Source organism: Camellia sinensis, chromosome 11 (assembly GCF_055761805.1).
Source record: "Camellia sinensis isolate YWXY chromosome 11, ASM5576180v1, whole genome shotgun sequence".
NCBI classification, from domain to species: Eukaryota; Viridiplantae; Streptophyta; class Magnoliopsida; order Ericales; family Theaceae; genus Camellia; species Camellia sinensis.
Genome location: NC_138971.1, coordinates 113,223,414 through 113,295,502, shown reverse-complemented (window position 1 = coordinate 113,295,502; position 72,089 = coordinate 113,223,414). Strand labels below are relative to the sequence as shown.

The window sequence follows — 72,089 nt, the reverse complement described above, 5'->3', positions numbered from 1 at the left end:
GCTTCGCACCACGCCTCATAGGCGCACGCGCGTCACGTGGCGTGGGCTATGTGGCGTTTGATGGCGTGCTTTGCACAGACGCATCGGCGCAAGGCGCCATGAGGGAACTTTTCTATTTGCATTGGACAGGTTAAAGCGATGACGTGGAACACAGTTAGCTCCACGTGGCGTTAGTTGGTGATGAGTCAACCAACTGATCGAACGGTTGCGTGTCCGATCTGGAGCGGTTTGATCATAGCCATTGATTAGAGATGCGAGTAATCATACGGATGAGATGGCACCCGATCGTGATCAGTCAAAGCAGCTATTCAGTGTGAGAATGATCTGCACCATAGATCGTTGATCCAACGATCAGATCTGATTGGATGCAATCAAAGGACATTCGATCAAATCCATCAAGGCCAATAAATAGGCCTGCAAAATTAGCCATTTCATTCCATCCAAAAAATTCAGAAGCATTCCTGCAATTCTCTCTCTCTCTTAATTTTGAGTTTTCGATCAAGAGTTTCTTAAGCAAATTTTTGTTTTTCTTATTGGTAATCAAGTTCTACAGATTTCATTATCAATGTCTTGATTTTCTTGATTATATCAAGAGTATTTTGATCAACTATTGTCAATGCAAACGCCGGTAGATTTGATCTTTAGATTAGGTTTCACTGTATCCTTGAGGCAAATTTGTTGTAACCCCCTACACACCTTTTGGTGGGTGCAAATATTGTCTTTAGGAAAGCGACTTAGTAACACGACTTGAAGCACCAAATTTCTATTCTACATAGACAAGATCATCACCAAATTTTGAAGACCTGAAGACCACCAACTAAAGATTTCAAGACGAATTGTTCTAACATTCTAAAGACAATAATTAGATATGGCGAAATCTATTCAAAAAATGACTCAAGATTTTATGAAGCTTGACCGTTTTGATGGAGGAAATTTCTGACACTAGCAAAAGAAGATGCACTTTTTGCTTACCACTCTCAAAGTGGTCTATGTGTTGACTAACCCTTATCCGGTGGAGCAAGAAGACGAGACTATGAAGCAAGCCCGTACCAGAACCAAATGGGAGAATAACGACTATATTTGCCGAAGACACATTCTGAATGCACTGTCAAACTCTCTATTCGATGTGTATCAATATCTAGAAATAGCAAAGCAACTCTGGGACATATTACAGTCAAAGTACTACACCGAGGATGCCATCTATAAGAAATTTCTTATTAGTAATTTTATACGTTTTACTATAATTGATACAAAACCCATTATGGAACAATTCCATGAGATCCAACATATTCCGAGTCAGTTTCGACAAAAGAATATGAACATGGATGAATCTATTGTAGTTTCGTTTATAATAGAGAAACTGTCATCTTCTTGAAAGGATTTTAAGAAAACTTTGAAACATAAAAAAGAAGATCTAACTTTAAAGGAATTAGCTCAACACCTCCAAGTTGAGGAAGAGTCAAGACTTCTTGAAAGTAAAGAAAACCAATTGGCTCAGACTTCCAAGATTCCTATGGTGGATGATGGCAAGAGGTTCAACAAAAAGAAGCGTAAGCATGACCCCCAACCTAAGAAAGATGTTAAGAAGCCGAAAAGCTCTTGCTGGCATTGTGGCAAGCCAAGGCATTTTAGAAATGAATGTTGATCATACAAAAAGAAGCCAAGAACAAGTTCATGGCTGTTATGTCCGAGGTGAACATGCTGGAAGATGCTGGTGACTGGTGGATTGACTCAGGAGCAACAAGGCACGTCTGCAATGACAAGAGTTATTTCACTACTTATGAACAAATGAGTAATGGAACAGTTCTCTACATAGGCAACTCTTCAACTGCTATTATCAAAGGCCAAGGGACGGTGGATCTAGAGTTTACATCTGGAAAAGTCTTAAGTTTTAATGATGTTTATCATGTACTGATGTTAGGAAAAACCTTATATCTACAAGCCTGCTTAATAAGCATGGTTTCAAATTAGTATTTGAGTCGGACAAATTTGTCCTGTCTAAGGGTGGGATCTTTGTTGGGAAGGGCTATATGTATCAAGGAATGTTAAAACTTAATGTTATCAATAATACATATGTTTCTGCTTATATTGTTGATTCTCTTTCTTTATAGCATGCTCGTTTAGATCATGTTAATACTAGAAAAATGCATGATATGGTTAATTTAGATTTAATTCCTAAGTACAACATTCATATGTTTGAAAAATGCAAATTTTGTGTGCAATCTAAAATTACTCACATTCCATTTCCTAAAGTAGATAAAATCACATCTCTGCTTGAACTTATGCATAGTGATGTATGTGACATGCTTAATACCCCTACTAGAGGTGGTAAGAAATATTTTGTAACATTCATTGATGATTTTTTTAAGGACTGTCATATCTATCTTTTACATTCAAAAGATAAGGTGCTTGATAAATACAAGATTTTTAAGATAGAAGTAGAAAATCATTATAAATTCAAGATTCATATTCATATTCATATTTATATTCTTGTTCAGATCATATACAGAAACCAGAGTTCATGCTTAATCATACGTGGTACATCCATTAGCGCTAACAGAACAGATACAGAACATATGGTGGTTATGAATAACCAATTCCATAAAGGAACCTCCGGATCCGGGTAACAGAGAATATACATGTTGAGCCCCATGATGGAGCCTCCGGTACGGGTAACAGATTGCAGACATATTAAGTTCTATGATAGAACCTCCGATGCTGGGTAACAGCTAACAGATATCACATGATGCTAAGGATGCCACGAATACATTGCCAGAAATTGGACAATCATTCATTGTATAGAACATATCATTTCAGAAAACAGATCTTAATTCATCATACAGAAAGTAAATAAAATTGAACATAGTTTTACTAAGTTATTACTCACAGTTGGCTTCAGGTGCAGACAGACAGAGTAGGCTAATCAAACGGTCTACGGCACGTGACCTACATTAACACATAACAAATACACATCTGAAACACACGTTGGAATACATCTAACCCATGACGTTCTTGTTCTTAGTGTGTTCCTTCATTAATCCTCCTTATTATGCCTTAATCTTGGCCTAGGAATGTTTAGGATGGAATGAGGGTGCAAAAATGTATTTGAAACACTTTTTCCAAAACTTGTTGAAAACAAGGTCCATGCTCAAGCGGACATGCAAAAAGTGAGGGTTCGCTCGAACATGACTTCCTTAGCTCGAGCGGACTGTAAACTCTGAAAAAGTACTGGTTGCTTATTTTTCACGCTTGACGGACGCTCGATCTCTGCACGAGCGTGAGACTTAGGCCCTCGCTCGAGCGTGACTTCTGTCGCTCGAGTGTACTGCAAAACACATGAACTTCTGGATACATGCATTTCACAGTCGAGCGGGTATCATATCGCTCGAACGGAAGTGCACGCATTCAGAGTGATTCGCTCGAGCGTGAACTCCTACGCTCAAGCGTAGATTCAAATTCTGGAATTTCCAAATTTGATCTCTAAGCTTCAAACTCAAACTAAATACTTCAAAACTCATCCTCTTGGGCCAAAATTCTGGAAAACACTTAGAAACTCACAAAACATCATGCTTTGAAGATCATTTCGTGAAATCAAGGCCCAAAAGCATGCCAATTGTTCAAAAATTCAACTTAAACTTTATGAATGTTTCATGAACATAACATGCATGAATTTTCTTGATCTTGAGCTTCTCAAAACATGATCAAATGCCATAAAACAACATAAAAATTGATAATTTCCCAAAATCAAGGTGAATTCAAGACATGCATGAGGGAATTCTTGGAAATCATGCTCAATTTGTAAAGGAATAGACATGCATTCATGGTATGGTCCTTCTACCATCTTATTTAACTCAAGTCTTGCTTAACTCAACATAATCTTCATGAATTCATGTTCTAAACATCATAATTATATAATCTAAGTGTTGAATTCATACCTTAACCTCTCAAGCAAGATCTAGGTGATGAGCACACTAAGATTCCAAGCTAATTCTTCCCAATTCCAACAATTCTTGTTGATCTCAACTCTCTCTCACTCTTGGTCCCTTATTCTCTCACACGTTTTTGAGCTCAAGGAGTAGGGAATAAGGGTGTAAAGTAAAATAAACAGGTCTAAATAGCCTTAGATAGGCTTAATTAAAGTGGCTTAATTAAGATTGACTTAGGTGAATCACATTGACATTAATCATTCTAATTTAATCGTTCCAAATCGAATTTCAATTAAACCTATCATAAAATTCTATAAATTCCACATAATACATAAATCAAATCAATTTCAGAATCAGATGCCGATAAGGCCTTTTATTCGCAAAATATAACAGAATCTCAAACAGATATTCCTACAATAAGCAGATAGAAACACAAATAATGCAACACATATGGAATAAATCCAAAATTTGATCTTAGTGACTTATTAGGCACATGAAATCATGAATTAACGTTAATCATAAGTCGGGGTTGTTACAGACGTGGCATCAATTGGCGATGAGTCAACTAACCGATCAAACGGTTGCATGTCCGATCTGGAGCGGTTTGATCATAGCCATTGATTGGAGATACGCGAGATTGTCCAGATGAGATGGCACCCGATCGTGATTAGGTGTGATCAATCAAGGCAGCTATTCGGTGTGAGAATGATCTACACCATAGATCGTCAATCCAACGATCAGATCTGATCGGATGCGATCAAGGGATATAACCATTCGATCAAATCTATCAAGGCCTATAAATAGGCTGTGAAATCAGCCATTTCATTCTAGCCAAAAAATTCAGAAGCATTCCTGTAATTCTCTCTCTCTCTCTCTCTCTCTCTCTCTCTCTCTCTCTCTCTCGATTTTGAGTTTTTGATCAAGAGTTTCTTAAGCAAATTTCTATTTTTCTTACTAGTAATCAAGTTCTGCAGATTTGATTATCAATGTCTTGGTTTTCTTGATTATATCAAGAGTATTCTGATCTACTATCGTCAGTGCAGACGCCGGCAGACTTGATCTTTAGATCAGGCTTCACTGTATCCTGGAGGCAAATTTGTTGTAACCCTCTGTACACCTTTTGGTGGATGTAAATATTGTCTTTAGAAAAGCAACTTAGTTACGCAACTTGAAGCACCAAATTTATGTTCTACAAAGACAAGATCATAGCCAAGTTTTGAAGACCCGAAGACCACTAACTGAAGATTTCAAGACGAATTGTTCCAACACTACTGTCATATTTTTGATGTGCATTCTCATAATTGACAGCATGAGTGTTTTTGTGTTTGTTTTTTTGTTAGATTTGGAAGGGCAAAAATATAAAAACAAAACGAAACCAGAATCTTGATAGAAATGGAGGTTGGAGAGATTCTAAGATCTTTCATTTTCTTTTCCTTCTATCATTTGAACAATTGGTGGTGAATATTTACTAGTTGTCTTTGGCAATATAATAATCCACAAGTAAATTTATTTGTTGTATTGGTTTTGTCTTAGTTAATCATAGCTCATGTTTGGTATTCTCATAATGTTATAGCATAAGCATACCGTAACTTTTGGTTTGTATTCCTTGTTAAGAGGGCATGGTGTGAACTGGAGTTATCATGTTATGTGGGGTTTGTCATAGGCTCCCATTTTAACGATTTAAATTTTGCTCATTTTGTCACGCCTTATATTGTAAATCATTCATTAAAATATCATATTGATCCAATAATTATAACTATGCTATTTTATCATATTTGTCTTAAAAAAATAAATAGTATGTTTTAAAATTATACTATTGTCACATTTTTTAAAATATATATATATATATATATATATATATATATATATATATAATAAAATAACATGACTCTGATTATTAGATCATTCTTCTTCTTCTTTTTCTTCTTTCCAACTGGTGATCTATAGATAAAACTTGACAAAATAAATAGTTTAAATCATCAAAACGAGACTTGAGTTGAGTCACTTACACTATGTTTGGTTGGGGGATTTGAGAAAGAATTTGGAAAGGGAAAGGGAAAAGGGATTTGATCTAATTTCACACACCTTTTCCTTTTCCCTTTCCCTTTCCCTTTCCCTTTCCCTTTCCAAATCCCTTCCTAAATCTCCAAACCAAATACAACGTTACAGTTCAACAACACTCACATAGTTGTATGAATATTTTATAGATTGGAGAGTATTGTTAGGTCCATTTCGAAGATTGTTTGAAAAGAATAGAAATTGTGGAATACCTGTTTGGTAAAGTGGGAAAGATTTTAAGCTTTTGTAATTTTGACGAAAACTTTATACAAAGATGACCTTCATCACATTTAAATTTAAAAAGAAAACAAACAAAGTGAGAGATGTCAAAAAATAAAATATTCACATTCTCAAAAAACAAAAGGAAAAAAATATATAATAATAATAATAATAATAATAATAATAATAATAATAATAATAAAACATAGAAATGTTGGTTTAAAATATGACTGCAAGTAGTACTCGAGTTCATGATCCTTTTTGGAAACTCACCTCATGTCTCTGCGCAAAAGATGTTAAAGACAATTTGATATATAGTTTTAAGTTTGTCTCTCCAATCAAGCCAATTACCTAGGGCTCATTGGTCTCCTATTGTGTTATGTTTATTATAGGATAATAATAATAATAATAATAATAGAAATCAATACAAAAATTTTGTTTATCAAACTATTACTGAATGAATGATGATGTCTGGTTCACACTTCAGTTTCAACTTGAATGAATGATGCCCTACTCCGTCCAATGGTTGATTCCAGGATCAAAACTACAACTTTCCAACTAGGTGCTCTAAAGGCACCTAGTCTAGATGGCTTTCTGGGTCTTTTTTTACCAAAAACATTGGGCCAAGATTGGGTTGGAGATGTGTATGGCATTTTGTAGCTTTTTCAATACGGGGTTTTTGCTTAAAGATGTCAATTACAACAACCTCATCCTTATTCCTAAAGTGTTTGCTCCTGAAAAATTGAGTCAATATTGACCTATAAGTCTTTGTAATTTCTTAATTAAGATTATTACAAAGGTGTTGGCTAATTGGCTAAAAGGTTGCATCAAGCAACTCTTCTCCCTCCAATAAGCAGCCTTTATGTCAAGGCAACTCATTCAGGACAGCATACTGGTAGCTCATGAGGCTTTTCATTTCTTCAAGCACAAGAAAACGGGTCAAGAGGGGTGTGTTACTTTGCAATTGGATTTTAATAAAGCCTATGACCATATTTAGTGGGATTTCCTGCAAGCAGTTCTTCTGAAAATGGAGTTTCACTCGAGATGGATGCAACAAGTCATGGAATGTGTTACCACTGTCACCTTTTCAGTATTTGCTAATGGTGAGAAGCGCACTTCTTTCACTCCCTCATGTGGTCTTTGCCAAGGTGACCCACTGCCCCCATACCTATTTTTGCTGGTGGCAAATGTGCTTTCTAATTTCATCACTAAAAGCTTAATCACAAACTCTGTCACGACCCAAACCCGCCCCTAAAAGTTTAGGTCATGACCGGCCTACAGTCAGACCTCAAAGACAAAATTTCAAAACTATTTATTCAAATACGGGGCCTTAAGCAAAAGCAAATACCAAAAATAATAAATGTCTATTAAGCTATGCATATATGATGACCTGAAATAATTAAACTATTTAACTTCACTCTCCATATTTACATACACAATAACAGAGCTTATATAGATCTCCCACACTATATGAAAGTCTTCAAACAAAACTAGGCTTGGCGAAATAACACTACACCTCTACACGGAGGCACTTCCTGGGAGGCTTGACAGAGAGGCGGACTTCGGTACAAACTCTAGCATTGATCCTTCGATGGCTCACCTACATATATACATAAAGGAAAAAGGTGAGCTAATGCCTAGTGAGTAATAATAAAGTAAAGAGGTTAATGAAAGATGTCCTTAACATGAGGAAAACATATTTCACAAGTCTGAAACGTATCTTAAATCATATTAAAATAACCAGTTATCGTATCAAAATCCATGGTTGTTCAAATGGAATACATATCTGAAACCATACAAAACATCTTACGTAGTACGTGGTACGCCTACTTATACAAAGGGTCAAAATCACATTTCAAAATAAGACATCCATTCATTCATATAAAATAACATTTCGTAACATGAGTCATATAGCGATGTAAAAACATTTGTATTCATATCACATTTTCTTAACGACCTCGGGTCCACATATAACAAAATAGCCTCGGGCCCAATTCATGTATGTGTGAACCCAAGAGGTGACTCATATGGACTCTAGAGGTGACTCTCACTATAGCACTTAGTTCCATACATCACTTTGTTCCATACCAGAAATCAATAGGTCTTAAAGACCGAACCATTCATATCATATCATAGCATAAACGGAACAGCCTTAGGCCCACCATATCATATTACAAACAATTTACATTTTTTGTTCGTAACTCATTTCACATTTCTTGAAAACTTGTGCATTTTGACAAAATACGATATTTAGAGAATCATGTCATACATAAATCAAAATAAATAATGAAAAGCATATCTTTACTCTATTACTCACAGTGATGGGTTTCTGGTAGCAGTTGGGCGATGTCCTCGTCTTGACCTACAAACGCAATTACATAGCACAACATAATGAAACATAGATTACTCTCTTGATCAAATTTACTTCTCTTAATCAAATAAACCGATCCGTTACTTTCTTCTTAAACAATTATTTATGTTGGTTCTAAACTCATTAGTCCTCAATGGGTCATAATCCGTGTCTAGGAGAATAGGAAGAACGAAAGGAAACTGGGTTAGGAGAAGAAATAGCATGAAATGGTTAGAAAGAAAGTGAACAACCTTCACTAATTTGAACATATCTATTTGTGTACTCATAATTTGGATGTGAGGTCACCACCATTGGAAACTAGAATTCCAGGGCTTGAATTTAGGCTCAAGAATCACTTAAAACGGAGTCTGAATGAGAGATATATGCCTATTTGAAGTTAGGCTGAAACATGGGAGTTCTGCACGTGCGGGACCAAAACCGCATGTACAAGAAAATCAAGGTACGTATGGGAGCAAGTGCAACTATTTTAGAATAAAAAAATGTTGCTGGAAATAGACTTCTACACGTGCAGGATGACCCACCGCACGTGCAGCTCTGGGCAAAATTCTGCTGCCGAAAATATCTGTTGGTTCTATCACTTGTTTTTCTATTTTCCAATCTAGATTTCAACTCTAATCACTCAAAAACATGTCTAACTAATGGGAAACATGAGATTATGATTGTTTTCTAAATCAAAACATCAAAAATACAATGAATCTTTAAACAAGAAAGATCAAAATCCTTGTTTAGTTCTTTTTCAAAACTTCTTCTTCCAAATTCACATAGATCTTCATTTCATATATAATTTTATGAGTTCAAACCATACAAAACCTCAATATTAAAGCTCAACTTCTCACAATCTAACCCAAGTCAAGTAACTTCAAAGAAATCAACTCTTAAATCAAAGAAATCAAAGAAATCCAACTCCAATTTCATATATATATATATATATATATATATATATATTTATATCAAGTAAGCTTAGAACTCAAAATGGCAAACCAAGTGATCTTCTCCTTTAGGATTCTTACTTCAATTTACACCACTTTACACCCTTCAACTTCTTAATTCAACTTAGATTATATGATCTCATGAGGAATACAACTTGTATTCATAAAATCAGAAGCAGATGCTTACCTAAGTTGGCTAATTTGTTGTAGATTAGCTTATCTTCAATGCTCTCTTCAAGTTTCCCTATTCTTTCTTCTCCTTGAGCTCTCCCTCTCTCTTTTCTCATTTTAGAACTCTCTCTCCCTTTTTCCTCAGATTTTTATGTTTTAAAACAAGATAAAGATAAGCTCAAATGGCTTATATCACTTATATATATACACACTTAAAGGTAGCCCAAACACACCTTAACAAATCAGACGGAACAAATTTTTAATTAAACTTCCCAAATGGATCTAAAAATTCCCATTAGCATATCCATGCACTCAATTTCTGTTTCTAGACCCATTAAAGTCGTCAATTTCAATTTCAAAGTATTAACTCTAAGAGTTTTTGTAACACCCAATTTCCGGACTATTAATAAACCAAATCAACCTCAAATTTAAAATTCTAACTAATTAATAACCTTAAAAATACAAACTGGCTCCAAAATAATTACAGAAATGTCTATAATTTATAATTTATACAAATCTCCAAAAACAATATATAGTGGTGGGCCCAAAACTGTATAACTCAATAATCCTTTAAATGCTTTAACTCCAATCGCCACTAGATTTACTCCACACCTAAAAAATAAATTAATTTGGGAAGTATACAATACAACAAGAATAACAAGGCACTGACAGAGAATATGTGAGACCCCTAACTTTTGTAAACCTTATTAGGTCCCAAAGTTTTGAGTTACTATAACAAAGCCTTTAATTCGTTGATTGCTCGCAAATTAAACCCTAGAGTCGAAAACGCATCACGGACGAAACTATACAAACCCTAATCGACTCTGGAAGCTTAGAAATCATTTATAACACTCTAATATTAATTATTTAACTCTCAAATTTTAGATTAATTGCCCTAAACCCTAACTTCCGATTTTTACAGTCTTCATTCAGTTATTTACCTTTAAATTCAAAGCAAGATAATACAAACCGAATTATTTTTCCTAAACACTAATTTATTAACTCTTCACTTGAAATAGATATTTTAATTGAGCCCAAGCCCTCACATTTTTATTAAATCACAAATTGACCTCAAACAAGTACCATCATATATTTATATATACACTTGTACCCTAAAATCTTTTTTTTAACATTATGTTTTACAATTTCCAAGATTTGTACACAAAATAAATAGGGAAATCTCTCCAAATCTCAAGGACATGACTAGCCGTCATCATTATACTTTAGTACAAACAAATCCCTTGAATCTTGGAGCAATAATGACTTTAGTACCAATAAAGATTTGCTATGAGTATTTAAATTAGCCCTAAACCTAACTAGATCATAATTAAATACATAAGTAAGGTTCCAATACATGAGTTTAATTCCAAGCCCTCATTTCTTTTATTAATTTCAAGAATTACCCCAAAAATAGTACATGTACCCTAATACTATTAGTACCATCAATCTATTGAAATCTATATATATATATATATATGCATACATTGAGAACTGTGCCCCTAATACCTAAAATGATTAAAATAATAACCCCATCACCCTTCCCAAGGGCCAGCCACCATAGGGAAACGTGAAGAGACAACTTTCAAGATATATCATCATGAAATTCTAGAAAGAAACACCACCTAGTACCCTAGACCTAGGATGCTAATTCCTAAACTAGTTCTATTTTAACTAAATCTTGCCAAATCCTTGAGTAAGCCTCCCAAACCATCCATTTTCCTTTAACACTTCAAACAAATCCTAAACTTTCCATCCATTTTCAACTAGTGGGCTTTTAGGACATTTTACATCATGAATTGTCTATAAATATCAACCTCCCCTAGCTTGGCAAAGCACAAACACCACACCCACATACACACATTAGGGAGGAGAGCAAGAAAGAGAAGTCTAGAGGAGAAGGAGGAAGAAGAGAGCTTCTTGTGCAAAGCTTTGTAGGTAAGCCACAACACAACCTTCTCTTCCATTTTCCTTTTTTTAATACATATTCCTAAGTGTTCTAAATAATGTTTTCAGATCTGTTGTTACTGAGTTCTTATGTTAAAAAATTCTAAAAGTTGAGTATTGATTCCATCTCTCTTGTATTTTTCCCCCATTTTGGCACAAAACCATCTTCCTTTTGTACCAATCTCTCAACTTTTCAAGAGCACTCTTTCAAAAAAAATTTCTGAGTTAAACATGTGATAGTTAGCATATTTTCTTCACAAAATAAACGAAAACTTTCCCTCGGTGGAACCCTTTTTTCTTGTTTTGGACATTCCACCTTAGAATCTGTTTTTGCAGCCCACTTCCAGAAATTCTAGAAAAATGTACAAAATTATTCTGGACCTCTGTTTTATATCAAAACCTTCCTCAAGATGTTAGCTTTTAACTAAAATTAGTTTCATCGAAAAACATCAAGTGGTTTGCAATAAAATCAAATTTTCGTAACGGTCGACGGATCTGGACAGATTCTGGACAGCGCTGGAGTATTTTCTAAATAACTTAAAATCTGGAAAAGCAATCCCATTTCCGAAAAATGTTCTAGAAACTAAATCAAATTCTCTACGAACTATAGGAATACCGAGTCCAGTGGAAGATCTAAAATAGACCTTTCATTTTAATCTTTATGTGATATTAAATCTGGAAATTTGGTTATGCATGGATGTTTTATGCCCTTGTATTCATGAAAATGTTTAATAGGTTATGATCATATCTTGGCATGATATTGTATGTGTTATATTATGCTATTTATCTTTCTTATCTTAAGGATGCATGCTTATGTGGATATTATTATCTTGTAAGTTGGACTAACCTTGTCTTAAAACATTTAACTCAACGGGAAACCTAATTGGGAGGGTATTGGGTTTTCGAGCACTTGAGTAATGAAAAGATGAGAATATGTGATATATGGATTTTTGGGATGCGTTCCCTATTTGAAAGTTAAAGTCTTGCGCAAGCAGTTGTCGCGTAAACCCTGGAATGGAACGGACGTATTCGGACTCCTTGCGATGGTTTGAATGGTGAGATAAGGATGGGTCCGGATGGGACATTCAGGATGATAAAACTTTTTCTGGAAGGATGAGGTTGGATTCAGGAGATAAAACTTTTTCTTTTCGCTATCCCTTTTGAGGCCCTGCGGTTGGCGCTACGCGGTATATAACCGTTGGTAGGCATCCGAGGTTAATTCTGCAACAAAGCAGCAAAAGGGGGAGTTCCGAATAGTCTGATGTCCAATTCTTGTGGTTGGGAGGACGAAATCTCTTTGGGGGATTTCAAGTTTACTAACATCTAACTTGTAACCCTTTGTTTATTTGGTTGAGTATCATGCTTTACTATTTGATGTTATATTTGTGATTGTGTATTGGACTGGGAAAAAGGGATGGGGTGTGTGTGTGTTTACTGGGCATTCAAAGCTCACGGCGTGTCATGCCAGGTGCCGAAGAGGAGCTTATAGCTGGAGACGACAAACCTGAAACCTTCGAAGACTTTTGGCCATCTTAGGAAAGTTAGGAATCCCTTTTGGTATTTTGTAAGGCTCCTGTGAAGATTTAAATTTTCCTTTTGGGATGTAATGTAATGGAACAAGCCTTTGGAATTAAGAATATTCGAGGTTGTTATGTACTTATGTTCTATGTATTTATATGTATGAACCTTATCGTTGCTTATGAGACCTTGTGTCAATACCTTTTAAGATCTGTCAAAAGGGTAGTGCGCTGCCTAAGAAAACTGGACTTAGAAGGGAGGCTAATTCGACTCCTCCGGCGATCTGGGATCTTACTTGGTTATTGACCATAGGACTCATTAGTGACTCTCCCTTGACTGCAACCAATAGTGTAGATTCGGGGCGTCACAGAATAAATCAACAGGGATCCAACAATTTATGAGATGGCACAAACGATTCGATATTACCAAGGAATTTGCCAAATTGGATAAGCAGATGAACTCAACATATGATAATTTATCTAGGACCAAATATCCGGTCCTACTCGATACATGACCAGTGACCAGCCTCACTCATCTCAACCAAGCACAATCGCTTATCCGGGCTATTGGTCCAAGCTATTGGCAAAGTCTACTCGATTCATGTACGGAACATTTCCACGTCATTTAGCCAGACAAATCAACACTGACTACACAGAACAACTTCAGAAAACTTATCAAATGAGTAGAATAATCAAACGGATCAACAAGAATGATTCCATAGAATTTAACATATGACCATGATAATCAAGAAGAGTACAAATGTGTAGTAATTAAGATAAAAACTCTTTGCAAAGAGATTTAAAGGAAGCATATTGTATACTATCCGAATTACCTCAAATCAATCTCCTCCGTCGCCAATACTCAAATCTCGATATTTCTCCATGGATTTCCAAATTCTAAGGCATAACGTATGTAAGGGTTCACAAAATCTACAACTCACCTCCTTTATGAAAATGCTTACTCTCACTTTAAACATTCTTAATCTAAACTCTATATCTATATAACAAATGGAGAGAGATATGGGAAGAACCATAGAAAGAAGTTGAGATATGAACTCAATTTATAGACAAGGATACTTGGGGCAAAAGAAAAGAAAGACTTGGGGCCAAAGTAAGGAACTTTACTTGGTGGGCAAGAAAGGAATTTACTTGGAGAACAATAAAAGAAACTTCCTTGGAGACAAAGTAACTTGGAGAGAAAGGAAGATTAGAGAAATTAAAGATAAAAGATTACTTGATAAGTAAGGAAATGATGAAAAAATAATAAAATAAAATTTACTTGGTACCCAAGAATAATGAAAAAAAATATTAGAAAACAAAGGAGATGAATAATAATGAGGTGGAGAAAAAAACAGATAAAATAAATAGAGAAAAATAAGTTAGATTCTCATCTAAGAATCTCACCACCAAACTACCACCAATACCTCTCACTAAAATATTAATACCTCAAAAATACGGAGTTTCACAGTTTTACCCAAATAAAATTAATTAATTCATTACGAATTAAATTTTTACAAAACTTCATATTATATCCTAAAAATCATGCTAACCACAATTATAAAATCAATTTTAATTTATCGTGCCTCTAAGGCTTACAATTTTCCGTCCAAATGTTTTAATTTCGATAGATTTTTCTACAATCAACATATATAATTTCAAATCCTTATAATTCAAATCCTTACACATACAATTCCACATTAACAACATGATTAGCTTAGTCATGACTAATCACAAGTTCCACATAATTTAATTAACTTAATTTAACTTTCATTAGAGCCCAACAAATTATATTCAAATTTATCAGTGTGAATTAGATTTTAATCAAACTCCTAAAAGACTCTAAATATCAAATTAAGCTTATTTCCATCATCAATCGTAATAATTTAACTCACTACTTATCCTTTCTTGAGCCAATCAGGCTTTCAATTTCTAATTCTAAATAAATCTTCAATAGCATCATATACGAATCAGTCTCCATAATTTTCATAATTCTCATATTAAATTAGAATAATAGACAATTCAAATTTAAATCTCTGTCATTAATTAAATATTAAGTATTCCGCGATGAGATTGTTATAAACTCCATCTCTGAGATCAAGATGAGATGTACTTGTCCTCATTTGTCCCATACTTTTCTTCTTTTTATTTTTTTTTTTTGTATGTGTGCGCGCGCGCGCAGACGATGCTATCTTATTCTTTAAAGCTACCAATTATGATTGTCAAGGCATTCTGGGCATGTTTGTTTAGACGGATTAAATAAGGGAGATTGTAATCCATCGGACTGTTAGTCTTGGGATATATTGTCCATGGACTATTTGGTTGGACTAGATTTGTATCATATGTTTGTTTAGTCATGGGATTAGATGTCTGGATTGAACTATTTTTAGTGAATCCAATGTTTGGTTAGACAGACTAGATAAGGATAAATGTTCAAAAGACTATTTTACCCTTATATATTATAATTTTTATTTAATATATAATTTTAAATTTGTAATATATAATTTATAATTTATAATTTAACAACACTAAAAAATTTTAATTTATAAGACCGTAATTTTTAACTTATTACTTTCAATTACATTAAATTTATAACTTATATTTTTTATTTAAAAAAACTAAAAAAATAATTATATTTAATATATAAATTTAATTTTTTAACAACACTAAAAAAATTTAATTTATAAGGCCATAATTTATAATTTATTATTTTTCATTAAATTAAATTTATAATTTATATTTTTATTTAATACATAATTTTAAATTAACAACACTAAAAAAATAATTTTATTTAATATATAAATTTAATTTTTTAACAATACTAAAAAAATTATAAGGCCATAATTTTTTATTTTTTATTTTTAATTAAATTAAATTTATAATTTATATTTTTTATTTAATATATAATTTTAAATTAACAACACAAAATTAATTTATAAATATTCAAAAGACTATTTTACCATTTTTCAATTGTTTATTAATTAATAATATGAGAATAAAATAGACATTTCACACATTGGTCCCATAGGATACCAATCCGATAGAAATAATCTCACCCCTCCCCCTAGGTACAATAATCCCTTACTAATAGTTCGGAGGAACTATTAATTCAAAGCAAAAAAATTAAACCAAACAATAGACTGTTAATCCCAATGAACTATTAGTCCAATCCCATAAAATAATTTCCAAAACAAACACACTCTCTAGGAATTCTGAAGGCGTATGGTGAGGCCTTGGGTCAGATTTTGAATTTGGATAAATCAAGTGCTTTGTTCTCTGCTAACACCCCTCTCCATACTCACAAGACTTTGGCAAAAATGCAAGGTTGGAGGTCAAATTTGTTGTCTCAAGCGGGTGTTTATTCACTGGGTCGTGAAGGCCCAGGCATGTTATTCACTCCCTGTTTCATGGGTTGGTGTACCTCCTGTTCATCTAAGGGAATTATTATCATCTAATGTAACTTCTTCGACAGTTTAATTGAATGAAGTGCTACTGTTCAAAAAAAAAAAAAAAACTATTACTGAATGATTTTTTTATTTATTTAACCAATATTCTTTTTTTATAATTGTTGGCTTTTTGGCTTTTCGAAGGGTATTTTTGTGAATGTGAGCGTGCCAGCAAGGATCAATCAGTCCTTACAGAAACTGTGATTGCCAACCAATTATCAGACGATTGTGTTTTAGTTCTTTTCAACCTCAATGAAGAGGATTTTTACTGGTGGCTTGACTTAGGAGAAGTTAATAGAAATAACAATAATATGAAGAACAATTGAAATATTTCATAAAAATGAACACTTACAATGGTCCGAACTCAGCCTCAGAGAGCTTTACAACAGCAATCTACTTGAATCTACTTGAAGCTACTCCTATGAATCGAAGTGCAGTGCGGGTATTTAAAGTGCAGGTATTTAAAGAACATGTATTTAAAGACTGGAAATGTAAAAGACTGGAAAAGAAAATATATGAAGTAAATGACTGATTTGTATGATCTGAGTCCGTCCTTTTTTTCTGGGGGCTGCCCTGCTATTTATACTCGTCAGTGATGACCTTCGAACTGCACTTCGAACCGTCGAACTGCTCCTCCATGATCGCTGATCATGCTTCCTTACAAGTAGCTCCATTACGCCATTACTGGCAGTTGAGCTTCCCTCTTGTACTTGAATTTGAATATGAGTAACCGTTGAAGATATGTCATCTTGCATCCCATTATTGATCTAATGTTACCCAGATCATGTGAGGACCAATATTTATTGCCACGTGTACGATCAGGATTAAAGGCTTGAATAACCTTCCTTTATTACCCTTACTCTGCCACGTGTCGAACTGTAACTGGCTTTTACAAAATATGTAGCCAACATTACCCCCCGCACTAATATACCCAATACTTGGTGATATTAGTGGATTACAGTTTTCCCGCGCCTCTAGAACGTGTATGGAGTCCAAATTCTGGAAACACAACCGTCATCCATTTGGTGATCATTTGCATTAACTCGTCGAACATCCCAATACCTTAGTATTCGAACAGGCTATGGCTGCATCAACTTCCCTTACTACTGATCAAGCATATGAAGAGCCTTTGAGTGATGTTATTCCCCCTCGAAAGAACCTCCACGCATTCATTAGCCACCTTTACCCGCCCTTCTCTATTCAGGTAATGGAGGCTTTTGCAGATTATAAACCTTTGGACTACGAACACATTGCCTTTAATCCCTTGGTTTACAAACTTACAGATACAAAGAGTTCTTCCCCTAAGCTCCCTTTGTATTTTGACCGAACTACTCTCAAGCCTTTGCTTCGACAAGTTGCAAATATGGACTTAGGAAACTCTTCTTCACAGACCTCTGCATGGGATGAAACTGTAACCTCTTCACCCTCTGGGGCTTCTGGCTGGACAAGCTGGTCAACTCCTGAGACTTATTATTTAAGGGAGCGAATCAATCACCATTTTGTTGAGTTCACTGACCCCTTGGAGTTTCCCTCCTACGCTCGAAGCTCAGTAGTCTACCCTTACGTGCCCATTGACCTTCGACGTAGCTTGGAAGAGACTCTGCTTGTGGTTTGGTATACTTCTTCCATGCCTACAAAGATAATGCATCCTGCTCGGCGTCCAGAAGAAGCACAAGGGTACACCCCTTCATTCTTAGCCAAGAAGGCGAAGATTTGTTCTTCTGATTGGCTTGATTACATTAATGCCTTTGTTCCTTCTGCTCCCGTGCCATCTCCCATGATAGAGGCATCCACACCCTCTTCTGCATCTTCTGAGATAGAAACATCTACTCCCTCCCCTTTGTCTTCTGAAGCAGAGCCATCTACTCTCTTCCCATCTTCCGAAGCAGGATCATCTTCTCCTTCTCCTTCTCCCATTCTTTCCTGGACAGAGAAACTAAGACTTGCCCTTCCAATGGACAAAGTTTTTCCACCTTACCAACCTCCGTCACCCCCTTCTCCAGCCGAGCGAAAGCAAGCTCAACTTTTGCTCGCGGCTTTCTCCCACCTGCCCTTCAATGTTCTTGAGGATGACATTCCTCTTAAGAACTTTCAATGGGCTTGTGATGTCCTGACTAGGGGCCATGTCCTCAACCCTCTTGCCCAAGCAGAGCTTCATTTGTTTTTGGACCAACTCCCAGTGCTCCTCTACTGGTATCGGAATTCTAAGATCACCATCCAAAATCTGGATCAACTTTTATCTCTCCGAATTCATGCCCAGTATGAAGCAGAGAATTTTATCGAAGAGTTCGATGACTTCAGGAATAAAGATTCTGCGTACTGGGATGATTTGGTTATAGATGAATTGGAACAAAAATCGAGGGAAGAGGCTTTCGAAACAAAGGCTGAAGCACTCTATTATGAAGTGAGGGCTCATCAGCTTATACAACCAACTTTAGAAGAGATAGAAGAAATAATAAAGAAAGAACAGAAATTTATTGACCATTGCTGGACAAAATTTCATGACCTTGTTATTTATTCTATTCCTTATTTTTATGAGCTTGAATTTGTACCCAGATAGGGTTACTTAATGTAATCATCTTGGCTTTAATATAAACAAAGTCTTTCTGTACTTAACACTGTTTGACTCTGTTTCCTTTCATCTCTAAAAGCTAACTCATAACTTCGAATTGAACAATCTCATCCTTCGAGTCAATTGTTTAATGAAATACTAAAAGAACCAACATGTCTTATTCCAATTTGTGGAGTAAAATTGACAATTCTGGCCGATATCGTCTGGAATTAATGCTTTAAATTTTAACAATATTACCCCTCAAAGCCAATTACGACCAACATATGGTCATGGTTAATATAATCAATTAATTTCAAATTGACCATTTTTTTTTTTCGAAGAGTAATATGTATAAAAAACCAACAATTGGTTTTGATGCTTTAAACAGTGTTTCTCATACTCAAAGAATACTATGGTTTGCTCCGAAGGTCGTTACTTTGATTCATAATCCCTAAACAGGTCTTTAAACCCTTTGAAATAGACCAATAATCAAGCAATTTAGCACTTTTACACATATAATGGGCTTCAAAGCCGGCTTATGTATTTCGAAGCCGTTGTTATTTGATTTTTTGGCGCCAGCATCTTGTCTTCGAAGCCAAATATTTCATTTCAAAGCTGGCCCCAATCCTGGAATAAGCTCTTCCCTCCAAAACTATCAATATTGGAAGAGATTCCTCGCATTCGTACTTTTAATACTTAACGACTCACGGGGTATAATTTCGGACACACAGATTTTAAAACCCTCTCGCTTCGTGTTCCGAAATCTCTTGCCTTTTACAAACCCTTCTCTCTACTGGTTCCTCTTTGCTTCGGTCTTCATCTTCTGAAAAGTGTATCATCAATGGCTTCTTCTTCACAAAAAGTGCCAGCCCCAGAGCGCGTAGGCTCATCTTTAGCTTTGAAGAGGCTTATTGACGCAGAATGTGAGAAGTACAAGGCTGGAGAGAAAAGTGCTATCGATGGGCGTATCTTCGTCCCTCGTCATCATGAGCAGCAGAACTACGTGCTCGGACCAATTTTCAAGGAAGTCCTTACTGAGCTTCCAACCTTTTATCCTCGTCTGGTGGACCAACGTCTCCTTTATGAAGGTGGCCTTGACTGGAAGAACTGGAAAAGCAATCGTCCTCATCGATGCTGGCCCACGATAAGACCGGAATGGCAAGAATGGTATGATCGGATCATTCCTGCTAAGACACTGGATCTCCAAGAGCTCTGCCTCCTCGATGCCCTTCGACTATCTAGGGTAACTATCTCAGAGGACCCTTTCCTAGTTCCTACTGCTTTGTGCTTTTGGAACCCCGTCTTCAATTTCTTTCAATTCAGATGTGGGATGATGGCCCCCACTGTTCTTGATATTTGCCATCTATTAGAAGTATCCCCCATTGGTACCCCCATCACACCGGATTTTCCTGACTTAGCAGTCCCTTTCTCCCTCCCCTCTCTTAATTCATCTTACAGTGATTTTGTTAGAGCCGAGAACAAAAGAGTGGGTCCAGTAACTGATAGGGAATTCTTTTCCTTTTTATTATATTGGCTTTGCAAATTTCTTTTCTGCACCTCCTCCCAAAGAATCATGCCTGAATTTGCCCCTCTTGCCAAAGCCTTGGTTTTGCAGAAAGAGTAGCCTTAGCCCCATACATTCTGGGTCATGTATATAGAGTTTGTTCCCTCTTTTGTGAGAAACCCTTAGATGCTAGTCAAGGGGGACCATTTTGGATCCTTCAGCTTTGGCTCTTTGCCTATTTTACTGAACTACAATCCAAATGCCTTAAATTTTCTGGGCTACACTCTCTCACTCATGGCATAAAACTAGCCAATGCTTCACTTTATCCAGCTACTTTTGCCTTTTATTTCTCCTTCTTTCATCAACTACCAGCTGCTCTTCCTGATCACCGTTTCCGTCCCTTCGAAGCTAGCATAGGTCCAGCCTGGTTGAATCACTTCCTCAGTGACAGGCTCTGTGCCTTGCCTATTCATAAAGACATGTGGGCTTCCCTACTGATCCCCAGCCAGAGAACTGTTTATTGGGACCACCAACCCCAGAGCCTATAAATGCATAGCTGAGCCTTATTGTCCTGCTCAATTTGCTAGACAATTTGGCCTCACACAAGGAGTTCCAATACCTCTCTGCAGCAACACCAACCTAACTCTGACCAAGAGAGATTTGAAGGTTCGAAAGTCAAGGCTAGAAGAGGCAACCTTCAAGTTTATGGATGATTTGGCCACTTTTGAGTACATCCCTTTCATACCTCAAGGCACCTTTTTGAAGAGATATCAGAGTTGGTAGGTGAGTAATATGGAAGTTTATTTAGTTGAAGGTGATCAGAAACAAAAGAAGCGGAGACTGCTTGAGCCTGAGAAGAAAACAATTAAGGTGCAAGAAGAAGAAAAAGAAGATGCAAAAGATCAAGAGCATGAGTCACCCTTGATGAGGAGAAAAAGGGTGATTGATTTGTCCCAAGAAGAGACAACCACTAGGGAAGTAGAGGAGGAGGTTATTTTTAAGGAATCCGAACCTCAGGCTGAAGGAGCTGAGAAAACAGTTGAGGAGCAGACAATGCCAATTCAAAGAAAAAAGAGAAGAAAGATTACTGTCTCTTCTTCTGAGTTTAATATCTCCCCTTCCAACTTTGATGAGGATTCTGATTCTGAGACAATTGCCCAAGCAATAGGAAAGAGAAGGAAAATGACTACTTCAACTACTGCCTTGATTGAAGATCCTCTCCGTGAGGTAGCCGCCAAGGTCGTGGAACAAAAACATTCCAAAGCCATAGTCGTCTTTGAAAAGGCTGAGAAAAGACGGCAACAACAAATTTTAAGAGAGAGAACTGCTGCTGCTGATGCATTGCAAAGGGAACTAGCCAGAAAACAACGGACTACTGGACACTATTCTCTCCGCAGTTCTCCCATCAGTACCAGTGCCTCTGGAACAAGTAATTTCTTTCATACCTCTGCTGTTTTTTACTTTGTCAGCGTGTGGTATTGAAGTTTAACATTGTTCTGCATTTCTTCCTTTTGCAGCGACAACTACTGCACTCACCTTTCCAATAAGGCCTTCCTCAATTTCGGTTGAGGTTGATCAAATGCAGAAAGTCAGGGTTGTTCGAATCGTACTTCCACTTCCAAAGCCTATATTTGACGTACCTTCCTTATGTCCCAGTATTCCTACATCTCCTTTTCTTGGATTAAAGCCATACCTCCTTTTTTTGGCTCGTGACCTACCTCAGTCTACTTTTCCTTCGAGCCTTGCTCTTTTTCCGTCCTTTACAGAAACTCCAACTGCTGCTCCATTCCCAGGGGCAGTTGATTCTTCCACAGAGGACATTGGTAGCTCTTCAATTCATGGCTCATCACCAATGCCCACTTCCAGCCCTTCTTCACTTGATTTGCTGGTGGCCAAGACCATAGAGGCTGCCAAAGATGCTCCATCCGTTTCTCTCATCCCTATGCAGCCCTTTGTGTCTTCCACCACAACACTCTCTATGCCCTTCATGTCAAGGGACGAGGTAGACATCTTTGAAGGAAGACTAGCTAGTCTCTTTGACATACCTTCTACCTCTCCCACCTCTACTGCTGAAGCTGAGCCATTAGCCTTGGCTGACTCCCTACTGGAAATTTTCAAGAGTTCTCCTTCCTCCAGCAACAAGCCTTTTGCACCTTCAGTAGATTTGGACACATGCTTGCAACTGTTGGCTTCTTTTTCAAGGATCCCCTTCGAGGCTCTACAAAGGCCTATCATCAGGAATGGGTTCCTTCAATGCTGTAACATTGCTGAGCAGTCTGCCATGAGTGTCTCAAGTCATCTATCTTAGGCTGCAGCTACTATTGATTTTTATCTCAACATTTGCCATGCTGCTAAGACTGCGGATGAGAAGCTGGCTAAGGACCAGAGTTTTGTTTCTCAAGTGCATACTGAAGTATCAAATTTGAAAGAACAACACTCTTTTGCCTCCCACTTTCGAGTCCAACTTCTGGAGAAGAAAGCTCAGCTTGAAGAGGAGTTAGCCGCAGTAAACCAAGCCTTGGTTCGAACTGATAAGAAACTGCATATCACCAATCAAGGGCTGGCTGATCGAAAAGAAGACATGGCTGTAGCTATTCAATTATTTCCTTCCCTTAGCAATAGGAAAGCTATTGTACAAAAACAATTAAAGCATTGTAATGATTTTTGGGCCAATTTGTGGCACAATGTACTTGATTCTTTATGAAAGCACAATATTTTGTATATCATTTGAGAAAGCTTGTGTTTTTGCATATGGTGTTCACTCTATCCCTTGTGTTTCCCAAATGGTTGGAAAATAAGGTTTTAAATATCTGCCATTAATCCTTTTGGGATGTACATAACCATTCAAATTTCTTAAATGGTATGCTCCAAAAGGCAGAACCCTATGAATTTGATATGGTCCTTCCCAGTTAGGTGACCATTTGCCAAACTTATGGCTTTTAATCCCAATTGGGAGTATTGTCTTCCATACCAAATCACCTTCATCAAAGCCAATGTGTTTAACTTTCTTATTATAATTCTTGGCTGCTTTTTTTTTTTGGAAAAGAATGCTATTCAAAGCCAGGATTCTGGCTTCATCTATGCCTTCTAACTCCAGGCACATGCTTTGATGGTATTGCTCGGGATCTAACTGATCTTGGCATTTTACCCTCAAAGATTTAATATTAATTTCCACAGGTAACACTGCATCATGCCCATATACTAAGGCATAAGGAGTAATTCCTGTGCTTGACCTTGGGGAAGTTCTGTAAGCCCACAAAACATCCAACAGAAGGTTGTGCCAATCCCTAGGATTATCTTCCACAACCTTTTGTATACCTTTTTTCAAGGATTTATTGGATGATTCAGCTTGACCATTGGCTTGTGCATAATAAGGTGTGGAATTAACAAGACTAATTCCAAATTCTGCCACAAAAGATCTCACCATCTTCCCATCAAACACAGTCCCATTGTCTATAGTTATGGTTTGTGGGATGCCAAATCTATGGATCAAGTCTTTAATGAACCCAATGACCTCTGTTTGATCTACAGCCTTATATGGCTTGGCTTCAACCCACTTAGTGAAGTAATCAGTGGCCACCAGAATGAAACAATGATGTTTCGAAGAAGGTGGGTGTATTTTGCCAATCATATCCATGGCCCATCCTCTGAATGGCCAAGGCTTCACTACTGCATGTAAGTCAGTTATGGGCACATGCCTTATTGCGCCATGTTTTTGGCATGCCTGGCAACCTTTTGCATATTCGATGCAGTCCTTAAGAATGGTTGGCCAATAATAGGAATGCCTTCGAAGCAACCATCTCATCTTTACACCAGGCTGATGAGCGCCACAGATGCCTTCATGAACCTCAGCCATGGCTGTTAATGCTTCTTTTGGGCCCAAACACTCCAGCAATAAGCCATCTCCCCCTCTTTTGTAAAGAGCATTACCATATATCATGTATTGCATGGACTGCAATTTGACCTTCCTGCTGGCCTTCGAAGATGGACCGGCTAAATATTGCATTATTGGATGCCTCCAATCTTGTTCTTGTAAGTCATTATGGCTGGCTTCCAAGACCATATTCCTTTTATTCAAAGGTTGTATTAATTTCTGGTATGTTGTTTGACTTATGTCCCTTTGAAAATTATCCTTTCTCTTGAAGTTCGAAGCCTTCTGAGCCACATCATTAGCTCTAATGTTCAAGAATCTTGGAACATGGGTTACATTTGCTATTTGAAACTGAGAAAGCAAATGTAATGCAGCAACATAATATGGCAAAATACTTATGCTTTGACACTTGAAAATCCCTTTCACTTGATTGACCACCAATTGAGAGTCTCCAAATATGTCAACTGCATATACTTGTAGCCCAATAAGGATTTCTAATCCTACTATTAAAGCTTCATACTCAGCCTGATTATTAGAACAAGTGGCTTCATCTACTCTGAAACCATGCGTGGTTTCTACCCCTTGTGGAGATCTTATTACAACACCAATTCCAATTAAACCATTGGCTTTCGACCCATCAAACCACATCTGCCATGGCTCAACATTAGCCATACTAAGCTCCATTATCTCCTGGCTCTCTGTTTGAGATGGATGATCTGCCAAGAAATTGGCTAAAACCTGCCCTTTTACTGCCCTTTGAGGGACATATTCTAGATGAAATTCTGATAAGGCAAGTATCCACTTGCCAATTCTTCCCCTCAACATTGGTCTAGATAACATATATTTAACCAAATCTGTGGTTGCAATTACCAAGACAGTTGTAGGCAAAAGATAATATCTTAATTTTATTGCAGCAAAGTATAAAGCAAGACACAGCTTTTCAACAGCTGAATATTTACATTCACAAGAATTTAAAAACCTACTAAGGTAATAAATAGCTTGCTCCTTGCCTTCTTCATTGTCTTGGGCTAAGAAAGCTCCCAATGAATCCTCTGCTGCAGCTATGTACAACTTTAAGGGCTTGTTCCCCTTTGGTGGCATCAGCACTGGAGGGTTAGCCAAGTAGGCTTTGATACCTTCGAAAGCAATTTGATGCTCTGTTGACCACACGAATTCTTCTTCAGCTTTCAGCCTTAACAAGGAAGAAAATACTTTAGTTTTTCCTGCAGTGTTAGAAATAAACCTTCGAAGAAAGTTAACCTGTCCAAGGAACTTCTGCAATTCTTTCTTACTTGATGGAGGCCTGGCTGCAATGATGGCTTTGGCTTTGTTCTGGTCAATCTGTATTCCTTTCTTGTGTACCACATAACCCAAGAAGTTTCCAGATGATACGCCAAAGGCACATTTAAGAGGGTTGAGCTTTAATTTGAACCTTCTCATTCTTTCAAAGGCTGCTTCTAAGTGAAACAGGTGCTCTTCCATGGATTGGGATTTAACCACAATGTCATCAATATAGCATTCTAAATACCCTCCAATGAGGTCATGAAAGATAGTGTTCATGGCTCTTTGATATGTAGCTCCAGCATTCTTTAGACCAAATGGCATTTTAACCCATTCAAAGGTGCCAATATTCCCAGGACATCTGAATGCTGTCTTGTGGATATCTTCCTCTGCAATGCAGATTTGGTTATAGCCGGAATGCCCATCCATCATTGACAAGACTTGGTGACCTGCCGAACTGTCTACCAGCAAGTCCACTATAGGCATAGGGTATTCATCTTTGGGAGTCGCCAGATTTAAGTTTCTGAAATCGATACATACCCTCATTTTGCCATTCTTCTTGACTACAGGCACAATATTAGATAGCCACTCGACATACCTGGCTGTTCTAATAAAACCTGCCTTGAGGAGTCTAAGGATCTCTTCCTTAACCTTCTGAATTACTTCTGGACTCATCCTCCTTGGTTTCTGCTTGTAAGGCTTGAAATTAGGCTTCATGGGGAGCCTATGTTCCACTAATGACCTATCCAATCCTGGTAGTTCATTATAAGACCATGCAAAGCAATCTTTGTATTTCTTCAGAACAGCCAATAGCTGGTTTCTGTCTAGAGCATTCAAACAAGCACTTATATAAGTGGGCTGTTGTACAGAACCTTCCCCTAGATTTACTTCTTCTAAAGGGTCTTGTGCATGAGAACTCCCTCTGGTTTCTTCTACCTTTGAAGTGATCTTCAAGCTTGGTTCTGCCCCCAGGTTCTTCAATTCAATATCTCTGCCCTCCTCTTCATAGACAAAATCTGTCCACAAGGCTTCCTCTTCCTGTATCTCCTGGACTTTTGTTTCAATGTCCAAGGCACAGTACTTACCAAGAGTCAAGACTCTAGCCTGTTGCTTCTGCTGTTTGCAGCCAATTATCATGGCCTCTCTCTCTTGCTCCTGAACTTTCTGGACTATTGCTTTTATATCCAATGCTGAAAATTTAATCAAAGCCAAGGACTTGGCTTCTTGTGGTTCCTCTCTTTGCCTATAACCAGGCATCATTGTCATCTCTAAGGACAACCTATTCATCAGCACTTTCTTGGACTAAGTGCTTCAGGTGTGTCACCTCCTCATCAGCCATCACTTCGGCTGAACTGTCATCTTTCATCAGTATACTGAGCGGTGTCACTCCCTCAATATACAATTTAGCCTCCGCAAAGTCTGCACAGGCTATGAAGGGTTGAGGATCTGCATCGATTTCCTCTGTCTCTCCATTGCCTAAAGCCATCATGATTTTCTGATGTAAAGAAGAAGGCACACATTTGTTAGTGTGGATCCAATCCCTTCCAAGCAAAGCATTGTATTTAGCATTACTGTCGATTACGAAGAATGCTGTCATACAATCCCTGGTTCCCACACTTAAATTAATGGGTAGAATCCCCTGAGCCATTTGCTTATCTCCAGCAAAACCAGCAATGGTTGTGCTGGTTGGTATCAACCTGGGATTCTTTTTTCCTAGTTTCTTCAAAGAAGATTTCGGGAGTAGGTTTACTGCTGCCCCATTGTCTATCAGGACTCGGTTCAGCTGTATCCCATGAAAGAAAGCCTTGATGTACAAAGGCCTGACGTGCTGCGTCATTGAATCCAAGGGGTACTCAAATGGATACGATAGATTGATGCTTACCACTTCCTCACTTTCATATTCATCTTCCATCGGGGTAACCATTTCGAAATTATCTTGCACCATACTTGCTTGCGAGTCTTCACTAGAGATCTGAAGTGGATCAGCTTCCTGCCCCTCTTGATTTTCATCTCCAGCTTGGAATTCCTGTGGTAGTATGTGTACCATGTTCACTGATACTGGGGGAAACGAGCCAAACTGGATGGCTGGCTGTACTTGTTCCCCCTCTTGGTGACTTTGGTTGACTCCCTCAGAAACATCCTGCATGATGCATTCTGGTATTTCATTGCTAACTGATCCCTTCGAAGGATCTTTCTCAACTGGCTCTTCAGTCAGAAACGTTTGCTCAGCCATGAAGGCTTCGAACATCTCTTCCTCCACGACCTCTTTCTTCTGGCTTATGCTAATCTCTTCTTCGGTCTCGCTATCTGTCTCCATCAGAGCTTTCTCCAACCCTACCAAACTAGCCTTCTCTCTGGTTTTCAGTTCAGAATGAACCTTGGCCAACTGTTCTCGGCTACAGACCACTTTGCTCTGTGGAACTGGCTTTGGAGCATAGTCTGACTTTGGGTTCTTCCTTCCTTCCGTTTTGACTGGTGAAGAATTTTCTCCACTTTCCTTCAGATCTTTCTGATACTGGGTGTACCTGCGCTGAATTTTTCTTCTCTGTGATCTTGAGATGACTGGGACCATGTCTGGTTCCCTTGTCTTTGGGTGTTTAAGCAGCACCCAGTTATTCGGAGCCACCATAGGAGGCCTGATCATCCTGCCTTGGTTTACAACATCTCCTCGAACAGGCAATTCTCTAGGTTTGTTTTGCATTACAAACCAGTCTGGGACTCCAGGTACCCATGAACTTGCTGATTCAGACGCTGATCTGCCCTTTTCCACCTTCGAAGCCATCTTCGAAACTGGCCGTGAAGGTAAGTGCTTGGTTTTGTCCTCATGTTTTGAATCTGATTCAGACCTTCGATAAGGGTGACCATTTTCTGTCCTGCGTGAAACTGGTCTAGGGGGCCAATCTCTGGCTTTGATTCCATGAACTGAACTTCTCTCCAGTTTTATTTCAGAATGGCTACTCTCCATTCTATAATAGTTATGTGGCCTGGATTCATGCAAGAGCTTCTTGCCTTTGTCATGCATTCTGTTCACCACAGGCTCAACCACTGGTGGTCTCTGCCTATCGCTAGCCGGATACGGCCTTTTGTTGTAAGCATTGGTTGACTTAGGACGTCTCTGAACATCCCTGTAGTATTGCTTCCCATCAGTTGGGAGCCCCTTCAACCACTTGTAACTGAGTCTGCACCTGGGGCACATTCTCTGCATCACCGCTGCTTCTAAAGAATCATCATCCAGTGATTCTTCATCAGAGTGTTCCCTCTGGTGCGAGAAACCTTGTTCAATAACTGGTGGGCTTCTAGTATTCTTCTTGATGTTGGTTTGATTAGCAGTGTGCATCTGCACATTGACTTCTTCCAATTCTGTCAAGGACAAGTTCTGGAAGTCTGATGTAATGACATTGGCTGCTGCCTCTCCAACTTCTGGAAAGGGATCCCTGTCAATTCCCATGGCTTTTTCTGTTTTAGCTGAGAACTTCAAACTTCCTTTTCGAATCTGTTCTTGGATCCTGTCTCGAAAAACAATGCAGTTTTTAGTCGAGTGAGACCAAGAATTATGCCATTTACAGTATACTTTTCCTTTTAGTTCATCTGGAGATGGTAGTTTTACTCCTTTAGGTAACTTAAGGAAATTAGCCGCGAGCAAATGATCAAAGATGTCATCCGCTTTTGTTAAATCGAAAGAGTATTTTCTGTGAAAGTCTTTCTTTTTAAACTGCTGGTCTATAGTTGTATCCTTATGAATTAATGCTTCACAGATTACAGGTTCTTTGCCTACAATCTTTGCTGCATCTATTTCATAATTAGGATCTCTATAATATGTCTTATATGATGCATTATTTCGATCTTGTTCCTCTTCTAATAATGCTTCATATCGAGACACCTTATAGGTCAGTTCGACCAAATCTCTGAATTCAGTTGAATCAAACTTCTTTCGAAGCCTGAATTCTAAACCATTTTGAGCCAATCTGACGAATTCTGGCTCTGGCAGGATGACTCTACATTTATTTCGAGCCCTTTTAAATCTGGCAATAAACTGAGTAGCCTTTTCCTCAGGCCTTTGACTCAATCTAGCCAAGTCTGCCATGGAAACTTCTGGCTCTAATTGGAAGAATTGGGCATGGAATGCGTCTTCCATCTGTTGCCAATTTTGAATGGACCCAGGTGTAAGGTTGATATACCATACGAATGCTCCTCCAGTCAGAGAATTTGGAAATAATCTCAGTTTCATATAATCATGGTTAGTGAATTCACCGCATTGAGCAGCAAATCTAGCAATATGCTCTACAGTTGACTGATTTCCAGTTCCATAAAATAGAGTAAAATCTGGTATTCTGAATCCTCTTGGGTATTCATGTACCCTATCTACCCATTCTGGGTATGGTTTTCTGTATATAGGAGTCTGGACCCCCCGAGCCATTGGTCCACATATCTCCCTAACAATATCAGCAATCTGGTCTCTAGGAACCAAATTTTGTGCTTGCTGAACCACTACTGGAGGGACAAACACAGGATTTGGTGGACAAACTTGTGCTTGTGGTCCTCTTGGTCCATAAGGTGGTAAATTTGGGGCTGGTTGTCCTTGCGGTGCAGGTTGCTGTTGGGGGTGTGGGTAACCCCTTTGAGCCTGACCTGCGAAAGGACCTGCAAAAGGTGCTGGAACAGGTGTTGTGTCTCTGCCATTTGTAGGAAAACCCTCCAACCCCCCGGGTGTAAATTCGAATAAGGGATTAGTGTAGCCCCTTGTGCCAGGTATGGCTTCGAACATGGGATTTGTAACCATTCTTATGCCAGTTTCTTGTACTTGGCCAAATCCACCAACCTGTGTGGCTTCATTATTAAGTACTGAGGCATTTTGGCCTGCTATAGGCCTTGAAATGGGTTCATACCAAGACTGAGGTGATGGTCTTTCAAAGTTTTGGGTACTAGTTTGACCATTAGAATGTCCATTAACTTGCATAGGCTGTTTTTCTCTAGCCAATCTTTGTTGGGGGACATTTACAACTTCCTCCATGTGTCTTGTGTTTGTTGGTTGGTGGTTATTCATTCGATCCAAAAAGGATGTTGCCCACCTTTCCATTGTGTTCATTAATTGTTGTCCCATGGCATCTACTAAACCATCCCATGGATTTGCTGGTTGAGTAAATGGCACAGTGGATAGTCCAATTCCTTGGTTTCGTCCAGTAATATGAACATATGGTTCTTGTCCAGAAGTACTGGTCTGTTCGACCATAGGTTCTGACAATATAGGAGTTTCCACAGGATGTGTTACCACATTATCCTCTGGATTTGGTATTTCTACCTCTCCTTCCACGCCTTCTTCCAAGCGTTCATTTTCTCCTTGTCGTCTTCTTCTAGCCATTTTTAATTATGTCCCACCGGGCGTGCCAAAAATATATGTTGGCTTTTTGGCTTTTCGAAGGGTATTTTTGTGAATGTGAGCGTGCCAGCAAGGATCAATCAGCCCTTACAGAAATTGTGATTGCCAACCAATTATCAGACGATTGTGTTTTAGTTCTTTTCAGCCTCAATGAAGAGGACTTTTACTGGTGGCTTGACTTAGGAGAAGTTAATAGAAATAACAGTAATATGAAGAACAATTGAAGTATTTCATAAAAATGAACACTTACAATGGTCCGAACTCAGCCTCAGAGAGGTTTACAACAGCAATCTACTTGAATCTACTTGAAGCTACTCCTATGAATCGAAGTGCAGTGCGGGTATTTAAAGTGCAGGTATTTAAAGAACAGGTATTTAAAGACTGGAAATGTAAAAGACTGGAAAAGAAAATATATGAAGTAAATGACTGATTTGTATGATCTGAGTCCGTCCTTTTTTTCTGGGGGCTGCCCTGCTATTTATACTCGTCAGTGATGGCCTTCGAACTGCACTTCGAACCGTCGAACTGCTCCTCCATGATCGCTGATCGTGCTTCCTTACAAGTAGCTCCATTACGCCATTACTGGCAGTTGAGCTTCCCTCTTGTACTTGAATTTGAATATGAGTAACCGTTGAAGATATGTCATCTTGCATCCCGTTATTGATCTAATGTTACCCAGATCATGTGAGGACCAATATTTATTGCCACGTGTACGATCAGGATTAAAGGCTTGAATAACCTTCCTTTATTACCCTTACTCTGCCACGTGTCGAACTGTAACTGGCTTTTACAAAATATGTAGCCAACAATAATGTATATATGTTAACCAAGTAATAAATTATTTAAATTTAATTGTAAATTTAACGGGATTTAAAATGTATTCAAGTTTTGCTTCCTTACGTAACTAGCCGATTTCATATTTACTTTTATAACTAGTTGATCTTGATCCGAATACGAGTCAAACTCAAATAACTTGGATTGTTTTCGGAGCCTGACCAATACAATGGCCCTCTCTTTTGGGGCCCATAATTTCATGACAACCCATAAGAAGAGGTCGTCAGCATTGGGGCGTCGCCCTTGGGCCTTGGCCCAGGCCCACTTTTCAACACATTTACCGGCTTTTGGGTCTTCTTGAAAATGACAACAAACAACAACAAAAGCACGAACCGTACCAATGAAAAAGACTCTGAAAATGATTTTTTTTCTTAATTTTCATTTTTTTCCCCTCTTTTTCCTTTGCAAATTTTGTTTAGTAGAAATTTTTATTTCGGTCATTTTTTCTTACTTTCTTTTTTATTATTTGCAATTATTTTTTTATTCTTTACCAAATTTTATTCTTTAGGGTAGCTTGCATTGACTTCAATTCAGGTTTAAAATAAATACATTAGGGTTCATTTGGGAAGGGCTCATTTGGTATCTTTTGGCTCTTTGAGCCACAAAAGACAGAATAGGCTATTTGAGCCACAACAGACAAAACATCACATCTAACCCATAATCATTACACTCTTCTCTCACAAAAAAAGTCAAAAAAGTCAAAAAGCCAAAAAGTCCTTCCCAAACCAAACTTTTGAGCCCAGGCTCAAATAGTTAAAAAAGTCAAAAAACCAAAAAGCCAACCCATTTCCCAAACGGAGGCTAAGTCTCATAAATTTGACATAATAATTACACAATACTTTCTTGTGATTTTAATTTACATAATACTTATGAATTCCCTCTTTTAGTTTAATGGTACCATCAAAATCTTTTCAACAATATTAATTTTATAAATATTAAATTTCTATATTAAGTCTTATACATATTTTATCAAAAATATAATTAGTAATACAAAATATAATAATTTTAATTCTTTAAGATAGAGAGAGGGGAGGAGGAGGAGTGGTTATTTGGTGGTCTTCATATGATATTATTAAGCGTGTGTTTGGCAAGAGGGTTGTGGGCTAATTTAGCCACAAACTGACAAAATTGGCTAAATTAGCCACAAACGGACAAAACACATTCAGCCTCCGTTTTGGAGCATAACTTCCATACAAAGAGGGATGAAACTACTAATTTACCCCTGGGTTATTTGGGCTACTCTAAGAAGACTCCAATGTCAACATTTTCCCAATAAAAACACGTTTTCCCAGAAAACCAAAGAAAGTTGAAAAAAAAAATTTAAAAACATTTTTTTGTTTTTTGTTAAAATATTTTATAAAAATAAATTCAAACTCTATTTATAAAAATATTTTTAAATATTTTAATTTTTTTGTTATGTATTTGGTTATTTTTTGAGTGTAGAATTGTGAAAGTAGTATGGAGTTTCGAGTTATGTGTTTGGTTATGAGTTTTAAAAATAATTTATTAATTGAGTTTTATTTTATGTGTTTGGTTACGATTTAAGTGTAGAGTTGTTTTTAAATTTAAAATATTAACATTTTAAATTATTTAAATTTTTTTGTTAAAATAATTTTTTGAATATTTATTTTAATTTTTTGCTTATTAAATTTTTTAGATTATTTAAAAAAAACATAAAAACATAAATTACCATTCGCGACGTAATTTAGAAATAAATAAACACATGAAAACTCATTTTTGAAAAATAAAAAAAAGTTATTGTATACCAATAAAAATAAAAAAGAAAAAAAACATAAATTAATGTGAGTGAATAAAAAAATGACAAAATCGTAAATTTAAAAAAAATAACGACAAAAATACGCCTCATTCAAAAATAACGACAAAAGTAACTTTGAGAATTTCTAACATTTCTTTAAAAATTAGATCTATTTGTTAGACTCAGTTATGTGTCAAGAAAATGATTAATTGATAATTAAATATTCTCTAACTATTAATTTTTAGAAAATAAGTCTAAAAAATAGATTTGTATATCATTCTCCTTTTTATAAAGAGTTTTTTTTTTTTTTTAAATGTTATAAAACCAAGTTATTAGAAACTATTAGGTGTGCAATACATACTATATGCATGCACTTTTATTACATGATTTTATGATTTAAGTTATACATTTTTATGAGATAATCTATGTAAGTTTGTTTCAAATCTCCTATGAATAGATTTACTCGAATTTATATTCAACTTATATATTTAAGGAATTACTTATGTAAATTTATAAAAATTTAAGTGATTTTGTGAATGGTACATATAAAGGGTTGTACACCCAAACACTATTTAGCTCGTTAAAATTTTATTTTAGATTGACTTATTATATATGTAAATTAAACTCAAAATCTTCTTAACCTGTACACATTCAATTTATAAAAAATAAAAATCAAATTGATAGAATTTTCATAATTACATAATTAATTTATATTTATATAAAAAAAGGAAATTCCATATGAATGCAATTTACAAAAATTATTTACATATTAATTATAAATTTTATAACATTGAAAAATAATTTTATGAATTTTTTCATGTATTATAAATTATTTTTTTAACTATCCACCGAATTGCTATTTCTCCTAAAAACAGTGTAGGAACTACTTTAAAATCTTTTTTTTTTTTTACCGACATGGTTTTTTTTTTTTTATGGTATTATTAATGTACTCAATTGAAAGTAATTTCATATTTTCCCTTTATTATTGATGGGGATATGGAAGGAAGATTCCAGGAGGGTGTGGAAATATGAGGTGATGGTGTACTAAGACAGATAACGTAATGCTTTATGAGCCATGATCTATTTCTCTCATTTTGAAACTTTAATTAAGGTCTTGTTTGGGAGGACTAAATAAGTTTATATTTTTTATCTTTTTATTTTTTTTGAGTCATATTAATTAATATTTTCTTTCTATTTTTTTACACATTTTTTTTATAAAAAGTTAAAAAATATATTTATTTAAAATATCCCAAACAAACCTTAAATTTTAATGATGTAATAGAGAATAAAAAAATAAAATTAAATTAAGGTCAAAATATCACATTATAATGAGATTCATTCTTATTAGAACTTTTTAGAGCTCTTTCATTAGAATTCTCAATTATTTTTCATGCTTTATAACTTAAGAGTGTTTTGAAAAAGGATAATGTTTCGTAACTCGAAACTATCCCCCCGAATCCCCCTAATGCCCAAAACGACGTCGTTTTGGGCATTTTACTTTTTTTTTTTTTTTCTTCCATTTCAGGTCTGAAACGCAGAGGAAGAGGGAGAGAGAGAAGAGAGGGGAAGAGGAGGAGTCGCAGCCCCGCCGCAGCTCCTCGTAATCCGGCCGCAGCTCCTCGCAGCAGCAGCAACAACTCGCCTCCGGCCCCCTCCAATTATGGCCCCCTCCAGTCCTCCTCCTCCTCCTCCTCCCTTCTTTTCTCTTCTCCTTCTCTGCTTCTGAAAACAAAACAAAAAAAAATTAAGAGGATTCGGGGGAGGCTTTTGAGCTCCCTGGCATCACCCTTTGAAAAATAGTTAAAAGTTATTTTTTAATTTTTAATTTAATTTTTTTTTAACTTTCAAAAATATCCTAGTACAGATCAGACGGCGGTGGAAGGGTTTGTCATACCCTGCATGTGAGATGAGACATTTTCCTTCTTTTATTTAGACCGAAAAATCCGCCATGATGTGATGTGTGTACTCTGATCTGATCTGACCACGAGATAAAGGAAAAAAAAAATTGGACTTAGGTAAGGTGCTCGTGGTTGGATTACATTGGAAAATCTTTATCCGTTATTCGTTTTTTAAATTGATGAATTAAAAAAAATTAATTTGTATTTGTTTGTCAGATTGATACGAATCGGTTTAACCATTTAAATTTTTATAAATTTTAAATATAGTATAATAAGTTATTAATATTTTTTAAATAATAATTTAACTTAACATAAATAAAAAATTATCAAGTAAATTATTAAATATCAATAACAAATACATATAAGAAAATCATGCATTATTAAAATTATTTTATTATTTTTTTTATTTAAAAACTATTTAATTTGATTTTTTAAAAAAAATAAAATTAAGTTTTATATTTTTCACACAAAAATACTAAATATTAACCTTTGTCATTTGATAAAACGATTTCTAAATTGAAAACACAACAGAATATCTAAACTCTTTTTCAATTGAAAATACAAACAGAATATTTAAACAAATTAAAAATACAAAATTTTATAAATTACGAGAGATGCTAGCAGTTTGATGGTTTAATTGCGGTTAAAGGAACCTCAAATTTGTCATTTGTTCAAAAACTAAACGAATTAAAAAAATCAATTTATAATCATCCGTCCATCATATATCCATCTAAAATATGACGAATTGATCCAATTCGGTAAATTTAAATGGATTAAAATATCCATTAAACACCTCTAAATTCAAAAACTTCATGTAATCATGTTCTTAACAAATTATAAATTATTATATATAATTTTTTAATTTTTTTAACCACATAATATAAAATTGTGAATGGCACTTTTTTCAACCATATATACTTCATCTTGTCCCAGAACTCTCAATTAACTTCTTGAGATAGAGATGGAGAATGAGAAAATCAATCTTCCTTGGAAAGACAAATTTGGAATAGGTGATGACTATGATTGATATGACAATTAATATTTGGCAAACATGATCTCATGAGATTTGATTTGCAGTGTCCAAAATGTTTCTTTTGACAAGTCCACGCGCTAGACTGACCCTACTCCGAGATTTCAATGCATTCCCCAAATCTCTCCCTTGTTTGTGTTGTCTGCTGCCAATTTGAGTTTGCATTTGTAGCATTTAGACCATTTTGAACGTTGTATCAGATTCAGGTCAAGTTTGGGAAGTGTAAAAAAAAGTTAAAAAGTCAAAAAATTATTCAAAAAGTTAAAAAGTTATCACTATTCATCAAAAGTCAAAAATTACGGCTGCACAATTCCCAATCTTAATTTTTCTCTACACACTAATTTATATAATTTTTTAATACACATTTTTCCATAAAAAGTAAAAAAGTTAACCGAAACATCCATATTTTTTTCCTCAATTTTTTAGTCTAAAAAGACAAAAAGTGCACTTATTTAGGACACTCCAAACAACCCTATATTAAATTTAAATTTGATAAAAAATGTTATTTTTTTTATTTTAATAGTTTTATTAAATTGATATCAAATTGAGAACGAAATAAATTTTTTACTAAACTGAGAATCTGCGTGAGCCTTCACCAATTTACTGTGCTGTAACGTTGCAAGTAGACCCACCGGCCGACCTAAAAAATGTTCAAACAGTTCAAATAGGTAGGTTCAAACAAGTTCAAAAAGAAAAAAAATATTTTTTTTTTTTTGCCTTACCAGTCGGTCGACCCACTGGATGTCCCCTCCCTGCCTTTGACGACAACCATTGGAGCAGCTCATATCAGATTGAGAAAATAGTCATTTTTTTACTCAAATTTGATGAAAAAAAAAAGTGAACTATTGGAGATGCTCTTATGCTCTACCTTGGTTTGTGGAGTGAGTTGATTTTTTACTAGTTTTTTTTTTTTTTTTTTTTTTTTTTTTTTAAGGCATCGTTTGGTAATTTATTATTTTAATTTAAGATAAATTATAAATATATTTTTTAAAATTTATTTAAAGGATTATAGATCATCTCTTATAGTTTAGAAAATTATAAATATTCCCTTATTAGAATTTTTTATTTAACACAATTAATTAAAAAAATAAAATTCATAATTATTCTCATATACATGAATAAAATTACAAATATCCCCTTATTATAATCATTTTATTTTTTTCACAATTATCAAATCAATTACAAAAAAAAAAAATCAATTAATTTTTCCAAACATAAGTTTTTTTAATAAGCTAAAATAATAAAAAAATTAACTAAAATAATCAATTTTCTGAAGTCCAAAATCTCCCCAATATCTCATCATTATTCGTATCACTTATATATATCTATATAATAAGGGAGAAGGCTTTTTGAAAATGTATAAAATGTGTGTGAGATACATTTTGATCTAATGGTCAATATCAATCCTGGTATATATCAATGGCTCGGATCTATGTAGTTCCCATCCAAACATTTCTTTCCCTCAGCCTTCCACCTACCCACGTCCATTCCCTCTTCATCTCTCTCCCTCTCTGTTCTCACCCACTCTCCGCCCCATTCCCTCTTTATCTCTCTCTCCCTCTCTGTTCTTCTTCTTTCCTACCTTCCTTCTTCCGCTGCTCTCCAGTCTTCTGCCTCTCGAACTCGACTCTGCTCTCCAGTCTCGCAAGGTAAGATTTCTGCCTCCCCCTTCTCTCTCTGTCTGTGTCTGCCTCTCCAGTCCTCGAACTCGCATTTTAGGCTATTTGATTGTAAGATTGATTGTTGTTTTAATTGTTATTTTGATTTTGAAATCAGAAATTCGGATGATTTGTTGATTTATTGTTACATAATCTATTGTATGCCCAGATGGGATTTTTGGAAATTATGATTTTTAAGTTAGGTAAATATCAAAGTTCCGATCACCCCCGGCATCGACTTAGACTGACGGTGGTCTTGGCCTGTGAGTATTCTAGGTAATCGACCACCGCCAACTACAAGTTCATTGAAAATCATTCGAATCTGTCAGTTTCATCTCTCCGCTGATCTGATACTATGGGGTTTTGCCATTTTGTTCTTCATTCTTGATTGTTTACTTGTGTATTCATTTGTTTCTTGAGATTTGGGATTTGCAATGGCCTGATGCATATATATGACTAGGGCTGAATTTATATATATATTTTTAATACTCAATCTGCCATGCTTTATTCTTTTAAGAATATATAATGTCTTCTTATAATGAATTTGATGAATGTGCCATGAATGGGATTTGGGAATCTGTTGTGTATATATATTTTTGGTTTTCTCTCTTGATGCATTACTGAAGCGTTATTGCTAATTTTTTAAATGACTAAGTTTTTTAATGATGAACCAGTCTATCGATTCAATTGATTATTTTATAGGTGTTTTTACTTCGATGGTCAATGTCATATATATGTAGGTAATACTTTGATTGGAGCTGGATTAAAAATGATGGATCATAAAGGACATTTTGTATTGCATTGATAATCTATATAATAAAACAAAACTGTTTTTGAAAATGTATCAAATGGTTGAGATGATTCCTATATACTACCAACGGTTGAGATCACTTTTATTCCCGCCTAAACACTCTCTGCTCTCTTTCTCTCTCCCACGTCTTCCTAAACACCTTCTCTTCAACTCTCTCTCTACACGTTATCTCTCACATTCTCTCTTCAACTCCCTCTATGATCTCTCTCTCATGTTCGAAATTCTTTCTTTTCTGAAACTAGCTAACAGAGGTAGCAGATCAGAGAAACATCTTCCAACAATTTGATTCAAATAGAGACGGTGGTCTCAACAGGGCTCACCACCACTGCCGCTGCTCATCATCACTATCGCCATTGATTGACACCCACTCTCTCTCGGCTCCCACCCTCCCAACATCAGAGGTATTTTACATTTATTCAGTTCTTTGAGGCTTCGGTTTTAGGGCTAATTTTTGTATCAATCAGAGTTGATGGCTTCGGTTTTAGGGCTAATTTTTGTATCAATCAGAGTTGAGGCTTCGGTTTTAGGCTTTGGTTTCGGCTTTAGAGATTACAATAGAGTTGGAATCTAGGGTTCGCTGACTTCTTTTTATTTTTTTTTCAAGTACATTAGTTAGATATGAGAAACAGAATGACAATGGAGTGAAGAAAAGTGCTGATACTGCCATGGCCACAACATGTTTGATAGTTTGCCTATGAGAAACTTCTAAGTTGCTTCTTCTCAGTTGTCAAAATAGCACACACTCCTAAGAAATGCTTCGGTTTGAATATGAGATTGCCTTCTTCCAAATCCTCTGTCATTTCTAAGTACTCTGCTGCACATCTTAGGTCCGAGATGTTTGTTGCTGTGAGATTGACGACAATTCCATAGCAGAATTTTGCTGCTAGCTTAAATGCCTCGGGTCCACCGGGAAGATCATCAAAAACAATTTTTTCCAAATCCGAGTCTCGCGTTTTGTATATGATTGTGTTCATCTTCCCATTCCTAGAAAGTAGTGGATACTTCATAGAGACATTTATATTAATACACATTATTGCTAATAAAACCTTCAATCCAAAAGCTTAGAGTTGGAGAGATTTTTTCATTTTTTTCACTATACTGGTTTTTATTTTAGTTATTTATTTTTTAAGAAAACATATTTTGAAAATGAAACCAAACAGTAACAGAGTGCAAAGTGTCTCTGAGCTAAGAAATAACTACCTTATGTAAGTGGAAAGTGGAATCTCCAATTTGAATCAAGAAGTCACTTGGGATGTCAGTTGAAACATACCTATTCAATGTGAGAAATCACAAGATTATTATTCATAAGCTCATCTTCCTAAAATTAAAAAATAAATAAAAATATAGTAACTAACTATTTTCATGCAATAAAATTAATCATCTTTTGTTTGCAATTTTTTTTAAGTTTTCCAAGATTGGCCTCTTTGCTCAAACCCATCAGTCTTGACACTAAGCTTGCTGGGATTGAGCACTCCATTGTTGCAGTCTCTTCCTCCAACTAACTCACTCTCTGAATCCCACATGATGAACAAAAAAAACCCAAAAAATCTGAACAGTTTGGGAAGCCCAATTCGGATTTACTTTTCCTTATTTTCTAGCATGATCTCCAGTTTTAATTTATTGTGTATTTTTTTGTCCTTCTCTTCACCCAAAAGAATTTACCCTGATATTGCATCTGAATATGGAAGCATTTGAATATTTGCAAAAGGTTAGCTATGCATGCTTATTATTTTGTTCAAATTGTTTTTGTTGTTCTTTTTTATTTTATTTCTATATTTTCTTTTCTTTTCTTTTCTTTTTAAAGTTACTGGAAGCAATTTGGAGGCTGAACAATTCATCTGATATCTTTTCAAATGGTGGCCTCAGAATTAGATTTCCTTCTACTCTTTTGCTCTATTGCTATGATAAATTTTTGACCTTAAAGTCGCTTCACCGTTCTACTTTAAAATGTGAGGTTTAGCTTCATTTTGCTGATCTGTGGATATATATATGTCTATCTAAAGAATTTTGGAATGCCTGGTGCATTGATATTAGGGAACTTACTAAATGCAAATTCGTAAAATTATAATCATATAACTATAATTGTTTGTTGACTAACTTCAAATTCCACAGGAAATGGTCACATTGGCCACTGCAACCAAGGAAACAACATGTACCTTTTTCCTGGGTTAGTTTCAAATTTTCACTCTTTGCAAGAACTATGGGTTCAATATTTTTTTCTCTTTTTCTCCATATACCAATTTTCCACATACCTGATCATGCAGGATTGGACTTGGTACCCTTCTATCTGGCTCTAGGATCATCTCTGACGGCATGTTACAGGCAGCAGCTGAGTGGTACTTCTTCATTCTACTTTTCCAAATAAAATTCTTGATTGTGTTGATACTGATGTTATTTAGACTTTTCCCATTGTTATTTTTAACAGAGGGACAACATTGAAACTTCTTAATATATTGAACGTTGAAAATTCTTAATATATTGAAAGTCAAGTTACTTATGTGTTTGTTTGATTTGGAAAACAAGAAGAATTATATTAAAATTGGAAAATTATTGGTGAAATTGATATTGATGATATTTACACTTACTAACAGAGTATGTACACCCACCTTCCATTGTTGTTTGGGATGTCCCAAAATAGTTAACCATCTTGAAGAGTCAAGAAACTAATACTGTTACCTTCATTTTGTTAAGTTTGAATGCATTTAATAGATGGACAACTTTGAAAATTCTTACTATACTGTTAAAGTGTAAACATATTAACTCATTTGTTTTAAATTGGGATATGTACGAAATTAGATGCATTCTTTATTTGTTTATTTATTTTTAAATTGATGAGGGGCTGGTATTGTGATTTATGGGTGGAAAATTGAATTTAGGAAGGTGAGTAATCATTTAGTTTGTTGATCTGACATCACAGTAATTTATAATCTGCAAGATATCTGAGAAATTATTGAGAGGAGTTAGAATTCCATAAAGAAACTGATGGATTCGCAAAAATTCTAATTTATATCGCTTGGGAGAACAGGAAAGTAGGTACTTGCAATTTGTACATGTTTGAAATGATTTGGCAATTCTAGACATAAGAGAGAATTTTTTATGATGGAGATTAATTTAGCTGATTAAATCTCTTACCGTTGATTGAAAAATTAATACATTATTGAATTAAAATTGGCGTATTCTAAGCTAACATAAAAAATTCATGTATTTGTGTGCAATGAAAAACAAATAGTTGATGAATAACATAGAATGGATGAACATTCAAATTTGATGCATTGCATTTAAAAAATTGTCTCATATTCCTGTCACAGAAATCGAATTTTGCCATATAAAGAAAATTCATGTATTATGTAAAGCGTGAATTTGTGGTTGAAAAAACAATATTGTTCATTATTGATTTCTAATAGCGGTTAGGTTCTATAATTTTTTTTCACATATATGAGATATTGTTTTTTTTTTATTTATGATTTTTTTATTTGGGCAACAAGAAGAATTATGTTAAAATTGGGGAATTATTGATTGTATTGATATTGATGTTATTTAGACTCTTCCCATTGTTATTTTGATGTCCTAAAATGCTTAACAAAGCCAAGATAGTTAGGCTTGTGTGAATGCATTTAACAGAGGACAACGTTGAAACTTCTTAATATATTGAACTTTGAAACTTCTTAATATATTCAAAGTCAAGTTTGTATCAAAAAATGACACAAACTTTATAAATTTCAACATAATACGTATAAATTATAACTGCATTTTAATCTTAAAATTATTTATACCGTGCCTTTAGGCACGGGTATACGCTAGTATATATATATATATATCAAAAGTTCAATAAAAAATGATATACAAAACTAGTTTTCAAACCTATTTTATAATATGTGTAAATGATATAACTAGTTAATGATTAAAGAAAATATATGAGATTGTATTATTTATAATATTTTAATTGATTATTATATTACTTAAATTGAAAATTAAATATAAGTAATATTTTAATTGATTACTATGTCATTTAGATTGAAAATTAAATATAATTTTTATGATGGTATTATATACGTTAATTAATATATAAATTAATGTATCAATTAGTATTATATCATTATTACTGTTCTCACTTATTATATAAATTATAAATATTTAAAATATTTAAAATTATATTATATTATCAATTAATATATTAATTAATACATATATTATTATTCTAATTTTTTATGGTAAATGCAAGTTTAATAAGTCAAGCCCATACAGATAGAGAGAGAGAGACCGGTGAGGATATGGAGATCGCACCAAAGTCGATTTCAGAATCTCAGCTTATTGCTTTAAAATATAAAAAAAAAGTAATACAGATTTCTTCGAAAGAGAGAGAGATTTTCAAAGGTTGATTCTTATAGAGATATAGAGAGAGAAACAGAGACATGTCTGACATAGACCCATAATCATATATAATATGTGTATATAAAACCAATTGACCACCCAACACAGAAAGGCTCTCTGTTTCTCTTCCTTTATTTGCAGCCAATAATTTCTGGGGGGTAAAAAGGCAGATTTTGATCCGAGATATGGCCAGAAATGGTGTGTTTTCGAGGCGGAGGAGATCGGAGATGATCGAGGAAGTCTTCGATGATGATGATGATGTTCATGTTCTTGCTGTCGATGACAGTCTCATCGATCGAAAAGTCATCGAACGATTGCTCAAAATCTCCTCTTGTAAAGGTAATAAGCAAATTTGTATTTTTTTTCGCATCCATTTGCATGCACACATCAAGTGTTTGATTAAATGTGTCAATGGGTTTGTTTTGTTTGTGTTTGTCAGTCACTGCAGTGGATAGTGGAAGGAGAGCTCTGCAATTTCTAGGATTGGATGATGAGGAAAAGAGCTCTGTTGGGTTTGATGTAAGTGAGATTAATTTATTGTTATACAAGTTAAAATTTGAGTTGATTGATTTACAATAAATTGATTTTTAGTTTTGTTGGGTTGGGTTGGGTTGGTTTTTTTTTTTTTTTTTTTTTCCAGGGTTTGAAGGTGGATCTGATAATCACAGACTATTGTATGCCTGGAATGACTGGTTATGAGTTGCTCAAAAAGATCAAGGTTAGTTTATTAAAAAAAAAATTCTTCATTTCATTTTTTTGAATATTCATTTTTCATTTATTTTGAAGCAAATAAAACAGAGATTTGAAAATGCTTAGCTGATTTTTTTTTTTTTCTTTTTTTAATGTTTGGGCAGGAATCATCTACTTTCAGAGAAATCCCAGTTGTGATCATGTCATCCGAAAACATTTTGGCCCGAATTGACAGGTGCATACATATTATCATATATAATCATATTCATTTGTAAATTTATATTTGAAATTTTAAACTATTACTATGTATTATAATTTTAAAATTTTGATATTGATATTCACAAATACTGATTCATATACGTCGTACTAATTTAAATATGATTTGAATATGTTTTCGATACTGTTATTTAAATCATGATAATAAAAATTGTTTGAATGATAGGTGCTTGGAGGAAGGGGCAGAGGATTTTATAGTGAAACCTGTTAAATTATCGGACGTGAAACGTTTGAAAGATAACATGTTTGGAGAGGATCGAGTCGTGAGGGAAGATGGAAAAAACAAGAGAAAATCACCAGAGCCGTCTGATCTCTCCACATCACCATCACAACCGTCAATCACGGCCTCATCACAATCACCGTCACCATCGCCTCTTTCGTCATCACCATCATCCTTGCCACCACATTTATCAGAAGCGGCATCTCCGTTGCTATCGCTACATTTATTAGACTTGCCATCGCCATCGCCATCGCCATTGCCGTCGCCACATTTATCAGACACGGCATCTCCGCCTCTATTGCTATCGCTACATTTATTAGACACGCCATTACCATTACCATTGCCATCGCCACATTTATCAAACACGACATCGTTGCTGTCACCGCAATCACCATGTTCTCCAACATCGCTAGAATCTCCAACAATGCGACTTAAATTGACAGAATTGTGATTAATATTTGGAAATTTAAGGTTATTTATTTTGAATTTGGATACAATTTGCAACAGGGGCCAATAGACAAGCCAATTAAGCAAAGCAACTTTCTCTGAAATATGGATTTTTTGTTGCCTTGTCTTATGTTAGCTTCGTTTTATTTTTTAATTTTTTTCTTGGCCTTGTTTTTGTTTAATTGTACTCCTAATTACAAGAATTATAGTTTTAATGGTTGAGCTGGTTTATTATCATCTAAGTCCTTTGATTAGAGGTGCTTTCTTTCATGTTGTATCATAATTCAGTCTTCATTTTGTCATTTCTAGATATGTCTATTAAAAAAAAATCAAGATTCAAAACTAAATATAAATATAAATAAAAAAGTTATAGTTGATTCTATTTTTTTAAATTATTTTAATCAGCAAGAGATTATCTATATATGAGGAGAATTATATCAAACTAGACAATATCATTAATACAAATCCATCAACCCATCAAGTAATGCTAACCACTAGCATAAGAAAAAGAGTTCATAATGGCAGGAAAAAAACTCACAATAACTAAGTTTTCATAATTGGAGAGAGAATAATAAATCTTTATATTTGGTAAGAATTGATCCCCTATCTAGTTAAGAGTGTATAGAAAAGTTGCTAACTGAACTAGTTTTAGAAACAATGTTATGGTGCCAAAAAATGAAAATGATATGTTTTGATCAGTCTAATAACGATACAATAACACTTCAATATTTAAGTACGATATACTAACATTTCAATATCTGATTTGATACAAGATATAATAAAAAATTAAGTAAGCAGAATCATAATGTATGTTAAGTAGATCTCATTTTTTAATCACATTGTTTGATAAAGATCGATCAATTTTAGTTAGTACAAAAAAAGCTTGATTTTTTGAGAAATTATCTCCTTTTTAAAATTTATTTATTTGATTTTACTTCTTGCTGATTAAGGATTAAATTTTCTCACTATTTGCATAGTGCTCCAAAACCTTGGTGTACTATAGAAAAACTAATGTTAGAATGATTATATTATCTTATCATAATTTATTTATTATTTTATGTGTTAATAATTTAATAAGTCTTACTATTCATGTTAATTATCAATACACATAAAAATAAAATAATAAATAAAACATAATAAAAAAATAATTATCATAATATTATTATTTATATAGTACTATTTTTTTTTCCCAACTCCATAGAAAAAGTGACAATGTGAAAAGGGTTTATTATTAAGGAGGATTTTTCTATCCAAAATCCGAAATAACTTGAATGAGGGTGGAAGAAGGATAAAAAATGATATGGTTGAGATACGATTTGTAGAAGATGCTCATTCTTGTCTGCTATCAAGGAATATTGCATCTCTATTTTTTATTTTATTTTATTAGGCTGTCCAATATTGGATCTGGATATGAATTCGACATTGTTTGATTATTTTATTATATATGCTTTTTTTTTTCTTTTTTCTTTTTTTTTTTGGGGTGGGGTTTGGGTGGTCGTGAGGGCCCCTAGAGCTAAGATTGAGCTGTTCTCTCCTCTCCTCTTTGCCAATTGTCACTTTGGCAACGTGTTAAATGCTGCCCTCCACTGACAGTAGGAATGGTTACGGGACGGGTCGGGGTTGGGGTCGGGATCATATTCCCCGTCTTCGATTTTCGATTGTAAAAATCTCTTTATTCTTAGTCTTGATTTGTGTCGGGAAACCTATCATCGTCCCCATCCCCTAACGGGGATCGGAAAAAATTTCTCGGCCCAAATCATATTTCAACAACACCATCAACAACATCATCATCATCATCCCCAATTGTTTCATTTTTAACATCAACATCAACAAAATCATAAACAAATCCACTATCAAAAAAAAAAAAAAGAGGACGGATAAAGACACACACACATATATGTATACATAAATACACAAACAGATCTGAGATCTATGTATTTGTGACTACGGCCACGGCATCTCCGACTCACCATTGGCATCTTCGATCTGACCATCGGTATCTCCGACTCACCTCTAGAGATGTGATTCTACACAAGTTAGTTGCGCTGCTGGAGACGAAACGAAACTTCTCAGTGACGCTAAACGGACTCGCGATCGATGATAAAGAAAAAGGCAACGACGGGATGGTCGTGGCTTCTCTTGGACGCCACCGGCAAAGCCAAACTCAGATCTGGAAAACATAAAGGGGGAATGTGAGAGAGAATCTAGAGAAAGAGGCAATGGGTGGCTGTGATTGCGACGACGGATGAGGACAATCGGTGTCGCAGACAGTGGAGGTGGCGCTGAGGAGGAGGGAGAGAGGTGCGAGAGGGAAGAGAGAGAGGTGAAATGCGGGTTTGGTTTATATATAGAGGGGTAAAGTAGTAATTTCACGTCAAGGACAAACGGGTACGGGGCTGGGACACTTATTCCCGTCACTGGCCCAAAACGGATCGGCGATTGATTTTTGAATACCATCCTCGCCCCGTTGGAGATATTTTTTGAGGAAAAATCGCTCAAATCGGGGTCGAGTCCCCGTCGGACCGGGTTCAAATTGCCATCCATACCTGACAGTCCGGATCCAAATTTTTACCAAAATTCATAATTTAAATATAACCTAAAGTGATATTGGCATCCCCTAAATAACTCATCTTTTTATCTTTTTTTCATCATATCACCTCTTTACTTTTCTGTATATTTTTTTGTAAAAAGTCGAAAAGTACATTTATTTAGATCATTCCAAACAATCCTTTAACGTTAAAAATCATAAAGTAATTCATTGTACTTAATATTAAGGGATTGTTTGGGATGATCTAAATAAATGTACTTTTTGACTTTTTATGAAATATAAGTTGGGTTTGAAGTGATGTGTTCGTGATGTGACTTAAATAGGATAGTAATTTTTTTACTTTTTTTTAAACATGCCAAACCAAGCCTAAATGTCAGCCAGACAACACATTAGTTTAAGATCACACAAGGAAAGATCTATCAATGCCCGGAGTAATTTAAAAAGGTATTTTCAAATTTAAAGCAACTTAGCCTTCTCGTCCTCTATGATCTATTCTTGAATTTGTCATTATTTTGTTGAATTAAGATATAATTTAGTTCTTTATTTTTGGTGTGCAAACTATATTATCACATATCTATCTTTCTATATTATATTATATAACTAAAAGGAGATTTCTAATGAGGAGGCTATGAGAGTTTCAAAGTTCCATCTTAAAAATATTGAATTTTTAGTTTACTAAATAGATTACAAAAAAAGCTTATTGGCCAATTTATTTAATTAGTTATTTAAAAGGTAATTATCCCTTAATTTATAGATTTCAAAATGCATGATTTATGACTGTTAAATTGAAAATATTCACATTGTATCTGCTCTCTCTAACCTAATATATTATTTATATATATTGAGTCATGTTAATTTTAATAATTTATTTGATGTCCTGTAGGGATACACACTACATAGTATAATTTATATATTATATATCAATATTAATAATCAAATCAAGCAAAGTCTCAATAGCTATGTCAAAACTGAGCTCAATAACCCAGGGGTTGTGGCATTGTGGTAAGGCCTTGGGGTTTAAACCCAAGGTCACAAGTTCAATTCCTTCTTTGGGCCAATCTCCTGGGCGAAGCATTGTTGGTTAGGAGGTTGCACCTCATGGATGCCTAATCAACTACTTGGTGGGTTTAATGCTCCCCCGCTGTGCGAGTCCTGACTTAATCGAAACTTGCCTTGGGAGGTCGGGACAAGCTTCCAGGTTAGAGTCTCTTACTCGGAACAGCTTGCCTTGGGAGGTCGGGACAAGCTTCCAGGTTATAGTCTCTTACTCGGAACGGACAAGTCTCTTACTCGGAACAGCTTGCTTTGGGAGGTCGGGACAAGCTTCCAGGTTATAGTTTCTTATAGTCTCTTACTCGGAACGGACAACAGGACACCCTGGTGATCTCCTCATGGGGCGCTACCTTGGACCTGCGGGAGGGTGGGAGGATTTCCCTGTAAAAAAAAAAAAAAAAAAAAAAAAAAAAAAAAAAAAAAAAAACTGAGCTCAATTAATAAGTCGTCCTAAATATTTAGTACATAATTTCTATCTATCTATCTATCTATCTATCTATCTATATCTATATATTATAATCGCATAAGGCTCCATAAACTTTAAAGTATTAATCTAAACTCTCTAATTTTTTTTTTTTTTAATTTTGAAAGTTAAGAAATATACTTAACATAAAAAATATTGGCACATCTAACCATATCTATAATTCTGGAAATCTTTATATAGAAAGTCAAAAAAAATTAAAAAACTTAGCCATATGAAACACATATTTAATTTAAAATTAAAAAATTTTAAGAGAATTATTTAAATATAAATTTAGTCTTATACAGTTTCAAAATATAAATCAAAATTTTATTTATTTTTTATTTTTTAAAACTAAAAATCACATGTATGATATGAATTTTTTTTTAAAAAATTAGGTGACTAAATATTTACAACCAGTTTATTAATTAAAAAGGAAATTCCACATAGACATGTCAGAGAAAATTTAACGTGTTGTGCATATTTTTTTACAACGTCTAGATATATATTCATCGTGCTTAAAATTAGATTTTCTTTTAACACTATCTTTTAACTATATTTACTACTTTCATACTAAACAAACCCATAAAATAAAATAATATATATATATATATATATATTTATCTTTCCATCACTTTTTAACATTTTTATCTTAAACAAACTCAGTGTAAGAATTGAACTTGAGTCAAGGATTATTGGCCTAAAAGTTGACTCAAATTCAATTTTTAGGTTACTTTTAGTATTTATTCCAATTTGAGAAATTATGATATAATTTAAATATAAATATTAATTTATTATTGCCAAATATTTCAAGTAATTAACCGTTTGATTTTTTAGTTCAGGCGTAAGACTTGGATTAGAACATGGCCCATAGTTTAGGCTGGCGCGATCTTACTGTTGGAAAAAAATGGTTTAATATAGGCATATTTTTTAGCTCAATTTGAGTGGGTCCTAAACGACTTTGGGGTGAGTCCGAAGAGGTGACGCGTTCCTTGCCGCGTGGCAAGCCACACAGTGAAGACGGAACGTCAAAACCATTTTTGAGTGAATGGGAAGTTAACGTCGTTTTCGGATCTAACATTAATTTTTTAGATAAAATTCTTTTGAATTTTTTCAATAAAAATTATTGTGGGAATTTAATTTAATTCTAAATTCAAATTTTGGATTCTTGAGTGGTTTCCTAAAGTTTGTAATTGTGAGAATTTAATTTAATTCTAAATTCAAATTTTTGGTTCCTAAGTGGTTATCTAAAGATTGTACCTCTTTATTTATTTATTTATTTAACTATTTCAATAGTTTAATATTTATATATATATATTTAATTAGTTTAATATATATATATATATATATATATTTGAAATAGTGTAAATAATAATTTTCCTACAGATTTGGAACATCTAACGGAACACTTCAAATATTTGAATTTGAGATCAAAACTGTCAACTATTATTTGAATTGAAAATATTGCACATTTTCACTTCTTTAAGTTGATACCCGTTCGGATCTTTTGCTGCCTATATATACCATCTATTCTAGCAGGTTTGTATCCAAATTTTACATCTGAAAATCTGTCTAAATTTGATCTCTTTGTTGTCCAGATTTTTCCTTCTTTTGCATTATTCTTCATTCTAGTTTTAGAATAAATATTCAGAGAGTTAGATCACAGGTTTGGTTCGCCGAACAATTTGTTTTGGAGTGCTACTACAAATTGATTAAAGATCATTGTATCCTGAGAGATAGACGCCACTCAACCGTAAGCACCATAGCGGGGCGAATCTGTCTTAAGGACAGAGTGTCGCACACTCGACTTGGTCTTTTTTATTTTTGTTTGGTTCAACAAAATATTTTCTGTAAGTTTTACTTTATTTTGTTTGAATTTATTTCAGTTTATTTTATTTACACAGAAGATTGTTCCAACAATCTTAAGACAGATTCGAATTATTCTGTTTACAGAATTTTTCGTTTGTTTTCCTTTTTCATTCTTCGGAAATAATTTCGGAAGAAAATTATTTTCTGTGGATTTACAAAATAATATTCTGGTTGGAAAAACAAATAGTGATTATATGCTATTTGACAGATAGTAGTAATATACTGTCTCTTTTCTTTGACAAACAACTAGTAGTACGATACTGGTGTCATTAACAATTCAGAATATATTTTTGTGGAATTTTTTCAGAAATTAATTTTGGGTTTTAGAAATTATTTTCTGAGTTTTTCATTAATTAAAATTCTGTTTTCAATATTTTAATTATTGGAGTGTTACAAGAGATTTAAATTCTTGTGTGGAATTAATTTGGTTAAATAAAGTTTTATTTTATTTCCAAATTAATTAGAAAAATAAAAGTTATAGTTTTTATTTCTTTTATTTTACAAAATTGAATTTCTTGTGTGGAATTAATTTGGTTAAATAAAGTTTTATTTTATTTCCAAATTAATTGAAAAATAAAAGTTATATTCTTATTTCTTTTATTTTACAGAATTTAATTTTCTGTGTGGAATTATTTTGGTTAAATAAAATTTTATTTTATTTCCAAATTAATTGAAAAAATAAAAGTTATAGTTTTATTTCTTTTATTTTACAGAATTTAATTTTCTGTGTGGAATTAATTTGTTTAAATAAAATTTTATTTTATTTTCAAATTAATTGGAAAATAAAAGTTACATTCTTGTTTCTTTTATTTTTTACAGAATTTAATTCTGTGAATTTGGTTTAATTTTCTGTGTAGTGTAAATTCTAATTATAATTTTGTTTTATATATTAGAATTGATGGCTACTGAAACTAATGCCCAAACAAGTACTACTGTGGTGGCTGCAATGACGCCAACCCCCTCTCCTGTTCTAACAGTACCGGTAAATCACGGTGAAAAGCCAGAGAAGTTCTTAGGAACTGACTTTAAAAGATGGCAACAAAAAATATTATTTTATCTTACAACTCTGAACTTGGCTCGTTTTCTCCGTTAAGATGTTCCTATCCTGAAAGAGGATGAAATCGACCGGCAAGTGGTTGCTGCGGTTGATGCTTGGAAACATGCCGATTTCCTTTGCCGGAATTATGTCTTGAACGGATTTGACAACACATTATACAACGTCTACAGTCCAATCAAGACAGCAAAGGAACTTTGGGAATCGTTGGAGAAAAAGTACAAAACGGAAGATGCCGGCTCAAAGAAATTTGTGGTTGGCTGATTTTTAGATTTTGTAATGGTTGATTCAAAAACTGTGATCAGCCAAGCTCAAGATTTCCAACTCATTCTGCATGACATTCACGCAGAAGGCATGTCTCTCAGTGAATCCTTTCAAGTTGCAGCCTTAATTGAAAAATTACCCAAAGGCTGGAAGGAATTCAAGAACTACCTTAAACACAAGCGCAAAGAAATTTCTATGGATGAGTTAATTGTGCGTTTAAGGACTGAGGAGGACAACCGCAATTCTAAAAAGCGGGCTGGTAAGCTTCCTATGGAGTCTAAGGCAAATGTGGTGGAACATGCTTCAAAAACCAAGAAACGAAAGTCTTCTGGAGAAAGTTCATCACAAGGCTCTAAGAGGGGGGGGGGGAAAAAAAGTACAAGTTTAATGGCAAATGTTACATCTGTGATAAAGAGGGACATCGGGCCAAAGATTACCGTAGCAAAGGCAAAAACAAAAGAAGAACAAGCAAGAAGCCTGCTCAAGCCCACATGACCGAAGTGGATAATATTTCCAATGGTGTCGATGACATCAATCTTTCTGCAGTTGTTTCCGAGGCAAATCTTGTCGGAAATCCTAAAGAATGGTGGGTGGACACTGGTGCCACTCGCCATATCTGTGCCGACAAAAAGATGTTCACATCTTATTCTACAGTGGATAATGGTGAACAACTCTTTATGGGAAACTCCTCAACTTCCAAAGTTGAAGGACAAGGAAAGATTGTACTCAAGATGACATCTGGAAAGGAACTCACTCTCAACAATGTGCTGCATGTACCGGACATTCGCAAGAATCTTGTTTCCGGATCTTTGTTGAGTAAGAATGGGTTTAGGCTAGTATTTGAGAGTGATAAATTTGTAATTACTAAGAATGGGATGTATGTAGGAAAAGGTTACATGTCTGATGGCCTTTTCAAGTTAAATATAATGACCGTTGTACCCTCAGTTATTAATAATACTACATCTTCTTCTTACTTGCTTGAGTCTTCAAATTTATGGCATGGTAGACTAGGACATGCTAATTATGGATCTTTGCGTAGATTAATTAATATGGAATGTTTACCTAAATTTAACATTGATTCAAATCATAAATGTGAAATTTGCGTTGAGGCAAAATTATCTAAAACTTCTTTTCATTCAATTGAAAGAAGTACGGAACCACTTGAATTAATTCATAGTGACATTTGTGATTTTAAATCAATTCAAACCAGAGGTGGAAAAAAAGTATGTAATCACTTTTATAGATGACTATACTAGATATAGTTATATTTATTTAATTCGAACCAAGGATGAAGCTTTGGAAACTTTCATTCAATATAAGAATGAAGTTGAAAATCAACTTGGTAAGAAAATCAAAAAACTTAGAAGTGATAGAGGTGGTGAATATGAATCACCTTTTGGTGAGTTTTGTAAAGAACATGGAATAATTCATCAAACCACCGCTCCTTACTCACCTCAGCAAAATGGTATTGCTGAAAGGAAAAATAGGACTTTAAAAGAAATGATGAATGCCATGTTAATAAGTTCTGGATTACCTCAGAACTTGTGGGGGGAAGCAATACTTTCTGCTAATTATATTTTAAATAAAGTACCCCGAAAGAACATAAATCAAACACCTTATGAATTGTGACATGGAAGAATACCATCCTACAAATACTTAAAAGTGTGGGGGTGTTTGGCTAAAGTGGCTATTCCTAGTCCTAAAAAGACTAAGATAGGTCCTAAAACCATTGATTGCATTTTCATTGGTTATGCCAAGAATAGTAGTGCATATCGGTTTTTGATTCATAAATCAGAACATTCCGAAATGCATGTAAATACTATTATTGAATCTCGGAATACATCTTTCTTTGAACATGTATTTCCGAATAAGATTGGACAAGAGACTAGTAATAGGAAAAGATCTTTTGATGCTATTACTAGTAATGATCAAGAACATGATCAAGAACAAGAGTTAGATCAAAATGAAGAAGAGGAACCTAGGCGTAGTAAACGTGCTAGAACCTCAAAATCTTTTGGTCCAGATTTTCTAATATATATGGTAGAAAATGAGCCTTTAACTTTTAAAGAGACTATGTCCAGTCCTGAAGCTCCTTTATGGAAAGAAGCTGTCAACAGTGAAGTTGAATCCATCTTGCAAAATCACACTTGGGAACTAATGGACTTACCACCAGGTTGTAAACCTCTTGGATATAAGTGGATTTTCAAAAGGAAAATGAAAGCGGATGGATCAATTGACAAATACAAGGCAAGACTTGTAGTCAAAGGATTTAGACAAAAAGAAGGTCTTGATTACTTTGACACGTACTCACCGGTTACTAGAATAACATCCATTAGAATGCTAATTGCCATTGCATCTCTATACAATCTAGAAATTCATCAAATGGATGTTAAAACCGCTTTCTTAAATGGTGAGTTAAATGAAGAAATTTACATGGAACAACCAGAAGGGTTTTCTGTTCCAGGGAAAGAAAAGAAAGTGTGTAAATTGGTTAAATCGTTATATGGTTTAAAACAAGCGCCAAAGCAATGGCATGAGAAATTTGACAAGGCAATGATGTCAAATGGATTTAAAATTAATGAGTGTGACAAATGTGTTTATATTAAAAACACAGATAAAGGTTATGTCATTGTATGTCTTTATGTAGATGATATGCTCATCATTGGTAGTAATAATGACATGATTAAAACTACCAAGAAAATGTTGAATAAACATTTTGACATGAAGGACATGGGCATTGCTGATATAATACTTGGTATGAAAATTACCAAAACATCAGAAGGATATGCTTTGTCACAATCTCATTACATTGAGAAAATACTTGACAAATTCAGCAAAGATGATGATCATCTTGCTAGAACTCCTGTAGATGTTAATTTGTATCTTTCTAAGAATATACAGGAAAGTATTTCTCAATTAAAGTATGCCCAAATTATTGGAAGCTTAATGTACTTGATGAACATCACTCGCCCAGATATAGCTTATGCAGTAAGTAAATTAAGTAGATATACGAGTAATCCGGGAGTAGAACACTGGAAAACAATTATAAGGGTTCTAAGATATCTTCGATTTACTCGTAACATTGGGCTGAATTATACTAGATATCCAGCAGTACTTGAAGGATACTGTGATGCAAATTGGATATCGGATACAAGAGACTCGAAGTCCACCAGTGGGTATGTCTTTACTCTTGGTGGGGCGGCTGTATCTTGGAAATCTTCCAAACAGACTTGTATTGCTAGGTCTACTATGGAATTTGAATTCATAGCTTTAGACAAAGCTGGGGAAGAGGCAGAATGGCTTCGCCACTTCCTTGAAGATATTCCAATTTGGCCAAAACCGGTGCCTGCTATATGCATACATTGCGATAGTCAATCAGCAATAGGTAGAGCACAGAGTCATATGTATAACGGTAAGTCTCGACACATTCGTCGTCGACATAATACCGTAAGACAACTACTCTCTAATGGAATTATTTCCATAGAATATGTTAAGTCTAAAGACAACATAGCGGATCCACTAACCAAAGGGTTAGCAAGAGAGTTAGTTGAAAATTCATCGAGGAGAATGGGACTTAAGCCTATTAAATAAGAGTTACCACAACGGCAACCCAACCTAGTTGACTGGAGATCCCAAGATCTAGGTTCAAAGGGACAACCGAGTTGTGATTGACTTAGAAGGATCACTGTGGAGTCCAACTCCTACCCATTTCTATGATGAAATAAGTGATGTCTGTGGCGATTTAGGTTAAGTAATACTTTTAATGATTCTTATATCTAGGTAAACCTAGTGGAGTATGGCAGGATACTTTTCATAAGAATCACCTATGTGAGTGTGAACTGGGCCGGTTCTATAAGATTTGTGAAGGGCTATAAGTCTTTAGAGCACTCATGAAAGACCAGGTTGTTCAGGGCCAAAATGAACACAATAGTGAGAACTAAACTGTGTCTGGGAATATACTATGTGAGTTCTATTGTCTAGGTTTACACAAACGGCTGAACAGTTCAAGACATCATGTTCACTGGTTAGCTAGTAAATCCGATAGTGTCTCACAAGGGAAGGTTCAAAGCCAAAAGCTACCTATCCTTTGCAGAATATTTTCAATTTCTGTACTCTCTGATTAGATCATGTTGTTGCATTTTCTCTCCGTCTAATTCCATTCATGTGGGGGATTGTTGGAAAAAAATGGTTTAATATAGGCATATTTTTTAGCTCAATTTGAGTGGGTCCTAAACGACTTTGGGGTGAGTCCGAAGAGGTGACGTGTTCCTTGCCGCGTAGCAAGTCACACGGTGAAGACGGAACGTCAAAACCATTTTTGAGTGAATGGGAAGTTAACGTCGTTTTCGGATCTAACATTAATTTTTTAGATAAAATTCTTTTGAATTTTTTCAATAAAAATTATTGTGGGAATTTAATTTAATTCTAAATTCAAATTTTGGATTCTTGAGTGGTTTCCTAAAGTTTGTAATTGTGAGAATTTAATTTAATTCTAAATTCAAATTTTTGGTTCCTAATTGGTTATCTAAAGATTGTACCTCTTTATTTATTTATTTATTTAACTATTTCAATAGTTTAATATTTATATATATATTTAATTAGTTTAATATATATATATATATATATATATTTGAAATAGTGTAAATAATAATTTTCCTACAGATTTGGAACATCTAACGGAACACTTCAAATATTTGAATTTGAGATCAAAACTGTCAACTATTATTTGAATTGAAAATATTGCACATTTTCACTTCTTTAAGTTGATACTCGTTCGGATCTTTTGCTGCCTATATATACCATCTATTCTAGCAGGTTTGTATCCAAATTTTACATCTGAAAATTTGTCTAAATTTGATCTCTTTATTGTCCAGATTTTTCCTTCTTTTGCATTATTCTTCATTCTAGTTTTAGAATAAATATTCAGAGAGTTAGATCACAGGTTTGGTTCGCCGAACAATTTGTTTTGGAGTGCTACTACAAATTGATTAAAGATCATTGTATCCTGAGAGATAGACGCCACTCAACCGTAAGCACCATAGCGGGGCGAATCTGTCTTAAGGACAGAGTGTCGCACACTCGACTTGGTCTTTTTTATTTTTGTTTGGTTCAACAAAATATTTTCTGTAAGTTTTACTTTATTTTGTTTGAATTTATTTCAGTTTATTTTATTTACATAGAAGATTGTTCCAACACTTACTAGATAGTTGTTTTATATATAAATATATCAAACAATTCCTGTAATAGTTTTAACCATAAATATATAAATTTATAAATTTTAATCAATATGTATAAATATGTACATAATTCTTATTTTATTATAAAAATAAGAGCTATGTATTTATTAATTTGATAAATAGGTCAATTGGTCCGTGGGTTGAGTATAGACTAATGACAATTTTATAGTGATTAGGTTAAGGTCAAATAGACGTAAAGATCTAATCCACTAGCCCAATTTTATTTGCAAAGCCAATCCTTATATGTTTTTATTTGAGAATTTTAACCTAAGGTAAAGTATAATTTTAATGCTTTAGTAAACAAATTTTAAGTTTTACAAAATAAAAAAGGGGTAATTAATAAACTGAGAAATATGATTTATTATATCAACTCCAACATAAGATAAATTAAAATTACAAAACTCATAAGATAAAATATATATATTTAATCGTAAATATAGTTTTTTAATTTAACTTATTTTTGTTTCATAATAATTAAACTATGACATGTATTTCTTATTAAGAACTTAAAACACATCTAATGACATAACAATAAAAATAAAATTATGTAAGTCGTGAAAATAATTAAAATTTAATTCATTCTAAAATAAATAAGATCAGTAACTAATTTTATTATTATGATTTTATAGATAATTAAAAATATAATCATAAAAAGCACTACAAAAATTTCTAAAATTAGGAGGCATTTTTTGTTCATTTTTTATTTATTAGTATTTATATATACAACATATACAAAATTATTTATTATTTTATACGAGTTGAGTTTGAATTTATTTGAGAATTTATGCCAGCTCAACTAATCTATTATTAATTAATGGTTAATCAAAATTTTTTTGGCCAAACAATGGGATAAAGGGCGGAGACAACGTTAGATTAGAGAAGAGAGGTTGCGGATGAGAGTTGAAGTCGACTTGGGGAAAGGTAAGGAAGGGAAATGAAAAGTAGTAGTAGTCGCATAGCAGATGTGCTTTAAATAAGAATTGATGTGGTTAAAAGAGCAGAAATGAAAATTGGAGAGATGATGGTTGGTGAAGGGTGGAGATTTCATAAGGGTTATTGAGAGAATTAGTATCATGCTCCTCTTAGAAATGGATAGTTGACAAGTCTATAAGGCACTATTTGACATAAATTAAATAACTACACTTATTTGGATCATATCATTTCTCTACTTTTCTGCACATCTTTTCGTAAAAAGTCAAAAAGTATACTTATTTAAATTATTCAAAATAACTCTTAAATCAACGTATAAGATAGTTGTATGTAAAATTATTTGATAAGAAGGATCACTTACAAACTTTTCAATATTGACTCATTTTAAATTATAAAATTCCGTGGATAATATACTAATTATGTATCAAGTATGATCAATTTCAATGATAAATAAATCCATGAAAACCATCTCGTTTTTTGAAAAAATTATCTCTTTTTTGCATCTAATATTACACATTACCAATTAACGACAGAATTTCCAAAGTATGATGCACCAAAACAACCGTTAATGCATCACAAAAAAACATTCACAGTGAAATGGATAAAAATAGTATGCGTGTTAGAAGTGTACAAGCAATGAAAGTGAAACTTAATTTTATATATTAGAGTGTTTGTTAAAATTGTGAGAGTAGTATTCTAATGAATAAGTTAAAGTGTGTTAAAAAGGAATAGAGCTAAGTACTAAATAGGAAAATGTTTCGTTGTGTAATATATATCGTATGTAACTATATTATAAAATTATGTAAATTTTTACGAATTTACAGAAGTATTCTTGCAAAAATACGTAAGTTGAATTCAAATTTGGATAAGTTCGTAAAAATTTAAGATTTACGTGAATTTATGTTCAACTTACACATTTTTGTGAGATTATTGACATAAATTTGTAAAAACTTATGTAATTTTTGAAAATGCTGTATATGGTGCGTATTGTACACCGAACAATTTTCCTAAATTAAATTTATTTAGAGGATAAATATACATAAAAGAGTTAATGTTTTTAAAAGGACCGGTTTAATAGGCTCGAAACAGTTAATTATGGGTTTATTTTAACATTGACAAATCACTTTATTTAATATGTCCACTGAAGCAACTAAAAACAAAACTATCTCTTAACTGTTAGCATCCTAAATTAACGGTGGAGGTGATAAATTCAACCCAAACCTATGAACCCGCCTAGTTATATTCATTTAAAATTCATATTAATCAGTTCAAATTAATAAATGGGTTACTTATTGTCAACCCAATTAAAATTGGGTTATATGAGTTGGATATGAGTACCTATTTAAGTCCATCTAAATGGGTACCATTTCTACCACCAATTCTAAAATTTTTTAAATAATTTTTTAATAAAAAATAAGATATAATTTTTTAGAAAAAAATAAATAAATAAAAAACTATTTTTTAGTAAAAAAATAAAAAAACAAAATATTTTTTAAAAAAAATTAAAAATTAAAAAAATACTTTTTTAGAAAAAAAATGAAATTTAATTTTTTTAAAAGAATATATATTTAAAAAAAAAAAGAAAAACAAAAAGAGATGAAGTAAATAGATTAGTTGGATTCAATTGTTCAACCCATATCCAATTCAACCAAACCTGTTTAAGCTCATTTATTAAATGGGCTGATTTGTGTTGGATTGTTTTGAATGTACAACCGGTTTTAACCCGTCCAAATCTGCCCATTTGTCACTTCTAATTAATAGTTTGGTTAGCTCATCCAAATTGTGAATGTTTGTAGGCTATGTTTAATTAGACGGATTATAATATAGAATTGAGATTATTAATTTATTGAACTCACATTTCAATGTTTGGTTACCATTTTTGTTATCTGAATTAGATTCTAACGAACATTCTATCCAACAAATTTAGCAAAATTTTTAATACGATAACTAATAATGCAAAATAAATATATAATTGAGATTATACATTTTCATATTTATTACAAAACAAACGTAAACAATAGTAAATTATTTATCTTTACTAACACAACTAGATAATTAATCTTACATTAATCTCATAAATTATTAATCCCTCACTATTAATCTTACTGATCAAACAATACCTTAAGTTTTTGTTAGTATTTGATGGGCTCTTCTCAATGCGTAAATTTGAGAGTGAAATACTTTGGTGATGGGTGGAATAAATATCTGGCCTATGAAATTGGACTGGGCCAAGACAGAAGGCCCAACAACCAAAGCAAGGGGGGTCTGGCCGAAAAAGATCAATGATCGGGAAGGATGTGCCAATTCTAAGAAGATATTTTATTGAAAATGACATTCAAACAAGAGTGACTTTACTCTGTCTTATTGAATATACTTATTTATTTTTTCATTTATTACTATTTTTTAAAAGTATTAAAGGTAAAATAAGTATTTTAAGACTTATTAATACATAAAAAAATATACAAGACTTATAGGTCTTTGTCCATCACGTAAGACTGATCCGTAATTTATCCTTCAAACAATGACACTCAATTATATGTGTGTGTATATATCTTCTATACTATTAAATTAAGTGAATGTTGAATTTGGTGTACAGGTGAGACTCGAAACTTTGACTTTGGAATTATTGAGAAAAACTCTTACCAGTTGATGCCGCCTACAATATATAGTACATATTTTATTTTATTTTTATTTATTTAAATTACATATATATGATGCGTGCCCATTGTTAATATTACATTATAAAAGAAGGTGAGAAGGGGATGGAGGTCTGAACCCGCGCTAGTACCATTATTGAGTTTCTATTCCATATTTCTATAGAAAAGCACATTTTATTGACTTGACCAGCAAAGATTCTTTAGTGGAAAACCTTGTTTAATTTTGGTATAAAATTTTAAAAATATGTTACAGCTTAATTTGTTTATTTTACGAGAGAACTTAAACAAGTTTTATATTGAGTCAATTACAAAACACACACACACACACCCTAAACACGGATTTGGAGTGTTTGTCGTGCACTCAACACAACAGGCATTGCTGTGCGACTCAATAAGCTTATTTTAGAGTCTATTTTGATAATTTAAACCATTCACATTTTAGAGTATATCGAGTAGAGCATACCTATAAAAAATTAAGTTAATTGGATATCGTTAACTCTGTTATCCACTCATATTTGTATCTTCAAAAATATATGACATTATGATTTAAAGTATTAAAATAAATACAAATGTGAGTGGATGAAAGAGTTAACGATATCCGATTAGCTTCATATTTGTATCTTCATATTTGTACTCGATGTATTTTAAAATGTGAATAATTCAGATTATCAAAACGAACTCCAAAATAAGCTCATAAAGCCGCACAACAGTGCCTCCTGTGCACTCACTCCCCCCAACACACACACACTAACCCCCTATCATTGTAATTGTTTAGACGAATTGAAAATATTGAACTCATGCACCCTCTCTTCTTTTGTTTTACTTTACTTCCTTTTTTTTTTCTTTTCATTTGCTTTATTTATTTATTTTTTCAATGTAATTTCCTCTATTTTTTTTTATCAAGAGTTTTTGTCTTTTATATAACACTACAAAAAATTAAGGTTTTACAGTTTAAAATTTAAGGACAAAATTATTTTTTAAAGACTAAATATTTTTATTGCGAAAAGTGTTATTATTATATTTTTAGTAGCGAAAATTGAACATTAATGATGCATTACTATCCTTTAGGACCCGTGATGGCCCCCACGGGCCGAACAAAACTGTCCAGTGCAGTGCCCAAAAAGTAGTCAATCATTTCTTAGCCTCAATTGAACTGCCTAGAAAGTATGGTTGCACAACTCCTAATCCTAATCTTTCCCTACACACTAATTTATGCATTTTTTTAATACATATTTTTTCATAAAAAGTCAAAAAATTAATCAAAACATCTATATTTTTTCTCTCAATTTTTTAATCTAAAAAAATAAAAAGTGCACTTAATATTATCATATATATATATATATATTAATTAGTATTATCACATATACTTATTTTGTTGGCCACGTCCCCGTTTGTTTTGGGTTATAGCAAGGGGATTAGGATTACTAGTACCTTGGGAATAGTATATGGGGTGTTTGTTTTCAGAGATAGCCTTGGAACTATTAATACCTTGGGACTAACTAATACCTTGGTATTACTAATACCTTGTTTGTTTTGAGAGATAGGGAGGGTATTACTAATACCCTTGGGGAGGGGATTCATAGTGAGGAGGTAGAGATGGTATTAGAAAAATAGTGAGGGGATTAGAAATTTTTTTATTTTTTTTATTTTTTATATATTGGAAATTTTTTTTTAAAATATAATTTTTAATTTTTTATATTTTTTTATTTGTTTTATTATTTTATACAAAAATAATTTAACAATTCCTCACTACTAATCCCCTCACTATCAATCCCCTCACTACTAATCTCCTCACTATCAATCCTCTCACTAACAATCCCCTCATTATTAATCGCCTCACTATCAATCCCCTCCATTCTATCTCTGAAAACAAACGACCCTCACTAACAATCCCCTCACTATTAATCCCTTCACTATCAATCCCCTCCATTCCATCTCTAAAAACAAACGGGGACATGAATGTGGGTTGTAATGGCTCACATGCCACTTTTAACTGAGTGGGGTAGTTGGTTTGGGGTTATAACAGTGGTTGGTAGTGGCTCATATGTCACTTTTATGTGGGTGGGGTAGTTGGTTTGGGGTGATAACTACCTAAGTGGATGATGTGGCGGATAATAGGACATTCCATAACTTTCCACCCTCTTGAAATTACCTAAGTGGATGATGTGGCGGATAATAGGACATTCCATAACTTTCCACTCACTTAAAATTACCTTGATGGGAGGTAGTTTATAAATAGAAGGGAGATCAAATTGTGGTCCCTAGTCTAATATAGTCTTCGTTTTGAATATAAGTTAGTTTTTTAATTTTTTAATTTTTTTTAGTTTGGAATTAAAAAATTTTGTTTGGGATGAATTTTTTGACTTTTTTAATTTTTGTGAAAGAAAAAAATAAAATAATTATAATTTAGATATAATATTTTGTCTTATTAAACTAAAAAACTTATTTTATCTTTTTGTAGCTAAAATAGCCCCGTCCCGCCCCAAACCTTACCTTTATGCCAAACGGACCCATATACGTGTGTGATTTTTTCATCAAGTCTCTTATATATACATTTGTTTAGTCTAGAAGACTAGTTTTCACTTGAAAACCAAATATAGAAAAGCTGAGTGAGTGCTCTTTGAGTTTTACTTTGAACCGGATTCTAGACAACAACAATTACACTTGAACAACACGGCTGGAGGTAATTCTTAAACTTTCCCTTGTCTTAAATTATTTTATTTACGTGTGTACGGGAAAGAAATAAACCTTCTCGTATAATCCTGTTGATCAAGTTTGCACTCCTCCGTACGACGTCGCTTTACCTCCTGAAAACACAAACATGAGTTAGCCGGCGGGTGTGTGCCGGAAACCTCTCCGATGCCTAAGTCAGTAGAATAGACAAATAGACGAGAAGCTCTATGAATTTGGGAGTCAAAGTTATGTTACCTCTCCATAGGTGATGTTATGAGCTTTTATAGGTTCCGCGTGGCACAATATTAATAGGATTCTTACTCTTCCATGTAGAGTCCTCCTAGGATTCACACTCCTGAAAGATAATGCTTATCCTTCCACACCCCCTCACTGCTTAAACCAAGTGAGATGGTTTTACCTCGGCAGGATGACCATACGACCAAGATAACTGTCAACTCGGTTCTTTATTTCCTCACTTCTACCTCGGTTTTGCATGCCAAGACCGAGCTATCCGTAGAAGAGTTGGACCGAGCTAACCAAGAACAAAGTCCCGAAGAGGGCTCCGTATACCTCGGTTAAAGATTATGGCCGGACTAACCAATTTGGCCGTGGCGACCGAGATAACAGCAAGGCCTTCTTGGACCGAGCTAACAAAAAAGGCCACTTTTACTCCACCTTTCTTATTACGGCCCAAAGCGGCCCATTATCCAATCTCGGCCTAATTTATTCATATAAATTACCCTTTTAATTGCCCCTTAATTCCATCTGCGCAGCATGATGGGATTACCTTGTCTACCAGCCGAACTAAAAAATTTTAATCTTACTACCGAGCTAAGCCTTTAAGCTTTTCCAGCCGAGCTAAAAACTCTTTTAGCCTTTCCAGCCGAGCTAGACTCACACCGGGTTGTACCTGTCCGGTTCAAACGTCTCTTCAATCACAGCAACTGAATCGCTTCTCATTCTTATGACACGTGGCCCCCTCTGATTGGCCCAATGCAGCTGTCACGCTGTCTTCGTACTCCGTGAATTTTGAACAATTCCCGCCTCAGGTCCTTGCATCAAAACAAAACTCTTTGTTTTTTGAATCACTCACCATATTATTCATTTCCTCTTCTCTCTCTCTCGTTCCCGAGCTTCCTCAACCTTGAACTTGCTGAGTTCGTGTTCTTCACTGCTGTTGCTTCCATCTCTGATTTCTTCCTCTTGACCTGGTAAGTTTACTCAAATCTGCCCTGTTTTTGTTGTTCTCGCACTTATTTTTACAATACATGTATTCTGTGTGTTTGTTCTATTACTCAATACACATCCATCTCACCTTAGCCGAACAAGATATCATACCCTGGGGCAACCCTGGTTTTGTTCCCTTCACCCTCCTTTCCATTGTAGAAACCGGCCTAAGATTCCCTGTACAACCCTTACTTTGTGAATTCCTTAGGCAAACTAGGATATGCCCAACTCAGCTTTCCACAAACTCATACCGTATAATAAATGGTATAGCCGAGCTAAACCGCCGAGCTGTTATTAACTTTGGCTTAGCCGAACTCTTCCACCAATATTCCATAGGCTCAAAAGAAGACGGGTGGGTCTATTATCTAAGAATACGCCGCCGCCGAGAGAAAATAATACAGGATACACCGGACAAAGACTTGAATGATGACGATTTTTTCTGGGTATCTGGGAATTTTGAAGACCACCAAGCCCAGATCCCTGATGACTGAATAAACTGGAAAAAAGGAACCCCCGGTATAATTACCTCGGCTCTTTTGCATGCTTCGGTTTATTTCGGTTTCTTGTTCCTGAACCGAACTGACAGTTGTCTTCTTTATGCAGATTCAGCCCACCTCAAGTCACTGTACAGTTACCCCAACCTAAACACACTTCGCGCCGCAGTTCGGTATTCTGAAAGAAGTTGGGCCAAGCTACTAAATTTTGAGCCGACGTACAAATACAGCAGCCGACGCAAGGCCGGAGTAACAGACTTTTTGCTGGAAGCCTCTCCAGAACCAGATCCATCCTTGTCTCAGATCAACCTAGTCCGAACTACAGCCGAAGAAGAGATAGCAAAGAGGAACAGAGTAAGGGCCCTCCTAACCGAAACCAACCGAGCCGAAGTACCACCATCCAACCAGGCTCAGGAAACAGTGGTGGCCCTTCCATCTCAACAACCCTCTTCATCACGCCCAAGCAAGCGCACCCGAACTACCCAATCCGAGCAACGCCTTGTTGATAAAGACGAAACCATTCTTCCGCCGAGCCCTCCACCGAGCCCTCAGTCGGAGCGTTCTGACCGGGTTAGCTCCTCCAAGTGGGCTCCGAAAATGACTTTCCAGAACCGAGATATCCAGGCTACTGACTCAGTAGTCGCTGAGAAGGATCACATGATGGCATTCAACCTTGCTAGGAGCGTTTGCCTTCCAGCAGACATGGAACATCACAAAAATTTGACCGAGCTAAAGGCCATCCGCTCGGCCACCAAATCCATTGTGCTTGTAAGTAGCTGTCTCTGTTTAATCTTTCTGATTTGCACGACTTTTATCTCGGTTTGATTTCAAGTCCCCCGATTTTTACAGGCCATGCAGAAGAGTCACATCGCTCATAAGCGAGTGCTTGAACTCCGTAAGACTACAAGGCAAGCGTTGGCCGAAATAACAAAAACAACTGCCGAGCTAGAAGAGGCTAGGAAGCAGCTAGCCGAGCTAAAATCCGAGAACGGTCGCCTAGCCGGTCTTGTTAGCTCGGCTGAAGCAGAAAAACAAAAGGCTGCAGCCGTGATCAAAGACAAATATTTGCGCGAACTTGCTAAACTAGAAGGAAAGAAAAAGGCTGAAATTGAGGAGATGAAGAAGAAGCTGGAGGGTGCTGAGACCCGCGGTTTTAAAGAAGGTGAAGCCCTTTATATTAAGCAATGTGAAGCGGCGAAGGACCTCTTCTTTAAGTGCGGTTGGAGGGCGGCCGTGACTCAGCTCGGTCATCAACCAGAGACCGAAGTCTACACTCCTCCACCATATTTCATACCGGGCTCAATGGCGGAGTATGCTGCGACCGTTCAACAACAATTTCTTGAAGAATCGGATGATGATGACACCGAGCCTAATGACACGCCGGTCGTTGCTGATCCTGCCTATCAGTTAGCTCGGGCGGAGCCCACGGTGGAAGACCTGACTATTGAGCAACCAGCTGAAACCGTGCTTCCAACAGAGACCATACTTCCGACCGAAACCGAGCTCCCGTCTAGAACCGGTCTTCGAGTTGACGTTGATTCTGATCTTGACGCCGAAATAGATGATCTGTTTAATTGATTTTGTTTTGTTTTGTGTTTTTTTTTTTTTTTGGACAAATGTAACCGGGCTGGGGCCCCTCCTTTGTATTCGTTTTGAATTTTCAATGAAGTCTGCTTTTTTTAGTTCAACTCTTATTTCGGTTGATCTTCTTGTTTGTACTTTTTGTTGTCGAGATACTTTTATCCCGGTCATATCCCGGTCATACCTGCCAACCATTCTTTAGCCGAGATCCCTACCTCGGCTAAAGAATACTAAAAGTTGGTTTAGTCCAGCCAACCACTCTTTAGCCGATGTCCTTACTTCGGCTGAAGAGTACCAAGAGTTGGTTTAATCCAGCTAACCACTCTTTAGCCGATGTCCTTACTTCGGCTGAAGAGTACCAATAGTTGGTTTAGTCCAGCCAACCACTCTTTAGCTGATGTGCTTACTTTGGCTAAAGAGTACTAAGAGTTGGTTTAGTCCAGCCAACCTCTAAATTGGTTATTCCTGCCAATTTAGAATAAAATGTTTAGTTATTCCGGCCAAACGTCCTGTAGCCTGGATCCTTATCCTGGGCTTAGGAGGGGTGTTGGTTTTTCCGGCCAACCTTGCCGTTGACGTCCCTAACTTACTAATACAATATCTTACAGAGGGAAACAATTATACTGAAAAGAAGCTACTTATTTTATTGAGAAAGGAAAAAATTACACATACTTAAAAGAAAAAAGCTAAAAATAAAATAACTTGAGATTGACAGTATTCCATGGCCTGGGAATTGCTTGGCCGCCCTCATCTTCTAAGTGATATGCCCCTTTGCCTGCTAATCCAACTACTTTGTAAGGTCCTTCCCAATTGGGCCCTAACTTGCCATCCCCCGGAACCGTGGTGTTTCCCATCACTTTGCACAGCACCCAATCTCCGATCTTGAATTGTCTTGGATGCACTGTTTTGTTGTATTTCCTAGATAATTCTTGTTGGTATGAGGCGATATGAACCAGTGCTCTTTCTCTTCTTTCTTCCGCAAGGTTGAGCTCCAATGCTATGGCTTCGCTATTTAAGTCTGGATCAAAGTTTTCGCTTCGAATTGTGGGGAGGCCAACTTCTAGTGGGATTACTGCTTCCATGCCATAAGCTAAGGAGAATGGTGTTTCTCCTGTTGATCGTCGAGGTATGGTGCGGTAAGCCCATAAAACATGAGGAAGTTTCTCAGTCCATTTGCCTTTTGCTTTTTCTAACCTTTTCTTTAGTCCATCCAAGATGACTTTGTTTGATGTTTCTGCCTGACCGTTGGCTTGGGGATATGCCGGTGTAGAATTGTAGAACTCTATCTTGTATTCTTCGCAAAAGCCTTTAAAGATTCTGCCATCAAACTGAGTGCCGTTGTTTGATATTAGGGCTTTAGTTATGCCGAACCGAGTGATAATATTCTGCCAGACGAACTTCTTCACATCTTTTTCCTTGATAGATGCCAATGCCTCTGCTTCCACCCACTTTGTGAAGTAGTCTGTTGCTGCGAGAAAGAACTTCCTGTTTCCGGGTGCTGTTAGAAGTGGTCCTACTATGTCCAAGCCCCACATTGCGAAGGGCCATGGGCTGGTCAATGGTAGGAGCTCTCTGGCTGGTTGATGTATTTGGTGTGCGAACTTCTGACATTTTTCGCACTTCTTTACATACTTCTCCGAGTCTGCTTGCATGTAAGGCCACCAGTATCCTTGCGAAATGGCTCTGTAAGCTACCGATCTTCCTCCTTGGTGGCTTCTGCACACCCCTTCGTGTATTTCGAACAAGAATGCTTCTACTTTGCTAGGGTAAACACATTTTAGATAAGGTCCTGAGAATGATTTTTTGTACAATGCCATAGATAGAGAGAGCCAAAATCGCTGCGACTTTGCTCTAATTTTGTTGGCTTCTTTTTTCTCTTCTGGTAGGATGCCGTCTTTTAAAAATGCTATGATGGGATCCATCCATGAGGGGCCTAGTTCGGCGCAACATACCTCTTCTGCTTCGGGGTCTTCAATACTTGGTCTTGGTAGGTAGTCAATTAGTAGTGGATGAGGGATGGATGTATCTGCCATTGACGCAAAGCCTGCTAGTTCGTCTGCTCTGCCGTTTTCCTCCCTGCCAATCTATTCTATCCTTACTACTTCAAATTTCTTGATCTCTGTTCTGACCAATTCTTGGTACTTGGCCATCCTGTCATCTTTTGCTTCATAGTCGCCAAAAATTTGGTTTACCACCAGTTGTGAGTCGCTGTAGACCATTAGTTCGGTGACCTTCATGTAGAATGCTGATTTGAGTCCTGCAAGAAGTGCTTCATACTCCGCTTCGTTGTTTGATGCGGGGAAGCCAAGGTTGATTGCTTGCTCCACAACCTGGCCGTCTGGTGAGATGAGAACTATGCCAAGTCCTGCACTATGCCGGTTGGATGCTCCGTCCATAAAGAGCTTCCACATCTCTCCAACGAACAATTTCCAGCATGTGGAGGGATCAGATGATGCCGTGGGGTCAGGGATGTTGCTGGTGTTTTCTTTAAAGTCCATGCTTGCTGTCTGCCCCTTGCTATCTGATTGAACCAAGTCTTTATTTGTTGGTGAGTCTTGGCTTAGTGTAGTATGGTTCGCTTCTGCCTTGCTCTCTTTACTTTGGTCTGCCTTGGGGTCTGACTGAGTATCGTGTATCAGGGGTTGCGCTATTCCGGCGTCAACTTCCATCCCTAGTTCGGTTGTGTCAGTCAGGTCGACTGAGCAGATATGATGACTTCCTGGGATAATTCTGCGACAAAGTCTGCTAAAGCTTGGGCCTTTATCGCGGTTCTGGGTTGAAACTTGATGTCGAATTGTCCCAACTCTACTGCCTACTTCAAGATTCGCCCAGAAAAGTTCGCCTTCTCAAACAAAGCTTTTAACGGGAAAGCTGTGAAGACGACTATGGTATGGGCGTGAAAGTAGTGCGACAACTTCCTTGAAGCCATCATCAAGGTCAAGGCTAGTTTTTCCCGTGGCAAGTACCTTGTTTCGGCGCCCAACAATGTCTTGCTGACATAATAGATGGGCAGATGTTGGATTCCTTCTGCGCGGACCAACACTACGCTAATTGCGTGCTGAGAGACTGCCAGGTACAAGAAGAGTTCTTCTCCAGGTATTGGGGTCACCAGCAATGGTAGAGAGACATGTATTCTTTCAAGCTTTCCAAAGCACGGTCGCATTCTTCGTCCCACTCGAACTTGGCTTTTAACGCTTGAAAAAATGGTCGTAGTCTGTCTGATGAACGGCTAATGAATTGGTTGAGTCCAGCTGCCATGCCGGCGAGATGCTGTACTTCTTTTACCGAGTTAGGCCTCTCCAGATTCTAAATTGTTTTGATCTGGGAGGGGTCTGCCTCAATACCCCGGTTGGTCACTAAGAAGCCTAGGAATTTGCCAGATCCTACACCGAACGCGCACTTGGATGCATTAAGGCGCAGCTTGTGCCTCTTCAGAATCTGGAACATCTCACCTAGGTCCCTGAGATGGTCAGTCTCATCCTTGCTCTTGACCACCATGTCATCGATGTAAGCCTCCATTGTTCTGCCTAACATCGGCTCAAACATTTTGGCGACCATTCTCTGGAATGTTGCCCCTGCGTTCTTTAGGCCAAAGGGCATGACCTTGTAGCAATACAATCCCCTTGGAGTTGTAAAGGACGTGACCTCCTGGTCTGGTTTGTACATGGCAATCTGATCGTAGCCTCTATACGCATCAAGAAAGCTAAGTCGGTTGTGCCCCGCCGTTAGGTCTGCCAGTTGATCTATCCGTGGTAGGGAAAAACTGTCCTTTGGGCATGCTTTGTTGACTGTCTTATAGTCGATGCAGACACGCCATTTGCCATTCTTTTTTGGCACCACGACTGTGTTGGAAATCCATCAAGGGTAGTGTACTTCTCTGATTGCTCCTGCCTCCAGAAGGTTTCCCACTTCTTCCGCCACTATCTCGGCGTGGTGGAGTGCCGATCTGCGTGTGCGCTGAATGATTGGTCTAGCTGATGGGTGGACATTGAGTTGGTGACAGATGAAGTTGGGATCAATGCCTGGCATGTCGTATGGTGTCCAGGCGAACACTTCGATGTTAGAGGTCAAAAATTCCAAGACCTCTAATCTCTCAGTGCTGGACAACGACGAACCGAGCAAAGAGAACTTATCCGGGTTCTTTTCATCCATTCTCACCTCTACCAAATCTTCCACCGCTTTTTGATCAGCTGCTTTGCCAACATCTGCGAACAGTTCATTGCTTTCAGGTTCTTCCACCAAATGAACATATCCCTTGGCAGCGCGGTTGCCATTAACTGTGACGAAGCATTGTTTGGACATAATTTGATCTCCAAAGACCTCTTCAATTACTCCGGCTTCATTGGGGAACCGCATTACTTGATGGTAGGATGATGCTATTGATTTCATGGCATGGAGCCATGTTCTTCCCAAGATTATGTTGTAAGTGGAAGGGACCTTTAATACCCAAAATTCCACTTGTTTTGTCACGCTTCCTGCCCTGACTGGAAGGATAATTTTGCCGACTGGCCACTCTGGCATTGAGTTGAATCCGATCAGGGGAGATACAGCTGGTGCCAAGTTTTTATCCTCCAATTTTAGTTGTTTGAAAGTGTCGTAGTACATTATCTCACACGAGCTACCTTGGTCTATCAAAATTCGCTTGACGTCGTAGTCCTTAATGCGGAGGGTGACGACCAGTGCATCGTTGTGAGGGCAATATATTCTTTCCAAGTCCTTGTCTGAAAAAGACATGACGTTCGTGGCCTCTGTTCTCCCCTTCTTGATGGTAGGTTGAGCGCTTAGTACCTCGCTTAAGTGTTCAGCCTTCTTGATCGACCCTCTGAGCTCGCATACACGCTCGGGTTCGAATACTCCATGTATCACATTGATCACACCTTAAGGTGGGG

General features: G+C 35.5%; 1 protein-coding gene across 1 annotated transcript; it reads left to right on the top strand.

Moving 5' to 3' along the window:
- The first annotated feature begins 43,362 nt into the window (after positions 1-43,362).
- LOC114270962 (two-component response regulator ARR3) lies at positions 43,363-45,395 on the top strand. The gene is made up of 5 exons (XM_028212590.2): positions 43,363-43,859; positions 43,960-44,039; positions 44,161-44,238; positions 44,375-44,445; positions 44,653-45,395. Exons 1-5 carry the CDS (start codon positions 43,706-43,708, stop codon positions 45,155-45,157), a joined length of 888 nt encoding a protein of 295 aa, XP_028068391.2. The 5' UTR covers positions 43,363-43,705; the 3' UTR covers positions 45,158-45,395.
- The last annotated feature ends 26,694 nt before the right edge of the window (positions 45,396-72,089 follow it).

Bases quoted from the DNA above. Each gene is read 5' to 3' on its own strand.
- LOC114270962 (XM_028212590.2), top strand. From the start codon at position 43,706: ATGGCCAGAAATGGTGTGTTTTCGAGGCGGAGGAGATCGGAGATGATC. The intron at 44,239-44,374 runs GTTAGTTTATTA...ATGTTTGGGCAG, and splicing joins AGTTGCTCAAAAAGATCAAG to GAATCATCTACTTTCAGAGA. The intron at 44,446-44,652 runs GTGCATACATAT...TTTGAATGATAG, and splicing joins ATTTTGGCCCGAATTGACAG to GTGCTTGGAGGAAGGGGCAG.